This window comes from Gymnoscopelus microlampas, assembly GCF_963454915.1.
Source record: "Gymnoscopelus microlampas genome assembly, chromosome: 11".
NCBI lineage: Eukaryota > Metazoa > Chordata > Actinopteri > Myctophiformes > Myctophidae > Gymnoscopelus > Gymnoscopelus microlampas.
Genome location: NC_139948.1, coordinates 33,808,003 through 33,864,365, shown reverse-complemented (window position 1 = coordinate 33,864,365; position 56,363 = coordinate 33,808,003). Strand labels below are relative to the sequence as shown.

Sequence of the window (56,363 nt, the reverse complement as noted above, 5' to 3'; positions counted from 1 at the left end):
TGGCAACCCACGGAACCGAACGCTAGCAGCCTTTAGCCACTAGAGGTCGCACTTTTCCAAAAACGCAAAATGTAAATATTGGGGAAAAAACGGGCCAGACTTGTCTATGGCTCCTTTAACTCAGTCCTGATTGACACTTAATTCATTTAAAGTTGATTGAGTAGAATTGTTTTTCCGCTGAAAACATTAGCCTCAGAACGAGGCTCTCTTTAGATTAGAATATCAATACTGAAAACATGGTCTACTGTAAAAGGAGGCTGAACTCAACAACTAACACTCATGCATCAATTAACAACAGATGTATTTGGGTGTTCACTGTTCAGCGTTATTCGTACAGTACCTATTTCTAATGTAATAGTCATATACACATGTGAGATTGTAAAGGCTACTTTATATTTCCTTGCGGCTAGGGAATCCGTGTACGTAGCGTTCAGTTGATTTTCAAAATAAAATCCCAAAATCAAAAATCGGAAATTATCCGTTCAGTTTATATCCGTTCTTAAGTCCCAAAATCGACAATAAGAAATTGGCTTCATCTCATGAATGGAAAACGGAAATTTACCCGTTTTTTAACTTTATTTTTTTGTTAAACACAATTTTTGCCAAGATATCAAGTATTACTTTATAAGCCTGTATCTTGCGTTCAGTCTATTATTCAATGTGAAATCCAGAATCAAAAATCGAAAATTGGCTTGATTTTCAATTTTAGCCTTTCATCTACATGAATGGAAAACGGAAAATTACCTGTTTTTTAATTATCGATCATTCATATGCATTATTATACAAAGTTACGGATAGGGAGGGGGCGGAGCCGAGTCTCCACCCCCTCACTACGCGCCATCTTGGTGAGGTCGTAACGTCACGCTTTGATATTGCCGCAAAGCAATCTTCCAATCACTCTGCTGCTCCGTCCAGCTCCATTCATATTATCTCGGTGTTCAGACCCACGCTCACTGGTAAGTTGATGAAATTACTTTATTTATTTTTTGCAACACTGGCCAGGCAAGGCAGAGGGACGACAGCTGCAGCGTTATAAAGAGAAACAATAGTTTTATTTTATGTAAATCGGCTTTAGTGCTTATCTTAAGAAATATAGCCCATAGAGGAGAATAGTAGACCAGGGGTCTTCAATGTTTTCCAGGCCAAGGACCTCTTAAGAGATGAAGCAGGGACCCCCTCACTGCATATTGTATAAAATTGTGTTGCACGTTAAACATCTTCATATATTTCATAGACAGCTTCATAGACTTGTTTGACAGCACTAATGTGTTGGATTCATGTTAAGTTGTGCATTGTGAGCTTGTAGATCTGCTATTTTCTGCTAATGTTCCCCTCAGAATAGGGATGCTAGGGTTGAAGTGGTTAATGTAACGCAAAGATTTGGGCCCCTCTGTAGTAACACTGAGGATCCCCTAGGGATCCCGGACCCCCTCTTGAAGACCCCTGGTCATGGCCTGTTCCCCAACTGCAACTGCTTCTCAATAGTCTAAGACTATTGAGAATGTTTTTTGTAACCAGTGATGGTTACAAAAATACTCGTTTTCAGTTTGCTTTGTTTTGTTACATATACCTAGTCTAGCAGCCAGGATGATTATGCTCAACCTGTAATGTACATTTTTGTGAGTAGTGAGAACATTTAATCAAATATGAAGACAGAGAAGTTTGGTTCATGTGTGCACTACTGCAGTTCTTACTATTGACAGTAATGTGTTTAGTATGATAATTGTAAAGAAAATAAAGCTGTATTATGTTATTAGTGAGGTAGAGGCGCTTCATTGTGACCAGCACTCAACAATACACACCTGAAAGGCAGATATTTGTGAGGGGCTTGTATATGTGAGCTTACAGTAGGTTTGCATTATTATTTGATTTTCTGTACAATGATACTGTGTTTATTTTACATTATCGAACCTTTCTTTGTTTTCCAGTACGATCGAGGACTCAAACTCTGGCTGCCTGCCTCTCCAAGACCCCATCTACTGCTGAGAGGAAGGAGTTTGTGCTGGAGTTTTACTAAGACTGGTTGAGGCAGATATTCCCCTTGAGAAAGCTCCCACACTGGCTGCAAAGCAGGGAGGATCCCTTCCAGCTCTGTCCCACTTCCGCTCAGACTACCTGCTAGAGCTGTTACCTCAGTATGTGGAGGATATCAAGAGTGCGGTGGAGTGAAAGGCCATCTATGTTTTATTAGATGAGACAACAGATGCCTGTGGTCGCTGTGTCCTCGGAATTCTTCTGCAACCCGTTGGCGAGCCATCTCTGACATCAGATATTGTGTTCCTTGAGAGAGTCAACTTCAACACTGTGTCACAGGCAGTCATCTCTTGCCTCAACAGCTACAACATCAACCTCAGTGACGTGTGGGCTTTTGTCACAGACTCAGCAAGCTACATGAAGAAAGCCTTCAACATCATTCTTCATGGCCTGTTCCCCAACTCCAGACACATCACATGTCTGGCACATCTCCTCAACAGGAGACATCCAACCCTTCTGCTGCCACTATCCATGGTCAACTTGACAACCTCTACATGTTTGAATACGGCTGCAGTGCAGGGGCTGAAGACTGGCATCCTGGGACCAAAGAGCAGCTGGGGGAGCTGGATGAGAATGAGCATGATGCCTACTCTCAGCTCTTCCAGAAGACCATGGCTAACTGCTCTGCAAAGCTGCAGGCTGTGATGGAGAGACACCCCAGCATGGATCTCTTCAAAGCCCTCCCAGTGTTTTACCAAGCAATTGGCTGGTCTAAGAAAGAACATTCAGGACTATGTCCAGGTGGCCCCTGCCCTTACCCTTGTGTCAGCTGAGGAATGACATCGTTACGTCCACATGGACTAGAGTGATGCTGAGTATGTCAGTCCTGTGGAGTGGTGGGCTGCCAGGGAGGACAGAATGCCCACTCTTGCCCCACTAGCATCATTGTACCTCCATCACCCCGCTACCTCAGTGGATGTTGAGTCTTTTCTCACATTACACTATGCTGCTTACACAGTACCGACGGAGCCTTACTGAACACAACATTACAATGATGCTTATTGCCAAATTCAACTGTCGGCAGAATAACCCCCACTGACTGACTGAAAGCCAGAGGCTGGCTATCTGGCTGGCTGGCTGACTGACTGCCTGACTGAAAGCCACAGACTGACTGACTGACTGACTCAGAATGCCTGGCTGAAAGCCTCAGGCTGACTGACTGACTGACTGACTGACTGACTGACTGACTGACTCACTCACGCTTTAATGGTTGTTAAATGTTGCCTTGTCTTGTATAGAATGTTAAAGTTGTTCTTTTCAAATGCATAGACTTGCAGAATAAAACAATCATCTGTTTTTCGATTATTTAATGTTCCGGAAGTGCTTTGTATCCTCTCTTGAACAAGCACTATATCTGTTGTATGTATTTGTTCCAAATTTATTTATTGAACAAATTAATTAATGTATGTTTAACGATTATGTAAAATGTTCTTTTTTCCCCTCCTTTTAATAAAAAAAAAGAAAATCCAGCATCCATATTCTGGGGATAACATTAGCCAAAAATAGCAGATCTACAAGCTCACAACGTGTCACAATGCGGCGCGATGTGAGCTTGTAGATCGGCTATTTTTATGAGAGAGAATTCGTGTAAAGGAAAGTACAGTTGCAACTCAGGTCTATTTGTCTTAGAATAGAGAGTGTAAGTAGTTAAAGTAAACTGTTCCTTTCCAATGTACAGACTTGCATACATACAGAAAAAACAAACATCTGTGGTTTAATTATAAATTCTTTTTATTTAAATTGTTCTAAAAAAATATCAGTTCTCGCATTTGCACTATACTTATTTATGTATTTATTACATTATTTAGAGAATGAATTTATGTATGTTCATGTTGGACCCATTGGTAAATTATTGTTTTCTTAGATTAATGTTTAATCTACCTGTTCCCAATGCATTTCAGTGGCAAATTTACATTTTATTGCACATTTGTTATTTGAATTGAATATGTACTAAAGAATGTTCATGAAGGAGTGAATTAGTATTGAATAAAAAATGACAAAATCAAAGGTTTGACTAATGGATCTTACTTTGTGGTACTTTAAGATTTATTTAGCATGTTTAGGGTTGTTATTCTTGCTCCAAACACATTGATTATAGTACTGGATAACTGTCTAAAACCTTAAAAAGTCACCCCGCAGAATCCCACAGATTTTCCTCCTGAATCACCACTGAAAAACAGAAAAAAAACTGCAGATTCCGTTTGGGTTTACTGATCAGATCTTCAGGAGTCAGCAGGTGGCGTGTCCACAGCGAACAGTGGCTGAGAGAATGCGATAATGGTGTCATTTTTCAGTACAGTGTAATATATATATGTATAGTTATACATTGAGTACTGTTACGGCCCTATGTGGCCTCATATTGTGTTTTTAACCCTCTGAGTGTTTTCAGTGCCCTACTTGGTAATGGAGGGTGGAGTAGAGATTGGAGGAGTGGCGTGGTGTCTGGAGACACACCTGGGCCTCATTCCTCATCATCATCATAACCTTTATTTCAGCTCGGAGTACAGTTGAGGGGCAGGCCCTCATTTTCAATGTAGCCGAGAAACAGAACACAGTAATCAACAACAGGAATAGACATTCACATACAGCAACATAAGATGCATGAATCAGAATACAGAAATCACTCAAAAAAAACTAAAATACTCAAAGAACTAGAACAGATCTACCAAAATTAAATTAAATAAAGCAGTTACAATCCTGAACAAAATTGTTGGAAGTCATTTCCCTGAAATGACCTAAAGATGGAAGTGATTTGATTTTCAAGGGCCTCTGGAGCTCATTCCAGGCAGATGGAGCACTGACAGAAAATGCTGTCTTGCCTAACTCTGTCTGTGCAAAAAGAACCTTGAGTGTCAGGAGATCAGTTGAGCGGGTCTGGTATGTAATAGGGTTCTGATCCAACATAGAACAAATATAAGGGGGCAGCATTCCTGAGATGGCTTTAGAAATAAATACATACTGTACCAGTGCTTATCACGCCTCTCAGATAGAGAGGATAAGCCTGCGTTCCCATAGAGTGTACAATGATGGGTACCATAGCTGTCACCAGTGACCCATCTTAGGGCAGAATGGTACACAGTGTCGAGGCGCTTTAAAATTGATGGAGTAGCAGTTCTATAGATAATGTCTCCATACTAATTGTTTTCCTACTGGATGCAGGAAAGCAAGATTTATTTCTATAGAGACAAGGTTTTCAATGTGAAATTTAAAACACAATTTCTCATCTAGCCAGATGCCAAGGTAATTGTATTCCGTGGCCCTTTCTATTGTAGCACCACTTGAAGAGGTTATGACTATATTACTAAGGTTGGTGGTTTTAGCCCTAGTGAACAGCATGAATTTAGTTTTGCTTGCATTTAAAACCAGTCTAAGCTCAACCAGGGCAACCTGAAGAGCATTAAAAGCAAGCTGCAGCTTCCTCAATCAGCCCAGACAGCATAAAAGCCTGGGAGAAGCTCCTCATCAGCCTTTTTACCATCCGTCACCTCCATGTGCTGAACCCTTTCTGTTAGTTAGCTGGTGTTTGCTACTGTAGGTCTATAGGCTGTGTGCCATACCTTTTTCCTGCTTAGTGCGTAAGTAGGTAACTTTATTTACTTAGTGTTTAAAGTATAGACTATTCTTAGATAGGAAACGTAATCATATTCCAAACCTTTTTCCTGAGTATAATAGAGAAGGGAAGCTTGTAGGGATGTGCCGCCATTTATTTTGTTCCCCCTTTTGACCCTGTTTTGTTTAGTTAGGGAGCCTATACTGTAACTTTGTTTTGGTGGAGTTTAGGTTGTTTTCTTTTCAGGTAGGGTTGGGGTATTTTGGCTTTGGCCACCCTGAAGTTTGTTGCTTTCCCTGATCTGCTTAATTATCCATTGTAAACTTAAGGTTGATCCTAATATTAATGTACACTTTTTCGTTACCTGTGTATGTGTTACTCCTTAGCCTCTAGACACCTTATAAGGTCGTAACAAGTACACAGTAGCTAGGCACACATCTGTTTCTGGATCGCTGGAAGAGGAATCGGGTATAGGAAGGGTACAGGATATTCACACCAACTGGGTTTAAATGGTTGAGAATGCGATAATCATGATTTATGTGTCATGCCATGAGTATTACAGTATAATAGTACATGATGTATTCTAAATTATATAACGAACAAATAAAGGGTTGGAATTAAAGAGCTAAGATACGGTATTATGAACAGTATAAACTGGTAGAAATGTGTTAATATGTATTGTAGGCCTATACTGTTTGGACTAGTATGGATGGTGCCATAGTGAAATATAAATGCCAAGACATACAGTAGGCTAGGACGCCTGAAGGTACAATATTAATAATGTACACATTCTAGACAGCAATATCTATAGTGTTAATGTCTTTGTTTGTACAACATATACCCAGTGGTGGAAAAAGTACTCAAATGTTTTACTTAAGTAAAAGTATCAATACTGCAATGTAGAAATACTCTGTTACAAGTAAAGGTCCGCAATTCAAAAGTATAAAAGTATTGGCATCAAAATGTACTTAAAATACCAAAAGTAAAAGTACTGGAATGTCCCATTTCAAGTTTTCAAATGTATAAACATCTTTTGAAAATAGCAGATCTACAAGCTCACAATGCGTCACATCGGAAGCATTGTAAGCTTGTAGATCGGCTATTTTCAAATGGCCAAAATGTATATAGGGCTGAAGTGGTTAATGTATGTTCAGTAATAATAATCAAAATCTACAAAGTACTAGTAACTAAAGTTTTCAAATAATTGTAGTGGAGTAAAAGTACACTATTTACCTCTGAGATGTAGTGGAGTAGAAGTAAAAGTATTGGAAATTGGAAATACTCAAGTAAAGTACAAATACCTCAAAAGTGCACTTAATTACAGTACTTGAGTACATGTACTTAGTTACTTTCCATCAATTCAAGTCTCCATGGGGTGACTAATCCATAGAAAAGGTCATTTTGGGGGTGAAATATCCCAAACACACAAAGTGAATGTTACAGATTAACAGCTGTAGGTATATGTACACACTGTATACCTCCGACTGTACAATACATAACATTTACAGTACACCAGTTTAGTGTTCATACTGTTCTGTATATGTCACATTCATACCTACGCTTACAGTTCATTCTATTTATATATTATACCAGGGGTCTTCAAGGTGTTTCAGACGAAGGACCCCATAGCTGAGAGATGATCAGAGATCCCCACTACATATCTATATATACAATTTGAATCCTGCGCCATGTCGGTTGTCTGTATGTATGTATGTAGCCAGTGTGACGTCATATGACATCACGCCAGTGTGACGTAATCTCACGACAGCATGACATTGATTGAAATTGATTGAAATTTTTATTAGGCAAAAAGAATGTAAAACAACACAGTTACATTTATAATACTTTTGTCTAAAAGGTCCGGCCAAAAAAGTCCTTGCGGGCTTGTTTCCATTGGGGTCCTTGAATTAATTTCATAGACATATATAGTAGCAACCAAACAGTTCAATAATCAACATAAGAATACAGAGGGGGAAAAAAAATACCATTATGTACAAAAAAATATATATACAAAAAAAAAAAAAAAAAAAACATTAGAAAATAAAATAAAAAGTATGTACAAAAAAAGGAGGAGGGGGGGGGTCGTCTGTCTACAGGGAAACTGGTACTAGCTCCTCTTTAGGCCTCCAGAAAGATGAGTTTTTAGGGCTGTTTTGAATGAGCCCAGCGAACTGCATTTTTTGAGGGATGGGGTTAGACTATTCCATTCCTTGGTGGCAGTGCTATAGAAGGAGAATTTGCCCATGTTTGTTTTATGGGTGGGTGTTACCAGATTATTGTTTACGCTCCCTCTAGTTTTGTGACTGTGGGTGTCACTAACTTTTTCGAGGTACTTATACAGATATGCGGGTATAGGGGGCATTTCGGGCAGATCTGCATTTACAATTTTGAAGACCAGTCCCATTTTTAGTTGTATAACCCTGTCTTCCACCCTGAGCCAGCCTAGGCTGGCAAAGTGAGTGGGAGAGAGGTGGGTCATGGGCCCCAGTCCGAGAAGTAGTCGAATCAGTTTGTTTTGGGAGGTTTAAAGCTTAGTCTTCAGTGACACTGAGGTGTTGGAGTACCAAGAGGAGCTAGCATAGTCAAAAAGGGGCTGAATCAGGGCCCCCGAGAGGGTCCTGAGTGCCTGAGGGTTGACAAAGGAGGAAACACTGCCCATAAATCTGGTTCTCTGGTTTACTCCTTTGAACACCTTTGTTGCCATGCTTTCACCTGACAGGTGTTTGTCAAGAATACATCCCAAATAGGTAATCTCTTCTTTGCTAGTGATGATTGTGTCATCGACTTTGACCTTGAAGTCATTTACCTTCATTTTACTGAGGGAATGTTTGGTCCCAAATAGGATGGATTCGGTTTTCCCAAGGTGTAGTGACAGTTTGTTATCGGTAAGCCAGGTACGGATTTTTGAGAGTTCAGAGCTGAGAGCTTCCTCGACTTGCAACTTGTCCTCTCCCGAAATCAGGAGTGCCGAGTCATCAGCGAACAGGAACAGTTTGCAGTTACAGGCAGCATTCATGTCGTTAATGTATAGAAGAAACAGTAACGGCCCTAGAATGCTGCCTTGAGGAACCCCGCAGCTCACCGGGAGGGATGAGGACATGGTTCCGTTGATGTCAACCACTTGTTCTCTACCCTCCAAGTAAGATCTCATCCAATTTAGTGATGTGCAATCAAAACCAATCGCCCTCAGCTTATCAAGTAGAATTTCGTGGTTTACAGTGTCAAATGCCTTTTGGAGGTCCAGCATGACCATGCCGCAGTATTTGCCCGAGTCTACCTCACGTTTGATGTGATCGGTCAAGTACAGTAGGCATGTGTCAGTGGAGTGGGATGTTCTGAAGCCCGATTGGAATTCAAACAACAGCTTACGCTCGCTGAGGTAGCTGTTGATTTGTTCTTGGATTGATCGCTCTATAACCTTTGAGATGGAACAAAGGATGGAAACAGGCCTATAGTTGCCAGGGTCTAGTTTGCTTCCTTTTTTAAATAGAGGGATTACTCTTGCCAACTTGAATTCTTGTGGGACATGACACTGACTTATGGATAAGTTTGTAATATGGGCTACTAAGGGAGCAATGGAGACCGCTGCGTCTCTGAGGAATCTGGTGGGGATGTTGTCAAGGCCGGTGGCCTTGTTTGGCTGTAGGGCGAGGAGTTTTTTTTGCACATCAACAGTCAAAACAGGTTTGAAAGAGAAAGAATCTTTCTTAGCCCCTAGTTTCTCATAGTGAGCTTGAATGTGGTCGGGGCCATACAGACCTGAATGCTGAGGGAGTTTGCTTACCAACTGGGTTGCAACTGTGGTGAAGAAACTGTTAAAACAGTCCGCTACCAATTGCTTGTCGGTAGTGAGCGAGCCACTTGAAATAATGCAAATGTTTGTAGATTTTGTCTGAATTTTTCCGTTGCAGCCTAATTGTTTTAGTGCCTCCCACAGTTTTTGTGGGTGGCTTTTGTTAGCCTCTATGTTCTCATTTAAGAAATTCTTTTTGGCATTTCTGATCAAATTAGTAACTACGTTTCGTAGTTTTCTGCACTTTTCAAGTAGCTCCTCACTTTTGTTTTTTCTGAACTCGGAGAAGCATTTGTTCCTGAGTTTGATGGTATTCAAAATATCACCCTTCATCCAAGGTTCTGTGCTTGCTTTGACCCTCACCACCTTTGTGGGTGCGATGTTATCAAGTACACACAAAAAAGCTTTTTTGAAACAGGACCAGGACTCCTCCACAGAGGTGCATCACGCATTACATCACATCCTACCTATAAATTCTAGGATGCCGTCAGATCGCACCAGTTCGACGGCTTCCATAGTGGGTTTTGGTCATTGGAGAGGTGATGCACGTCACCTCTTTCTGAAGTGGGTACTTTCAAAGCCTGCCGTGGATTTAGGAGAGCACAAAACTCTCTCTCACACTGTGAGGTGCCTGTAAGGTGGCACTGCAAAGTGAACGACGCGTCACGCTAGACGTTCGGGCCGCGTAGCGGCCCGAACTTCTAGTTGTATACAATTGTGTGGCAGATTCAAACTTTTCATAGATTTCATAGTTAGCTTCATAGGTTTGACAGCACTATATTGGATCCATGTTCATTTGTATTTTCAGACATTTAATCACTTAAACCATAAACTTGACCTTTCACTTGGTCTGCCCCCCCCCCCCATCTACACCAAACCTCATTGCCTATAAATAGCAGATCTACAAGCTTGTAGATCGGCTATTTTCCCTAAAGTTCCCTCCAGAATACACAAAGATTAGGCGGCCCCCTGTAACTCTGAGGATCCCTAGGGGTCCCTGACCCCCTGTTGAAGAGCCCTGTATTATACATACACTAATTGTTCTCAACGTGGGGTTCAGGGACCCCCCAGGGGTCCTTAATATATACGTAGCATCAACATCTGTTTTAAGCACCTCCCTGTACATTGGCTATTTGAAATATAACCAAACTCCATGCTCCTCGTCTGAGTCGTCTCAATGTGATGTGTTGTGAGCTTGTAGATCGGCTATTTTCAGAAGAATTTGAATGTTTTTGAAACATTTTACAACACAAACATAGTATGGGGGTCCCTGGGACAAAATATTTTCAGATGGGGCTAATACATATTAATTTGGGGGTCCTTGACATGGAAAAGTATGAGAACCATTGCATTGATTATAGTGATAACACATGATTCTCTTGTTCTCAGCCACTTTCTCAGTAAGAAGAATCTCCTGCAGTTTCTTCCTCCTTGGACATGACACACTGTAACTCAGCTGTAGATGCGAAACTGCATTTTTTTGTCTCAGTAGTGCTTGTACTCTGTGCAGTGACAATAAAGTTGAAACTAAATCTAATCTAAACATCACTCATAAAAACAACTGCTTAATTTAAGCCAAGTAGGACATTTATCAATAGTAGGCTACAGATTACAGAATATGCAAGGCAAATAATGGCATTCAATAAAACATTTTATTCACAATTTAAGTGCAAGCTCTTGAAGTCATCTCTTTTAAGAGCTTGAATCCTCTTCACGAGGCTACTACTGCACAAAGATTAGTACATTTTTCGTTTTGGTGAAGCACATTAAAATAGTAGATATGTAGAGATATACAGTATGTATGTATAGAGAGTTCACAATATAGTAGTATAATATAGCATATAGTAAAGTATAATATTAGTTTAGATTAATATAGCTGTTTTTCCCCCTTTTGTAAAGGCTAGTGTGACTAATCATGCCATGACAGATCCTACACTATCTGCAATGTTGAATCCTCTGCCAACCAGTACAGTACACAGTCTCCAGGAAAATCTGATGGACGCTGGTGGTGACGCTGATCAAACTGCTGGGCTTTTGAGCAGTAGGCACGGCTCTGTTGGTGGCCAGCGTCATGCTGCCTTGCCTGGAGTGACTCTTCTTGTAGCGAGGGTCCTGCTGCTACACGCTGTGTTGGGAGCTGCCTGGAGTGCAGATGGTCTTAATTAGACTCCTTGGAGGTGTTTCAGGTTATTACTTGCAGATGGGTCAAAAACACCTGAGAATAAAATAAACAGGGAATATTACTGTGATAGTACAGACCGGTAGGATATCATTTAACTTTTAGATCATTTTCTTCTGCTTAAATAAGAGAACACTGCATGCTTCAATCAAATAATACATAAAGCATTGTCATTATCTAGTTAAAATGCTGTGGTTTCACTGACCCTGGTTCTAATGAATTAGAACAATATGCTCAATTTAAAATACACAACTCACGTTACCACGCTTTGACTCAGTCGCTGAAGTGGGCCACAAGCACCTAGAGTAAGGTTCTACTGTGTCTTTCCTCTGGACTCTTGCAGCGCAGCACCTACACGGGACCAGACCTCACACAGTCCAGACTTGCAGTCACAGTGTGCGTCAAGCACCGCCCCAGTGTGCTGTGCTCTGGGGCCATGATCCAGGGAGAGGTTGGCTTCTCCCTCGGTTGCTGAGTGCAGCACCTGAGAATAGAGTAAACAGTGATATTACTGTGATAGAACAGACCGCTAGGGTATTATTGTCTTCAGCTTACATAGGACAACACTGCATGCGTGCAACAAAAAAATCAAATAATATCTAAAGCAGAGGTCTTCAACAGGGGGTCCGGGACCCCTAGGGGGTCCTCAGAGTTACTACAGGGGGTCCGCCAAATCTTTGTGTGATTTTTACATAAACCACTTCAACCAAGTATCCCTATTCTGAGAGGAACTTTAGCCAAAGGCGTTGTGCGTTTGTAGATCTGCTATCTTCGGCAAAGTGGTTTAGTATAGCGGGGAAAAAGAGCAGGCTAAGTACAGAGTGAAAGGTCAGGTATAAGTGTTGTTTAAGTGCATGATTAAATGTTTGGAAATACACATTACCATGAATCCAACATGATAGTGCTGTGGAACAAGTCTATGAAGCTGCCTATGAAATCTATGAAAAAAGAAATATTCTATACAATATAATGGGGGTCCCTGCTTTATCTCGCTCTCAGCCAAGGGGTCCTTGGCCTGAAAACGTTGAAGACCCCTGATCGTAATTGTAATTATATCTAGTTAGAATGCTGTGGTGTTACCGACCCTGGTTGTGGTACATTTTGACCCAGTCTTGTAAGACCCTGCTTGTAAGACCAGCCACTGACTGTATGAAAAGTGCTGGGTAACCAGGCTAGTACTTTTTACTTGTGTTTTTCCCCCTATGAAACTCTCAAAGAACAAAATATCTGCATGCCAGCCACAATGGACAGACTCGACTTTCATGAATTCTTTTGGGTCATTAATAAGGCCCATATTTGGGCTTTGTTTACGTCTGACTTCTTTTGGGCACACAGTAGCTTAGTCCAGCGTTAGAGTTCTCTCTAAGTTAGAGAGAACTCACTAACGCCAGGGCTATTAGTATAAGTTATTAGTTGTATTTGATCAAGTCTGACTCAGATAAAATAAATCTACGATAGTCTTGATCCAAGGCTAACACAGTAGCCACGCTAACACACAGACTTGCACAGCACTTCTACAGTTCACCAACATTACCTGTCAAACGATAAAACAAAATAATAAAAACAAACTTACTTACCCTTGCACAAATAAGATTGAGCCTCAAGGCTGTTGTAGGCCATCAACTGGTCCATAGTGTAGTAGGCACTGCGTGTAAACACTAAATAATAATCATACAATATCCGGATAATGTATGGCCCGGCGGATAAAGATCCTTATTGACACTAAACTCACTCGTAACAAGCTTATACGGATCGATACCGATAAATGTAATCTTCTCCTCGTATTGTTTCCTCTTAATCTGCGTAAAATGTTCTAGCAGTGACTAGCTAAAGTAGCTGCTATGTGTTTGTTTACAGTGTTACACTTAGCCGGAGCTAACACGGTGCTGCTGGACCGAACCGGACCTCACCAAGATGGCGCGTAGGGAGGGGGTGGAGTCTCGGCTCCGCCCCCTCCCTATCCGTAACTTTGTATAATGCATATGAATGATCGATAATTAAAAAACAGGTAATTTTCCGTTTTCCATTCATGTAGATGAAAGGCTAAAATTGAAAATCAAGCCAATTTTCGATTTTTGATTTTTGATTTCACATTGAATAATAGACTGAACGCAAGATACGGGCTTGTAAAGTAATACTTGATATCTTGGCAAAAATTGTGTTTAACAAAAAAAATAAATTAAAAAACGGGTCAATTTCCGTTTTCCATTCATGAGATGAAGCCAATTTCTTATTTTCGATTTTGGGACTTAAGAACGGATATAAACTGAACGGATAATTTCCGATTTTCGATTTTGGGATGTGAGAACGGATATCAATTGAACGCTACGTACACGGATTCTAGGGGAGAGATCAGCATGTTTTTGTATTTTTATTTATACAGTTTTAATAAGGAGTTTACCCCCTTATTTAAATTAATTATCAAAATTATCTTTTGCAGTGGAAAACTAGTGCCTACAACTCTGTTCGATGCTTGAGATTGCGCGTCTTCACTGAGTTTGGAAAGTCTGCTTTCAAGTTGTGCCCCGCAACCTGGAACACCTACAGGGTTTGCTTTAAGTAGGCTACACCTCTCACTCTCTTGATCACTTCGTCCAATCTAAATTGCAGCTGTTATTTTATGTATTTTAAATAATCTTGGCACCACTGGAAAAGAGGGTCTCAGCTCAGGTTGAAATGAAATTGTCAGAGCAGTAGTTCTCTAAGGCGGCTCCAGGGATCCTCTGAGTTCCTTGGTGGTGGGGGTGTTCCAAATGGACCCTAATAGGCATGGAAGTTACAAGTGACAATGAAATACTTAGATCCACAGTGCAAATGTAGCCAAAAGCAGGTTTGAACCAAGGACCTTGGTTCAATCGTGGACATCTTGAAGCCTGTGGGGGCCACCGCTTGGGAGAGGCAGAGATTGAAAAATAACACTCCTGCCCAGCTGGTCTGCACAAACTTTGAGGACACTGTCTGAGATTTTGTCAGGGCCAGCAGCTTTAATAAAAAAATATATATGTCTGCCAACTAACTAGAAATGCAGCTTATGTTCCCAACCAAGCAGCACCATCTTACATAGCTGCTGGAAAGAGTCAACTGTAAGACATTCGATTTTAATAAGCAAGTGTAGTGTGGATTACTTCTTCAACAACCTCTGTGAAAGCAAACGTGTTGGAGATTACAGGATTTATCCTGCAACTCTAATACCCGATTTATACTTAATTGCATGACACGCGCACACAACCAAGTATAACTCAGGCTTTAGTTTGACCTTGGCATGACCTGATGAGTCTTCAAATAGAGCCCCAACTCCAATATGGTGTCATTTATAACTCAGCACCACCAGCAAAGCAAACCTCAACAAGTCTAAAGATGTCAAAACTCCAGCAACACTTGTATATAGAACAACTTTATGAAAGAACGAACACCATTTACATTTAATAAACTGAGACCGACTGTTACTTGACTGCCGTGGAATTTCTTTCACACTGGTTGATACTTAACCCTTGCAGCCCTATTTTGGGTCGGTCATTATAGGAAAATAAAATAGTGACAATAGATCTACCATATTCTTCACCCCCCATTCTTCACCCCCCATGTACAGGCATCTGTTTGAACAAATATTCCTCGTCTAATAAATGCACCCCTTTGTTTTAGTGCTCACATTTTCACTGTGTGAAATAGAGTGCAGGTACTTAAGAAAATGAGCCTTGTTCTGCATCTCAGCATCATCCATTAAGTGACCATATAACCTAGAAATCCATTTACATGTGTGCAACACATGGGAAAGCACTCAACTTAAAAAAGGACACATTTAAAAATAGTGTACTTTATTATAAATCTCATGTTAAAAATACATCGCTTACATTTAATAATAAACATTTAAAATCAGTGGTCGGTTTCCGTCCGTCTTCCCCTGTCGGGGGTCAGAGCTCTGCGGGCGGCACGCATCACCTGGCGGCCCAGAGCTTTAGGGCCGAGACGCATCTTTAACAGGGCCGAGCCACGAGTTGCTGCAGATTCTTCAGCCTGGCATGAGTCACCGGAAGACGACATGAAGACGGTGTCGGTGCACGTGACTTCCACCACTGGAAGGCCACGCCGTTGACCCTTGTGAAACAGGGATTCCCGGCGCTGCACGCAGGGGCTCTCGGCGAGCACGGCCCGGAACCCGTACGGCGTGGTCACCTTCTCCACGTGCTCCAGAGACATGGCCGCGCGCGTGGACAGGTCGGTGTCCCTCGCCACCTCTGGCTTCTCTGTGGTGTGGCCAGTGCAGCGGAGCCGTCCCAGCCTAAACGCATGGGCCGGTGACGGACGGAGAGGATATGGCTGCGCGGGCGACGGCAGAGCGAGGTGCTGCTGGTAGTCGGGGTTCTCCGCGGAGTCCTGGGACAGCAGTCTGTGGCGGTCGGGTTGGTGTCGTCGACCGCATGGGGAGAGGAGACACAGAGGAGACTTGGAGGGCGAGGGGATGATGAACGATGGGATCCGCTCCGGTGTTAGAACGTTCCTCAATGCCGCACCCGCTTTGAAGACTGCCATTTTATACCTGGAGGAGAGAGAGAGAGAGAGAGAGAGAGAGAGCGAGATGGTTGTGATGTAATTAACTCACCGAGTGCCAGAATTATTTCTGGCTATGTTGTCCCAGTGCCAGAGATTTTTTCAAACTAAAAAAAAAAAAAGTGCTTAGGAAGCGAGATACAGCCTTTTTCAGTAATAAGTTAAGCAAGGAGTGGATGGAGCTGCACATCTTCAGATAATGATATCTTGGGTTCTGAACATTTTTTTCAAAAAAATAAAAACACGTGAATGGCACTCAATGAGTTAAGGATGTGATTAAATATGAACACTCCTCAGTTCAATTCAAAGCTTTGTTCCACTGGGGGACAATTGATAGTGGTCAGATGTTTAGACAATACATTCATACATGCAATTCAATTCAAGTACCAGAGATCACAGCATTCAATAGTGTGACGATAGATACATGGCAAAGGTTTCAGTTGTATCACAGCCTCCTTTTGCCTTTAAATTTTAAGATAAGTAAAATATTTCAAAAAGTATAAAACCAGTGAAAAAGAGCATAAAAACTTACTTTCATAAACAGCACACAACTATGAATGAAGGGAGAGCAAAATGAAACCCCAATTTCACCTGGTTTTATTGACAGCAGGTTTTGCTGACACCAATCAACACGCTCACCATGGTTGATGAGCAGCTGGACTGATTAGTTCCCTGTTCATTTCTCCATCCTCCTCATTAACACTAATCAGTGTTCAGCTGCATGTTTGCACATACATGCACACAACTTGTCTCTGTGAGGTTGCTGCATTACAGTGAAAATATACAAAACCAAAACTGTCCACAAAGCATGAGCAGAACCTATAAGTTAACATTTAGTTAAACAGTGATATGGCTCATTGATTAGATTACACTTTACACGTGTAACATGCATAACATTAAGACCATGACGTTATACAGAGTGTTTATGTCCATGTTGTTGTTGTTTGTCATTCTTCCACAGAATACACCCAACTCACTCCAAATCCAACTCACTCCATGAAGACTTAAGAAATATTCGGCCAACTCAGTCCAGGGCTCGGACAACTCCCTCCAGGACCAAAGACCAGGTATATTGTACTTAATTCCTCAATATTGTACTTAAGCACAAATTAAATTTGTGGAGTGAGTTGTCCAAATTTGTGGAAATTTGTGGAGTGAGTTGTCCTCTGCTGTGGAGGGAGTTGGCCAAGTGTGTGGAGTGAGTTGGCCTCTGCTGTGGAGGGAGATGTCTGGAGTGAGTTGGGCTCGATTTGGAGTGAGTTGGTTTGTGCCACATTTTTCTCGACTGGGTGATGTGGAGGTCAACGCTGGGCAGAACGCCACCTTCTATTCCAGTGTGTGGCTACAGGCAAGACTGCTGAAACAGAGCCCTTCTTACTGGAGGTAAGACCAGTGGTGTAAAGTAACTAAGTTTATTACACGGCTTGGTTGAATGCTCGATTCTGATTGGTCAGTCATCGGTCATTATTTCTGGATAATGACCGATGAGCTCAATAACGGACCGCTGTCTAATCAGAGACTCAGAACACCTGCTCATATCAACCTGCGCTGCTTGATTTTATGCTTTATCCAACATGACAGCCATGTAAACAAACAACCAATGTCATTTACAACTAAACGTTGCTCTCAAGAATGTTTTTGAAAACATTTGAAGTGAGAAATAGACGATGCAATAACCGAAAAGTCATTCTATTTGATCCACTACACTTCCTTGTTTATCGTGGCGCAACAACGGGGGAATACCAAAACGCTCGCCCCAAAACATAGTCGCCCCGGGGCAAATCCGGCGGTATTACAGGCAAATCGGCAGTAAATAGAATGGGGGGCGAGTGTGTTTTGGGGCAAGTTTTTTTCCATTTCGTCATTTGTTTTTTGCGAGGCGAACTTGTCCGCCCAGCCCAATACTTATGGAATACTTTCATTGCCGTAAGCAAGGAAATACTTCGTTTTGTTGTTACTTTTGGGTAAATGTATTTATGTATTTATTAAGTAGCCGTGTAATAAGCGGGATAATGCATGGGGAGGTAGTCATTATTGAAATTTAAAGCCCTTCTGTCGGGCTTTAAATTTCAATAATGACTACCTCCCCATGCATTATCCCTTGCACATTTAATCAAGTACTGTACTTAAGCGTTCCAGCGTACCGCAAGCGGAGCTAATACCATTAGACGGCCCAATCTAGTGGTATCGGCCCAAGGAACCATCACGCCAGAAGGAAATGTTTGGATCGGGATGGTACGGAGGATCTGGTTCAGCGCTCAGGTCCTGGACCTGGTGAGACGAAGGAGGAGCCCGGCCAGGAGACAACCCACAGAGCCTAGTCCCTCCACGTGCCAGAGCCTCCCCCGAGTTCAGGCAGAGTAGTTCTGGAGAAGCGGACTGATTGGCCCTGTCTTTCCCTATAGGACTGACCGTGGGTGCTACTGGGACGTAAGTCGGGGCTTGATCAACCCTGGCTGGGTCACCTGGGCGAGGGTGTATGTTGTATGTTGCGAGACCCGAAACACCCTATGACCCCAGGCTACAACACTGATGATGCGTCCCAGTTGCATCCATGTGATGTATTTCTTTATTAGTTATTCTATTTATAGTGGCTCATAGGAATTTATAGACTACGTGACAACCAGGAATAGTTTGGTGACCACAGGAGAGACTGTTGACAGCCGGAATGTAGACGGTATCCCGGGAGCAGTATGGGTTAGCGCCCCATGCTGCGTCTTCCGTGAGGAAGAAGCCCAACAAACCCGCGGTGAGGCCTTTAGGAGGGCCATTCCATTCCAGCGTACCGCAAGCGGAGCTAATACCATTAGACGGCCCAATCTAGTGGTATCGGCCCAAGGAACCATCACGCCAGAAGGAAATGTTTGGATCGGGATGGTACGGAGGATCTGGTTCAGCGCTCAGGTCCTGGACCTGGTGAGACGAAGGAGGAGCCCGGCCAGGAGACAACCCACAGAGCCTAGTCCCTCCACGTGCCAGAGCCTCCCCCGAGTTCAGGCAGAGTAGTTCTGGAGAAGCGGACTGATTGGCCCTGTTTTTCCCTATAGGACTGACCGTGGGTGCTACTGGGACGTAAGTCGGGGCTTGATCAACCCTGGCTGGGTCACCTGGGCGAGGGTGTATGTTGTATGTTGCGAGACCCGAAACACCCTATGACCCCAGGCTACAACACTGATGATGCGTCCCAGTTGCATCCATGTGATGTATTTCTTTATTAGTTATTCTATTTATAGTGGCTCATAGGAATTTATAGACTACGTGACAACCAGGAATAGTTTGGTGACCACAGGAGAGACTGTTGACAGCCGGAATGTAGACGGTATCCCGGGAGCAGTATGGGTTAGCGCCCCATGCTGCGTCTTCCGTGAGGAAGAAGCCCAACAAACCCGCGGTGAGGCCTTTAGGAGGGCCATTCCATTCCAGCGTACCGCAAGCGGAGCTAATACCATTAGACGGCCCAATCTAGTGGTATCGGCCCAAGGAACCATCACGCCAGAAGGAAATGTTTGGATCGGGATGGTACGGAGGATCTGGTTCAGCGCTCAGGTCCTGGACCTGGTGAGACGAAGGAGGAGCCCGGCCAGGAGACAACCCACAGAGCCTAGTCCCTCCACGTGCCAGAGCCTCCCCCGAGTTCAGGCAGAGTAGTTCTGGAGAAGCGGACTGATTGGCCCTGTCTTTCCCTATAGGACTGACCGTGGGTGCTACTGGGACGAAAGTCGGGGCTTGATCAACCCTGGCTGGGTCACCTGGGCGAGGGTGTATGTTGTATGTTGCGAGACCCGAAACACCCTATGACCCCAGGCTACAACACTGATGATGCGTCCCAGTTGCATCCATGTGATGTATTTCTTTATTATAAGTACAATTTTGAGCTATTTTTACTTTACTGGCATATTTCCAATTTTCAATACTTTTACTTATACTCCACTACATCTCAGAGGCAAATATTATATTTTTACTCCACAGCAATTATTTGAAAACGTAAGCTACTAGTTACTTTGTAGATTTTGACTTTCTACTTTTGGTACTTTAAGTACATTTTGATACCAAAACTTTTGTACTTTTACTCATTACTTTTAACAGAGTACTTCTACATTGCAGTTTTGTTACTTTTATTTAAGTAAAAGACTTGAGTACTTTTACCACCACTGGGTAAGACTGCTGAGCCCATCTTACTGGAGGTGAGAGCTGCAGTCTGATGTTATGATACGTAGGCCTGCCACAATTAATACATAAACGCTTGATCCGCTTGAAGGTAATCGCAATTATTTTTGCAATCGTTATAATCATTTCCATTCATCTGTATAAAAACAGATGGATGAAATGAACAGAAATGTCATATTTACATCATTATTTCCATGTTGTTCACACTCTTTAGATAGATAAATAGATAGATAGACAGATAGATAGATAGATAGATAGATAGATAGATAGATAGATAGATAGATACTTTATTAATCCCCGAGGGGAAATTCAGATATCCCATAGCTCATACAGGCAAGGTTAGTTAAAAACACATCACAAAAAGGGGGGGGGCACAGGTTAAAACTTTGAGAAGACAAATATAAGAGATATATTATGAATAAGCATAAAAAAACCTGGTGTCCCTGTTATGGGCATTTAGGGCCATGCAACGCGGTTGTAAGCTTGTAGACCTGCTGTTTTTCGCGATGATTATTATTACGTATATGGCATGTTTTGGCCATAGTACATTATTTATTTTGATTATTGGTAGCGGTCGTGGTCAGTCATTTCCTTGTATTTATTATTGTTATTATTTGTCATATCTGCCCTGTGCAATTTTTGTTTAGAAAGCCTAAAAGGCAAGCAGAAACGTAATATTTATTCATATGTTCCAATGCTCACTGCCGAAAACGCATTTAAATGACTGGTTTATCGGTCAATGAAAAATCACAATTATTTGTATAACAATAATCGTCGGCTAGATTGTGATGATGCTGACAGCGTGTGACACGTTACAGCACTTCAGTGGAATGAGTGCTGTTATTCTGCACCTCAGTTATTGTCCAAAAGTTAAGATTTTGTTTTGTCTTCTCGTGGGCTGTGCTCGTGTGCTCACCATGAAATGAGATGAGATATTTTTCTATTTGTGTTTTTCGTTTGTAGTGTCGACTGTGCGCGGGCTACCAAACTCCTACAGTCATCTCTCTCAAGCACAACGTTTAAATATTTAAAATTCTCATTCTAGATGCACATAAACATAGGTGTGCCTCTGTTTGTTATATTGATGGTATGTATACGACTCATTTGATTTAGCCTATTCTTTGACAGAAATGAACAACGTACCTCACTGCCTGCCATCCCAAAACCCTGCTCCAACTCGCCACTTCTCTCATTAGGAGTAGAAACAACAGAAAATAGATTTATCACAACCCATTATTTCCTTCTGTTTCTCCATTTTTTGTGTTGGGGGTCTGTTTGTAACTCTGATTGTACAAATGGAACTATTCAGTTTGGGGTCCTTGAACTGTAGAAGTTTAGAACCACTGCCATGAAGTACCATTATTAAATCCAATTATACTAGATCTTGTATGGCAATGCTGTGGTTTCTTTGCAGAGCAATAATTTAAAACATGATACAAATCTCAGTTTTTCAGGGTGGTAAGTTAACCCAGGGATCATCACGTTAATATTAAGCATGCAATACATTTGCATGCAATACAAGTGATATTTTTTGGTTAAAACACTATATTCTGATAGTAATCATTGCTATAGTGTGTTTGTTCAGTAACAGGAGTCTCCCCAGCTCTTTAATAAACAGAAAATACATTTTTCGGTAGGTGTCAAAATCTCAGCCAATCAGGAGAAAGTACCCACTTTTAAGCTTAATTTGTATAATGTTCCAGTTCCAATTTTGCATGCTCATTTCTTAGTGTCATCACTTCCAATTTCACTTGCTTAATCTGTGTCCTGGTTGGATAAAATTGGAAATGAAAATGCATTTTCTGTTTAAGAGGTGGAGTCAAGGAGACTCCTAATACTGAACAAACACTCTATAGCAATGAGTACTATCAGAATATAGAGCCATTTAACAATTATTTTAACCAACGCAAATCACTTACCCTACCTTTTAACTACCTTTTAACACCTAAAGAAAAATTCAAGTCTTAGCGTTATCTCCAGCCACAGAGCACATTGGCCCCCCATATTTGAATGCCAATATCACCGTTGTGGTGATATTGGCATATATAGCAAATTGGTTGTCCCTGACGAGATGGCAGAGATAACAGCTAGGTTTATTGACAGCCCTTTCTAGACTATAACACTAGGAAAGTGATTTTTGCATTTGCTGTAATTTGGGGCAATGAAGATTTAGAACCATTAAGGATTTTGTGTCATCCTTTCAACATTACTTGTGTAATTGTACCGCTTTGCAATCTGTTGGTATTCAATCAAAATAAATATTTGTGTTGATAATGCTGGTGTAAAACTGACAAAAGAGCCAAATGGCATATTTGGTGTATTATGCCACTGAGCTTTCAGAGTATGTCAAACACATTTGAGTGGAGACAGACATGGACTACACAATTAACATAACATTTTTATTTTTGACAAGTCAGCCAAAAACAGCCATCTTAGAACTTTTGGAATTGCTTCTTGGCTCCAGCTGCCTTTGTTACTTTCAACACGTTGAATCGCACCGTCTTGCTGAGGGGGCGGCACTCTCCGACGATTACGATGTCTCCAACTGTGACGTCTCTGTGGTGGGAGAAGCAGAACACAATATTGGAACTTCCATATGGCAATTCAATCTTAATTGCTTGTGCATGTGGAGAACAAGTTGCATCAGTATTGCCATTAGGCAGTGTCGTCATAGTCTTATAGACTTGGAAGACCATCGTGAGAAATACATCATCTGCAGCAAAACAAAGCTTCCACACTCAAATCCCAGTTTCTGGAAAAGCAGTTACGTGAGACAAGTTACATAAACTTGGCTGGCTGTCCCCAATAACCATCTGCAACAACTTCATAACATGAATGTAAATCTGAACATCGTCTAATTGACCTAAAATAATTAGATTGTCATCTTGAACGAACAGGACTTTGGGGTTTTGGCCAAACAGTCCAATTCCATTCCAATCTATCAATTAAATTAAAAAAATTAAGATACGCCTCAACTTCTGGAAACAAGCTCACAACGTTCCAGGTTAATTTATTGCAGGAACCTTTAATAAGGCTAGTGTAGGAGGTGCCTTGTACCTGAAGGCAGGTGACAGGTGGACAGACATATTCTTGTGCCTCTTCTCAAAGCGGTTGTATTTGCGAATGTAGTGCAGGTAATCACGTCGGATAACAATGGTCCTCTGCATCTTCATTTTGGTCACCACGCCTAACAGATAAGACAGGAAAAGAGAATGTTAATACATCTGCAGATGCTAAAGCCATGCAGAAATAACCAAAAACAGTTAATGATTCAGAGTATATGTATTAATCCAACGTGGATCAATGTCTCTTTAGGCAGGTCTACATCAGTGTTGCCTATAGGCAGTTGTCGTCAGAACCAAAATGGCTTGGAAGACCATCGTGAGAAACATCATTTGAAGACCATGGACAGTACCAGTACATGCTGAGCTTGTGCTCATAGCACAGATCCTTGTGACTCACCAGAGAGGATGCGGCCACGGATGGAGACATTTCCGGTGAAGGGGCATTTCTTGTCAATGTAAGTGCCTTCAATAGCCTGGAGAGAATACAGAAGATGCTTTCCTTTAGCCCTTTATACATTAAAACAGTCAATCCTTTAGCCCTTTATACATTAAAACAGTCAATTCTGGTTACAAGTAAAACAAATAACTGCATCAGCTATGCCAATAGGCAGTGTCGTCAGAGCCCGACAGGCTAGGAAGACCATCGTGAGATAAACATCATTTGCAGGTTTGAACTACTACAAAAAGCTATAGTCGAACACATCTGCTCATTCAATACTGACATTATTTTATTTCATAACTTTATATCACCTCTCTTGGGGTCTTGAAGCCAAGCCCAACATTCTTATGGTAGCGAGGGAGCTTTTCCTTGGACTCCTTGCCACCTTCAGTGGCCAGAACACGTTTCTTGTTCTGGAAGATTGTGGGCTGCTTCTGGTAAGCCCTCTCGGTCTGTGGAACGAGACACATGAGCAATTTTAGGCCAATTCATTTTATATTGTTCATGCATGTTCTTAAACAGAATAAGCTGCATCAGTGTTGCCATTTGGCAATATCGTCAAAGCCTTGTGGGCTTGGAAGACCATCGTGAGAATACATCATATGCAGGGAAATAAAGCTGCTATACCAAAATCTCCATTGTAGGAAAAGCAGTTGTATTAGAGGAATTCACTACCATTGTGTAAGTTACATATTGCTTTTTTGTCTAGATTAGTACTAGAGAACAGAAAATATATAGCATATTTGAAAATTAATCAAGTCTGTCACTTCAACTGCCTTTGGATTAGAGCACTCCTACCAAAGTTCTTTAAGTTCTAATAGGTAAGTTTGTCATTATTTTTTACATATGGTTTGGGGTTATTTGGAACAAACTTAAACATGTGACAACTCCAGTCCAGGCAGTAAAGGGGTGCTCAGGGAGGCAATAACAAATCAATGGATGAAAGGGAGCCAACATGCCCACTCTAAGCGAAATGTTCGCATAGATCGTGCGGACAGTCATTTGTTGTAAATGTTTCCACTTCAACAAATCAAACTAGAGTTAAACATTACTCAAATATCATGAACCTATTTAGAGTCACTCAACATAATGAGATGTTAATGATAGCATCTTCCTAGTCACATTAGCCATGTCGAGAAACTGCAGTTAAATTAGCCATCAAGAGACGTTCAGCCAACATTTACATACGTCAAATGGTCAAATCACAAGACAATTATTTTGGGTTTGATATGTAACGTATGTTGGGATTGATATGTAATGTAATTGATATAAAAGACAATAGTCTTTTACAAATTCTGCACGGTGAGCGAACACTGGTGGAAAGCTAAGCTAGTTAGCATTGTGGCTAATTTCCTCCATCTCTGGACCGCACGCGGAGTCGCGGACACACGATGATGAGGTGATTACTTTTAAGCTTTAGAATGCTTCGCCATGTCTGGAAACTTCTCCGTGTTGCATATAAGGAACATGTAAGGATAGAAAAGTGATATTCTGCAGTCAAACTGCGGGGGGGGACGTGAAAACAACGAGTAAATGTCGCCACGCCGTTCTCTGGAACCTACTTGTGCGTCCGCCATCTTCGCCTGCCGAGGTGTAAAGAGGCCTAAAGATGCGCGCGACGCAAGGAAGTACAGGAGGGCGCCGGAAGTGACGTTGACGACATAAACCAGGCTCGAGAAATCTCTGCAAATATATTACTTTGACTTTTGTCTTTACTGGCAAAATGTACTGTTTGGCTTCAATAATAATAATAATAAGAATAATAAGAATAATAATAATAAAGTGAGGAATGCATAATTAATTTGATCTTTGTTCTAGCAAAATTTCATATACATAAATCCAAATGATGTAGTCAGTCATTCCAAACCTTCTTTCATTGTGTTGAGATTGAAGCCAAGTAGTACATTAAAACAATTTGTGAGTCAAAAGATAACAAAGCTGCAAGAACTGTTCTTTTGAGTTAACTCTTTAATGTTTTCTGTTAGTAAATCCCCCTGGCTCTGATGTTGTTGTATTGTTTGTGTTTATTGTTTGTGTTTGTGTATTGTATTGTATTGTATTGTATGTTATGATTATTATAAATGAAGATTTGTGAAACAACTTTTTTTTAAACTCTGCAACAATATTTATTTATTATTTAAACACGTTGCTGCTTTGTTGATCTGCGTGCGTGACACCATCATACTGGTTTACTGCTCAGTGCTAAGATCCGGTCCAGAGCTCGCCTACTGTATCCTCACTATCCTGTAACTTGCACATACAAATACATAAACCTACACAGGCCGTTTCCGCAGCTGGTCTGGGACCGGATCTACAAACTGCAAACTAAGTGAACTGACCCCAGTCAGTCTACTACTAAACACCTGCAAGCATCCATATGATTCCCATAAATCAAGTGGTTCCCAAACCTTTTAGCTCAAAACAGAAATTAAGACGTTTGCCCGCCCGGGACCCAAACTAGTGAAAATCGCAGATCTACAAGCTCACAATGCAACGCTTTGCGCCGCGTTGTGAGCTTGTAGATCGGCTATTTTCACTACTTCTCTACTACTTATTAAACATATTTTTGTATCCATTAAATTATTTTTGAAAAATCATTGAAATGTATTTTTGGTATGTTTTGACATGGTATGTCTTAACACATAATAATTGGTCCGCGACCCAAAGATGGGTCTCGACCCACCGTTTGGGAAATAGTGCCATAAACAAACATTGTGTCACGTGACTTTACGGAAGCGGCCGGGGTTCTATGATACAAGCATTTCAAGATGGCATCATCAAAGGGAGGAGATGATTCAGGTGGCTATACTTTAAATGTACACATTACGGTGACACTAACGTGAACGACAATATTAACAAAAACGAATTGTCATTTGAACTAGCAGCATGTTTTTGAGGTTACATCTTAGTTATCTTGTTAACACTGTCATTAGCTTAACTGGCTAGGCTAGCTTAACTGGCTACACACGTTAGATTAACGAGTAACTATTTACATCAAGCTATATGAAGTTAGCCAGCTGTGTAGGACAGATGGCCCGTTTGAGTATTAAACGAAACGGACAACAATGAGTCGTCGTGTTAATGTTACTGTTTGAAGGTTACGTTCATCTGCTATCTATAGGCTTGTTATCTAGCCTGTTAGCCAGCTGATGTTGGTTAGCCTTGAAAGCTAACGTGGTTTTCCACATTCTGATCTTAATCTGACTTTGTATTATCTAAACATTACATATCTGTTTTTCAGGCAATACTGGAGATCAGGTGGTGGAACTTGGAACGGTGCTACTAAAGAAGTAAGTAGCACTAGTAGGCCATTATGATTCAGACTGATTTAATTGTCCCAAAGGGCAACGAAGATGTTGCTAGGCTGGCTCAAGGTAGATGACAGAGTACAACAACTTGCAATGCGCCTGGTCTTTAAAATACTCAGAGGAACAGTGCCCATATACCTGTCAAACTTCTCTAGAATTAGAGACGCCCATGGGCACAAAACCAGAGGGAGCTCCTCTGACCTTGTTTCCCCCTAAAAGCGGCACACACATGGGGAAAAAACACATTATGCCATTAAAATGTGGAATGCCCTACCAACAGCCATAAAACAGATCAATTCCCCATCCTCATTTAAAACTGACCTTAAAGGGCAAGACCACTTTGGTAGAGGTTTGTGTTGTGTACTTAGCTTGCCATGATTTAACTCCAAGGTTCAGACAAGTTTCTTTATTTAAAAAAAAAAAAATCACACCCTGTGTGAAGGTAGCGGCGCCTTTGAATACATTATGTCATCGATATGTGTTTATAATGTGTTTATAGCCATGTGTCATGTGAAGCTTGACCAATCACTTTGTTGACGGGTCTGACCAATCAGAGCGTCGACGACAGATAAAGTTAAATTGAGGATCTAACTTTAAATAACTTACCTAGAAGGAGACTTTAGCCAAATAAAAATATATACAAAAAAAAACATGAGGAAATAAAAAATAAACCTTGACATCATAGTGATGTCATGAATAGTCCCCTTGCCTGACAAATCACAACCTTGACGGGCCTGACCAATCAGAACCTTGACGGGCCTGACCAATCAGAACCTTGACGGGCCTGACCAATCAGAACCTTAACGGACTCTTGGATTCTCGATCGTCTCTATCAAACCATTCTGTCATAACGGATGACTGGGTCCCGAACTCAGACTTTCTATACATTCACCCTTCATCTGTTCTTGTATCTTTCTCTTTCTATTCGTCATATTAACTTTAAATAACTTACCTAGACGGAGACTTTAGCCAAATGAATAATAAGATGAAGTCATTGTCATCGTTTATATAGACATCGAATTCTATATTCATGACATCATAGTGATGTCATGAATAGTGACCAATCACAACTTTGGCGCACCTGACCAATCAGAACGTTGACGCACCTGACCAATCAGAACGTTGACGCACCTGACCAATCAGAACGTTGGCGCACCTGACCAATCACAACTTTGGCGCACCTGACCAATCAGAACGTTGACGCACCTGACCAATCAGAACGTTGGCGCACCTGACCAATCAGAACGTTGACGCAAAAGCCAGGCATAGAGGGCTAATATCCGCTCTATACCTAAAGGTATAGAGCGGCTAGCGCCGCTAAAAACAGTACTGGGTTTGGTGATGCTCTATATTGTCTGACTCTGAATCAACTTTGTTTGCGTTTGTTTATGTGCTAAAAGAGTGACTTTGAGAGCTCTTACGGTGTACAATGCAAGTCAATGAGGAGCATATTTTGAATGATCAATTTCTAATCACTGGAGCAATTATTTTTGATTTCTTGTCCACCTTTGGAGTGAAATCATGGCAAGGTAACTGCACAACCCAAACCTCTACCAAAGTGGTCTTGCCCTTTAAAACAACAAGTCCAATTACATTTGGACTTGGACAATTTTACTAGCTTGCCCCAGAGAGTCAAACAACGCACTCCCTCAGCGAGATCCACTGAAGGAGCCGCGTGGGAGTGGCATCCTCTCGCCCTCACCCCACTTCTTTCTGGAAATATAGCTACTATTGATTTTAGTGTTGTTGCCGTGATATGTAATGTATTGTATGTCTTGATCATGAATTGAGTACAACGGACCACAATGGAAACAAGCCCCCCCAGGCTTTTTGTGTTATGCTTTTTAGCATAGCTAAACAGTACTGCTGTATGGTTTTTCAATGTTGCTAATAAAGTATTCAATCAATCAAAAGACTCACAGAGGCAAGGCAGTTACATGCCAAAGGCAACAGATCATATCACAGTTTCCGCTATATAGCCTGATAGTGGAAAGAATAAATGAATGGTGTAGCGGTTAGTTCTCCCAACAGTGTGTTCACACCGTACCGTGTCATTCAAGAAATTCTATTTGCGTACATGCAGTACGCAAATAGAATTTTTGGAATGAAGCGGTTAGAAAATTAGCTTCTTGTCCGGACGCGAATGGAAGTACACAACTTTGTTTGCGTGCGGTGTGAACACACCTTGTGAGGCCGGCCTGACAGCATTACAGTAAATTCACTGGGCAGACAGGTTGGCTGATAATTCCATTCTGTTTTCTATGCCACCACCTGTCTTCTTTGCAGACTTTAACAATACCATTTAGGCTATTCTTGTCCTTTAACAGGGTTCCCATGGTCATGAAATTCCTGGAAATATTTTGAAATTCTAAAAACAGTTTTCCAGGCCTGGAAAAGGTTTGGAATTGGAAAATGTTATCAAAATGATCAGATCAGCAACTTATGGAGAAGGGTAGAAAGCAGAATATTGCCTTTGTATCTTTATTAGCAAGAAGAAGGATATTATTGGAGATGAAATCAACACTGGCCCCTAAAGCATCTATACAGTATGGCTTAAAGACCTCATGATGTATCTACATTTGGAGAAAATCAAATTCTAATCGTTGATCAGGTATGGGGCCCTAGGATTAAACATAACTAAATTAAAGAAGCTACGGGACAAATAAAACAACTACCACCATCGATACGTTGATACACTCTAGGTTAACACGTTTTATTTATTTATATATACACACCATATGTACGATCAGGGAATGCCAGGAGGGATAGCGAGCGAAATCATAATTACTATATGAAGTGAATAATTTGTATTTATTATAATTTATTTTTCTTTTGAGTTATGTAATTGTCAGTATGTTGCATGTTGTATGTTGGACCCGGGGTGGGGGGTAGATGTATTGGCACATAAAAAAAAAACATGTCCCAAAATATGTCTAGCATTATGTGCAATGTCGTGTGGCCTAATGTATACAGGACGTTTTTTGACAAAAATAATAGATCTACAACGTATGTTGCACCGTGATACGTTGTTAGCTTGTAGATCTGTTCTGTTTGTCACATGACACCTTTGCTCGAGTCTGTCTTGGTGCATTGATAGAACACTGGTGTATATAGCCTCATTATTGCACCATATGATTGATATGGGGTAAAATTATTTGTAAAAGTTATGGAACGGTTTTGAAAATGAATTGTCAAAAATGTGTGGGAATCCTGCTTTAATGACAACCAATTAAGCAAGAAGAACAGCAAATAAATGATGAAATTAGAAGATTTAAAAATAAATAAATACATCAAATAGTTTCACGGACACAAAAAGATTTAAGCTTCCACAGTAAGTGAATTCATTGTTGTCCCACTTTGTTCACGTCAATTTTAATTTGAGTTGAGATTGTTCCTAGATTCTTGTGTCAAAAATGTGAACATACCCGCCATATATAATGCTGCCTTTTTGGTTTCACTATTCTGAAATAAATAATCAATTCGAGGAAGCGAGGAAGTGTGACGAAGGCACAACCGTTTACTGAAGAAAAGACAATTGAGTGGTGTCATCAGGGAAGTAGTTAAGTCACTTCTTTCTCGCAGTAGGTCACTAGGTCCCTTATCGTTTCCCCACAAAGACGCAGTATTATGTGATTACTTCACTATCTATTTTTATCTATCTCTTTGTGGCCTCTTTTGCAGTTTCATTTTTGAGCGGGTCCAACGTCACGGGAACCATACAGCTGTGACCCGGGAACAGCTGGGCGGGGGAGAGCTGGTTGACCCAAACCACAAGAAGCTTGGCCAGTGCCTGCAACAGATTGGAGATGAGCTAGATGGAAATGTACAGCTCCAAATGTATGTGACTCCAGTAGAATTCCAAAATTCTGTCGTAACAATGTTCCGTGAATTTGAATATAAACTTTGAATTTGTTCCATTGCATTTTTTCCCCTTTCCAGGCTGATAGATAATCCTGGGCTCAAGCCTTCAAAGGACGCATTCATAAAAGTTGCCTGTGAGATCTTTTCAGATGGAAAGTTCAACTGGGGCAGGGTTGTAGCACTGTTCTACTTTGCCTGCCGCCTTGTCATCAAAGTGAGTGAGATAGTCCCATCCAACCCGCTTCTTCCAAACCTAGATTGATAAATAATTATGGAATGACGTGAAACTATAACTCTTAAAGGGATTGTTCACCCCCCAAATGACTTTCATTTTCTCCTATCGATTACTCACCCCATGGAACCTTGACTCAAAGAGTCTCCATTGAGTCTCCGCCGGTCATCAAATTATTGGCTTAGTAATGCGACAAAAACTAAAAAATCTACATGATTTCAAGGTTTCATGTGGTGTGTAATTGATAGAAAATAAGTCCTTTTTTTTGGTGAACTATCCCTTTAAGTCCTCTTCTCTCATCCATTCAGGCTCTGGTGACCAAAGTTCCAGACATTATTAGAACCATTATTACATGGACCATGGATTACCTACGCGAGAACGTGATTAACTGGATCAGAGAGCAAGGTGGCTGGGTAAGGAGGAGCCAAAGGAAAAACATTCCATTTGAAACCAACCATGTTAAATCAATGCACTTAATCTCCGCCAGGATATTTTTCATTATATTTCTTGTGAGAGCTGCTAGCAGGTCAAGGGCCGCATATTTGTTAAATCAGTTGATGACAACTATGTCATTTTTGTGAAATAATTGTCGCAAAGAAATCATCCCACCAGGCTATGGATTGCACGTCCCGCTGGGGCTAGGCTATGGACTGGAATGAAAATGTCCGTACGGGATCAAAACCACTAAGTCAAACTTTCACTGCATACAAGACTATTATTATTATTAGGGCGTCCCTACTAAGGCTGTTAATGGATATTCCGTATTTGAATATTCCTTTGAATATTAAATATAAAAGAGTGTTCGAATATAAAATCAGACTCGCTCGGTAGTAGGTGTTAGAAAGCGCACTTGTTTAATCATCACACAACGTCACTTAAATTGATTCAAAATGATAACGGTTCAAGATGAAACGGGTGATTAATTTGGTAGTGATGGCAGACTGTTTACAACGAGACTCGACCGAAAAAGCGATGTAAAAACTATGTGGATTGTACCTCACGATAAAACTCAATTGTCACATTTCTCTTGTAGCCTACCTTAATTTGATGAAACAAAAAAAGAATAGATTATTTTGATTATAATTGAAATGTTTCATTTCGAGGTAAAGATTGCTCCAACTTCCATCACAGCACAATGAGCAAATCCTTGGAGGGATGCGTCTCTGTTCTCCAGATAAGTTCGGCTTGTATAGGCCTACAGCTTTATTGGCTTTAAAATAAAATGAGTATGTAAGTAATCCTTCATTTGATCTACAGTAGCAAGAGAGTGCGTTTCTCAGCACCAACCACGGCCGGCACATATAGAGAAAGAAATCTGTGTTTGAATTAAGTTTTACTGCATACAATATTTTATATAAAAAAGAAAAAATCATTAGAAATTTGATTCGAATGGATCGCACTCTGGCGGAGATTTGTGCTCTTCTCAGCAAACATTTCTTGTTTTTATTGCTTTGTTGATGGCAGTTGTCAGCAATGCTATCGTTTCCTTTTTTTATGTTCAGGATGGGATCCGTGCACATTTCGGCACTCCAACCTGGCAAACTGTGGCGGTATTTGCAATTGGGGCTCTCACCGCTGCGCTAGTTATTCGCAAGATATGAGAGGATGAAGAGAAGAAAGGAGGATGCGACGTAAACAGACTGTGGTGAGTCAGGCAACATAGGCGCAAGACAGAGGAAATGATGTGAGGGAAATGCAAGGGACGATTCTGAGGACTATAGAGGTGATGGAAGAGTCAGATACAATAAACCACTCGTCTGTTCCACCTTCCGTTGATGTCGAAGAATCAGGAAGTACATTGTCCGTACCTGTGTTCCCCATGCCGCCGAAGATATGTGCAGTGCTTGATGACATGCACTACAGAAGGGTAAAGAGATGGACCGACCCGACCAAGGCACACATTTGAAGTAATTTATTTTTAGTTGGTACAAAAGTCACTGCAAACCTTTTTTGCAGCCTGAGTCCATCATCTACATAGCACTTTCATTCTTTTCAGTTTTCTCCCATCTTCCAACTCTCCATCCACTTCCTCGTGGTGTCTCTGTGCTATGGTATGCATTTTTGCATGTGTCAGTGAGTATTTGCTTGTGAAAATCTGTGAAATCTTTGATGGCCAAGTCATGCTTTAAAGACCTTGAAATTGGAAAAATAATAATGAATGTTGTGATGCAACATTCCTAACTTTCACAAGCTCTTCGGAGTGGATATTGATGAAATTAAATAAATAAAATAGTTGGAGGATGCACTTTAAATTATAAAGTGACACATTTTTAAGGATTGGCTGACTTTACTACAGATCATCAAACGAAACAATAATACGATGTGGAATGCTTATGTAAGTGCCTCTGATTTTGAAAGTGAGCAGTGTTGTACAATTATATGAACCCTATTGAGAAACCCTGTCAAACGCAGCTCCTTTTTACCATGGTATCTCTCCCTCTAGATCCTGATGCCTTCCACAGAGTAATGTGTGACCTTTTCATGATGAAACAGAGGGCCAGATCCATGACGTTTTGTTTTGGTGATCTTTGGCTTAGGAGAGGTTCAGCTCTCTTCAGCGCAAAGATGCATGACAGGCATGACTGCATTATTTTCCATGGGGTCTTAAAGACTTGTTGCATTTCTGACACAATAAGCACTGTGCATTACTCACAGATAATTACCTCACTCTAAGCATAGTGTTCAATGTACTGTATTTTTAAGTGAGCTTTTCAATCTCAAACTATAATCCTACCTTCAACATGGAATTCTTTTTATACATTTTCTTGTTTGTCAGTGCCTTGGTGGTGTTTTTCTTTTTTAAACTATCACTTTGATATTCCCAAATTTTCACCTTTTCTATCACATTTGTAAAACAAGTTTGTTTTGTGATTCCCCTCAGAAAACCTTTTTGCAGTGACATTTTGTATGTTGTAATACGAAATAAATCATTTTTATGACTTCCTATGAAATATGTGTTATCATGGTTGGGGTGTGGAGAAATTAAATCAGGTTTAACAATCTTACTACAAAACCGAGGACAGAAGCATGAAAAAAGAGCCATAACTTTAAAAAAGATATTTATATTATGTTTTTGAACAGACATTCTAAAGTGATGGTTAATAACTGCTCGTAACCTAGTCTATTAGATATAGTGTATAAATGGCAAAATGTGGTGTTGATGTATTTTAATCAATTCAATTCAATCCGGGAAAGCATCCGTGTTGTTTTAGGTTGTAGCTGTAGGTTGTATAGTGTATAGCAACATGGGTTTTTCAGAAAACTGTTTGGATTTAGAAGGCATTTTTAGAATCTGCCTCAGGTCTAAAATACGTTAAGGCAAAATTAACAAAGTAATTAAGCATTGCAAAATTGTTAATGGTTATTATGGATATAAATTGTACAGCTTATCTAAAAAGAAAAGTAATCAGGATTTGCATTTCTGAATTGTACAGATAATCCATAATGATTACTGTTAATGTATTGGATCAGGAACCTCATTGGTGGGCATTGTGAACAAACGATTTTACGTGAAAACACAGATAATGTATATATTTTATTGATTCAGGATTTGGAATCCGCAACAGACAAGAGATGGCCAGTAGTGCAGGAATCCCAGTGGTTAGATAAGCTCATTGTTTTGAATGTGTCATAAGATTTTATTGATTTTAAGTTTATTGAAAGTTACAGCAGCAATAGCAGTATATACAGTACATACAGTATATTAAGTACTTTATGTACGGTACATACAATAGGTTGTACATAGATATGAAAAAGACCATGGCTACAGCTCTCGCCGACACTTAAGCTTGAGACAGACTCACTGGAAAACGATGACTAATTTATTCCCCTCAAAACATGAGATACTGTAACAAACAGGGCACAAATAACAAGATAACCACCAGTGAAGGCAGCAGGTTGGGACATTGGCCATATGAATGCATTGCAAGGTCCTGTATATAGTGGCAGAAGGCACATTAACCCATTAAAACCGGGAAAGTAATTTTAGATTTTTGCGTTGGCTATTCAAAAATAGCAGATATACAAGCTCACAGTGTGTCACTTCGTGCCGCGCTGTGAGCTTGTACATCTGCTATTTTTTTACATTTTAGAAAAATCTTGAAAGTGTTCGAAAAATGTTGAATAGTATTGAATTACAAAGTGTGAGAACTGCTGATTTGTAGAATCGGCCTCAGGTCTTAATGGGTTAAGGGTTGGCTCTATCTAGTCTCCAGCAGTCCATCTCTGATCCTCCACCTCCAGGCAGGACTGCAGTCGGGTGCAGACACACAGCAAAGCTCCAGCCCAGAATCCTGCACCTCCTCATCATGAGCCACCTGCTGGCCCTCTTGGGTCTCCAGGGTGAACACCCTCTCAGAGATCTAAATGAGGGGCATATATGTGGTTAAATATAACCATACAAGCCATAGATGGACCGACATGACTAATGCAGCACAGCGTTGCTTGTCTGGAGCCATGGTGGTGCAGGAACTCTCACCTGATCACTGATTCCAGTGGCAATGTGGCCCACCTTCACCCGACGCGTCTCTCTGATCCGGATACTTCTCCTGTTGAAGTCTTTAATGCACACGTCCACTCCTGGGTCGATCACAGAGCGAGAAATACACCAGCACGTTAGAGCACATGTTATTAAAACAGAGGCTACGACTTTCATGTGTGTTTTTACAGGGGAGAAATGAATAATGAACCGTCTCACCTTCAAAACAGCGGGTTGGGGCCAGCTGTGTGTGAGTCAGCCAGTCCATGCTGAGAACCTGGCCTTCTGGTTGGCTGTTGTAGGAGAACACACCAGAACTGAGGTCATCTCCAGGGCTGAGGGACCAACGGCCAGAGTCCTAGGACATGATCAAAGAGGAGAGGGACAAAAGAAGAAGAAAATATTCATGTTCTGTTAATATTAAATATAAATAAATAGCAATGATTAAGATGTGTAGATCGTAATTGTCATCTGTCAAACTGAGCATTTGTGTTAGGAAGGGTTGTGCAGTCACCTTGAGAAATGTTCTATATTTTTTTTGTAATAAATAATAATACATTTAATTCTTAAGTTTAGAGGAGTGTGCTTGTGGCCGAACGTTCCCGGTTTCTTTCCCTGGACCGGCAGAAAGAAATCTGGGTGGGGACTGGGGAAGTAAATGACCAACATTCACCTGTCCTTCAACACTGTTGATGTACCCTTGAGCAAGGCACTGAACCTCCAACTGCTCCAGTGGAGCTGCTCAGTGGCCAACATCATAAGACTGTGGTTGTACTGGACAGTTCCCAAGTTTTAATGTGTGTGTGTGTGTGTGTGTGTGTGTGTGTGTCTATGTGAAGCAGGGCGTTGCTGAAAAAGAGCATTCATGCTCAGCGAACCTTGTCTGGATAAATAAAGGGTAAAAAAACCCGCAGTGATCTGACAAAAAGTTATTTTTGCAGTTGAAGATCATACTCAACAGAGAATTCTAGCCCCGCTGGGGCTCTAAGGCTCGCTATGTTGGTGGGTTGGTCCGTCTGTCTGTCAGGAAATGTTCTGTGCATCTCCATGCTCCCTATAGGGACTATAACTGTTTACTCATCCTGCTACAGTGTTTCTACTCTCTGGGATGTACAACTTGCGTCTTAAGGCCGGATTGATAACTCTGAACTATGTTCTTCTCACTTACCCCGCCCGTTTACTCTAAACTCAAGTAACAGATCAATTCTTAAGATGCCTGATGGATTACCTTTTTGTCCCATGGTTCCCAATTGGAGTAGCAGTCACTGCTGAGGCAGGACAGCAACTGTTCCTGTATCTCAGCTGAGTGTAGCTGGGACAGACTGCTCAGGTAGAAATCTGAACACAAAACCACACATATGTAATGAGGACATGTGCTTGATTGTATTTACACACACATATACACGCACGTATGTACGCACGCACGCAAGCTACACACACACACACACACACACACACAAAGACTATTGAGACTTAAAATACAAACGTCACCTCTTTCCAATTTACGTAGTTCAAGTTCAGACACAGTGGTGGTGATGACGTTGGCTGTCTTGTTGTTTGGTTCGTCGTGACAGCGTGTTTGTAGACGGAGAGGCGAGCCTTGGTCTGTTTTCTTCTCAGTGTCAGCCTTCATCTCCTTGTCCTCATCCTCAGTATTATCGCCATTATTCAGCTCATAACTGGACTCCCCCCCGTCCTGTGTGTGTTGTTCCTCCTCCTCAAAGCTAACTTCACTGGGTTGCGGGGAGTATGGAGGTTTGTCAACAAGACGCAGGGGCTCCACATAGGGTCCCCGGACAGGGCTGGTGAGTCCGGCCACTGCAATCCAACATTATAGTGTAGCCGTTCATGTGCCAGTTTGTACACACACAATAGCACTAGCTGACTGAGCAACATGAATGCAGATGTAAGGACAATAGCTAAGGCTGGGCAATATGGGAAAGAAATCCAATATCACAATATTTTTGACCAAATCCCTCATAATTGTGATAACATCGTATCGTGATAGCATCATATTGTGACGATAATATCAATGATTTTTAGTATGATTATTATTATCATCGTCATAAAAACCTGCAAAAGACAACATTTATGCCATATCACAATATGAAGTTAAAATATCCAAATGCCCTTATGATATCTTCTCGTCTCACATCACAACATGGATTTCATATCAATACATTGCCCAGCCCTAGTTGCAACACAGTTCTGTACTCACCCTCTTTCAGAGCTCTGGCTGTCTTCTCTTTGAGGTCAGAGGCGGATGCTCTCTTGACCGGGTCCTTCTGAAGCCCCGCTCCTATAACCTCAGCTGTGAGGTCACTGCAGTCTGACGGGATCTCTCTCAAAGGCGGAGGCTCATTGGCTATCTGCAACCATCCAAATATGAATTTGGTCAAAGTTTGATGCAAATGGTACCACAGGAGGTTTGCTTTTTTACAGGCATGACTTGAGAGATCAATTGTGGTTATGGAATACCTTGAGATAAAGGTAAAGTCTGCAGGTGTAGTACCGCGTCCAGGGCTGACACCCATTGAGCATGTGCAGTAGCAGACAGCAGCTGCTCCACACATCTGCTTTGGCTCCACGGGGCAGTGCTTTTACAATCTCAGGAGCCATGTGAGTTTCTGTGCCCTTCAGATCTGCTCTCAGTTAGAACAGAAGACATTGGAGATTAAGACACAGAACATGACCAAATGTTTTGACTTCTCTATGTGGACTGTACAAGTGAAATACGATCATTATGGTCATCATGAGGTCATACTATGTTACCTCTGCATCCACTAAGGCTCTGTCCATGATTGTCGAGTCTCTCTGAGTGTCCAAAATCACACAGGAAGGTGTCCTTACCGTCTTCTGACAGCAACACGTTGTCAGCTGAAGGAAACAGACAGACACATTATTCAGCATTGTTAAATATATTTCCGTGAATGGAAATAACAAATAGGTGACAGATTCCTGTGAGCTGCTCTCAGGATGCATAGTTACAGACTCTATGTAGCATTTGTGGATTGTGGAATTTTGGTCTGGGTTGAGAGAATACTATTTTGTCATGTCAATATAGGCATTATTCTTCAAAAGCAGCAAAAAATAGTAGATCTACAACCTCATAACATCAACGTGTTGTGAGCTTGAAGTTGATGATTGGCTATTTTCACAATTCGCCATACGACGATATACAGTATGGCTAAATGGTTAAGGGACAGCTGTTGAGCACAACAATTCAATGTGGAATGAATGCGGAGGGACTGATAATAACTGACAGGCGACAGGTGTTAATGTCTGCAACTTCTTTTATCTCAATCACTACAGACACCAGGTGGCGTCTGATCCCTACTGTAACAGTACAAACCATGTTGTTTGTCTGGCCTTGAAGTATTGGTCTGACTGAATTGCAGTGCATCCTCTTTCTCACTTAGTTTTATTCTCTCAATCTATCTCTCTCACTTTTCACCTCTCGTCTGTTTTTTTTCTCTCTCTCTTTCTTTCTTCCTTGTACTCGTTTCCCTCCTTTTTCTGGCGAACTACTTCCTTCTCTTTCTCCCCTCCCCCTCTCTGTCTGGTTCGGCCTTTCTCTCTTTCTTTACTCTCCTGATGCGGTGCACATGCGCCCTCTGTAAAGAGCAGCGGTGAGTCACACTGTGGGAAATTCCCAGCCTGCTGTCTTCTGTGGTAGTCTGGTTTCACAACACAGGTGCTGGAGATCAGATCTAGGCTAACATCTATGACACTTGTGTTCCACACAACAGCTGCAAAATATGAAGCCAGAAATGGGTCCTTTGATAATTTATTAGGAATATGTCTTACTGTTTGTGTTTTTCTTTTTCAAATAACAGGCAAAGACCAGGGTGACACATAATTCTTTACAATCGGTTCTGCTGACATCAGTGATGTATGGAATTACTGCTAAAATGATTCAACTATTTTTTGAATTCATACCAATTTTTTTTTTTTTTAAATGATTCAACTAGAAAGTAGCTATGTCCTCTAAGGTCAAAGTGTTTTGATATCATTTTATTCAGAAGGACGAGGCAGGAGGTACAATATCAGAAGCCATATCAATATCTCGGCTGATAAGAGAGTCTTTATCTTGGTCAAGTCCTAAGAGATGACAATCTATTCATTCAATCCTTTTAGTAGACAATGCTTTGGGTTTGGTTCCATTTGCACACTTTTCAGAGTGAAATAAACACAAAAGATTTTCTTTGTTTTCCTACTTGACCACTGATCCATGACCATATTCTGTCGGTTGGTTGCCATGTTTCAAAATGTAAAATGTGTAATTTACAACAACACAAGCCTCTAAATTCAACAAAGTTGAAGATTCAATGCCGATGACAAGATAGGAGATGATTCTGAACAATAAATGAATTGGCCGGGCAGTATATTCACTTCACAGTATTTACACATATTGTAATCAACGACAAGAAAATCTTTTCTTGTTGTCAACACAAAAAAGTGAATGTCAAATGGTTAGGGTTCATCCACCAGGGAGCATCAATGTACTCAGCAAGTTTCATGGCAACCTGCCCATTACATGTTCAGTAATGTACATACAAGTATAAAGTGGTGACACTAGAAGAAAGGTCATGGGGGTCACCAAAATCAGCAGGGTTCATCCTCCTGGGAACATGATGGCACGCAGGAAATTCCATAACAATCAGCAGTTTTCAAGATATAGTGTTTGGGACCAACGTTTTGAACTAACCATCAGACCAACTGATATCACCTCACATTCTTAAATGGTAGTAAAAATGGCATATATGTCTTTAAGAACATAGTATTGATTTTCTGAATAGACAACAAACCTGAACACAGGAATATTACATTATAACTCAATTTCCTCTTCCTTGTTCATTTATGTCCTGTAACCTCTCTCTCTCTCTCTCTCTCTCTCTCTCTCTCTCTCTCTCTCTCTCTCTCTCTCTCGCTCTCTCTCCCCCTCTCTCTCTCCCTCTCTCTCTCAAATCTATTACCTACTTGGATAATAAAGTTGAACTCAACTCAACTCTACTCACTTCAACTCACACAATCATCTTGTTATGATTTCTTATTGAACACACAACACACAACAGTCTCTAACTTCCTAATCGCTCAAGACACTGTCAGCACCACTGCCCTACACATGTAATGTTGTTGTTAGTACATAGGAATAAACACAGAAGCACCTGGGAGGAAGTGGACAAAGAAAGGGGAGGAGACAAACCGAGTTCCTGTTTCTACACAAAAAAAGGAGGAGGTGCAGAGGCAAAAACAAGGGGGGGGGGGGGGGGGGATGTCTTTTCTTTTTTTTTTACCGAATGGGTTCCCACATTGCTAACTACTACCTAACCATAGACTTGTGCTGCTATGTGCGGAACGGAGGGCATGTACCGGGGATAGTTTTGCATTAGATAAGGAGGTGTAAGTGATTTTATTTTGTTAAAATAGGTGTTAAATAGCTCCATATTACCATAGTAACAGCTATAGAGGGTTTCCCTGTCTCTCCAGCACTTAAGCAAGCAGAAATTACATGTTTGGGATACCAATTTCATGCAATCAGGAGAGAGAACTCGTGCAGGATACAAGATAAACAAGTGAAATTGGAAGGGATGAAACAAAAAAAATAGCAGACAAAATTGGAACTGGAACAATTGAAGCTGATAAATGGGTTCTCTCTCCTGATTGGATGAAATCGATGACTCACAGACGCTTGGGTAGAGCAGTGGTAAAGTACCTGCCCACCGCCGCGGTGTATCCGGCTTTGTCGAGCTTCTATAGTAGTATATGCGAACAGAGGCTCTACGTCCTCTCAGTGTGGGATCCTCACTGGCAGGTGAGCCAGTAGGACTAGGATACAACAGTAGAGACAACACACGGAAATTGAAGACCCACCTGACAATGTATTTTCTGTGTACTAAAGAGCTGGAGAGACAGGGAGACCCCTGTTACTGAATAAACACTCGATAGCAATGATTAATATCAGTATATAGTAGGATGAATGTATATTCAGCCCCTCACACCGGGACCCTTAAATCAATGTTCACGTTCATCATGCACGCGCTCGCCCATTCATACGCACCATAGGTGTTACATACAGGCTGATTGACAAACATCAGCCTCAGTGTTGAATTCAGACACGCAATGCATGGTTAGGTGAGCATGTTTACATGAAAAGAACATGATAAACGTCTATGCAACCACTGAAAACAACTATTATTATTATCGGAACACGCAGCTTGAAATTGAGACAATCCCGACTAAACCGGGACGTCTGGTCATCCTAGTATATAGAGCTTTAAGTTTTTAACAAAAACCTTTTTGTTTAAACCAAAAAGTATCACTTATAGCACCTTGCTGATGAAAAGTGAGTTATTTTTACTTCTCTTTTCTTTGCAGCGATATGGTTCATGGTCTGGTCTTGTCAACACTTGCTTTGTACTGTCTGCTGAGGAGGTACAAACCTACGAAACGCGCACAGTACTTTTAATCATGTGTTATTCTGCGATTAAAGAATCAAGAGGGTTTATTTGTCACTCACTCATACAGGTACAAGCACAGTGAAATGTTCCATGGCGTGTCTAATTTTCTGCTGAACCTGTTCTCCACAACAACATCCGCGACCACGAAATGGTATTCTTCCGGGGGCCAGGGCCGATATACTGTACAGTATATCACGTGAACTCTCAAGGGTCTGTGCTGCATGTATAGTCAGTGTCACTGTGTAAACAATGAGGCAATTCTTCGAAATTGTGTGATAATGTGGAGTAAAGCCATACTTTGCCATATGACTGTGCCCCTCTCCAAATATAACTAAATGTCAACTGTCATGTTGCGTTTTTTGTTGTTGAAAATATGTCATGTTGGGTGTTTTTGCGACACAGTTACACGACAAAGTATAATTCAGGTCTAAAAAGAAATAGGTCTAATCTAGTGGGTTGACTGATTACTGGGATAATTGGCACCCCACTTGAACATCTGACTATGTATTTTATAATAAATGTATTACAGAAATAGCTTGGTGTGTGTCCTACCTTTTATATCTAGATGCACCACTCGTTTTTTCACCAGGTAAACAAGTGCTTCCAAGACTTGCCAGTGGTAGTGGAGGGCCAGATCCTCAGGCAGCCGGCCCCTCTCCACAATGAGCTGGCCCACGGAGCCTGGAACAACAGATGGGGTCAGGCAGGGCAAGAACCAAGGCTGTGTGATGCCATATCAAATAGGCACAGCTTATTTACCATGTTTGTGGTCCATGAAGAGGACAACATAAGGCCCTTCTCTGACCGCCCCAAAGAGTTCCACCACACGGGGAGATTTGAGGGTACTCCACGCACCCACCTCCTCGCTGCTGAACCGCTTCAAGTGAATCTGTTGGGGAAGAAGGCCAGAAGTTGTCAACCACATTGAACTCACTTTGCATGTAGATGTGAGAAGGAAAAATGGAGGGATATTGAAATACCTTTTTGGCAGCAAATCTAAAGCCTGTGTTGACATCCTGACCACTGTGCACTTCACCATATGCGCCTTGCTTGATGAACCTCTCGACAGAGTACTCCCTCCCCTCTCTGTATTCAGAATCCACAGGTTGAAAGTTCTAAGAGAAAACGAGGATAAAGTGAGCCGGGCAACGTCAAGAGAATTGATGTTTGAGTCAGTCAGTTAGAGAAATAGCGAAAGAGGACATACCTCGTTGTAAAAGAATAAGCCTTCGTTGATGATGGAATTGGATGCCGAGAGCTCCTCCTCTTCTTCCCGTACGTCCCTCTCCACGTCTCTGAAGAAGGGGCCGGCATAGCATGGGTCCCCCTGGCTCACACTGCCTCGGAGTCCAGCCAGAGCCAGTGTGCAGTCTCCCACACTGCTGACGGATGACTCTGTGTCACTGTCTCTTCCATAGGTAGTGAGATCAGAGAAGGGACTGAGGACTGGGGTACCCCAGCCCAAGGCAGTGCGACCAGGACCCTGACCATAGATCTGCTGGGTGTACAATGGAGGGCCAGTGTCCTGCACTTCCGAGCTTTCAATGCTGCTGCAGCAGGAGGTACTGTTGCTGCGTCTCCCTCTGCAAGGCTTGTTGAACACTTCCTCCTTCAAGAGCAGTGGTGAACAAAGTACATACTTGAGTATTAAAAAGTGCAAATTATGAAGTACATTTTCAAAAGTACCACATTCCTATTTAAAATGTAGTGGAGGGAAAGTCATCAAACCAAATACTCCAAAAATGTACTTAAGTACAGTACTCAACTCAAGTAATGTATTTAGTTACTGTCCACCACTGTACAAGAGGAACCAATCAGCACCGTGGTGAGCAAACCAATCTTAGAAGATAGCTTTGTTTTAGATCTGTGATTCACTTCCACAGCACAGTTTGTGCAGGGATGTGTTAACAGAGGAAAAATGATTCACAGTTTCAACTTTACAAATCTGGTGTCAGTTCTTATTCGGATGCGAAAATGTATTTTATGTGCCTGACCACTTTTGAACAGTGGTGGCTATCATAACACGTTTTGTAAAGCTATGAGTTTTTGTAGTGATTTTGTAGAAACAAACAATGCTACTGCTCTCTTTGTGGGACATGAAACATGGGCAATGTTTTTTCCATACCTGCAGCTGGACAACAGAGCTGCCACTCTCCTGTTCAGGGACTCCAGAAGGCACACGTTGTCTCTGTCGCCTCTTCTCCTCTTTCTTCTTCTCCTTGCGCTTCTGCCTCTTCCGCGGCTTCTTCCTGGGGCTGAGTTGCGTTTGGGAGCCATTAGGTTCCTGGATGGAAGCCGTCCTCGGGCAGGCAACATTGTTGTGCTCTGAGGACAGGCTGGGGAAGAGAAACCAAATGTGGAAAACAGTGTGAATTGCAGCTATGGCAATAACAACATGCACGATAGAGACGTGGGTGGGAGACGAAGAGAAATGCTTGAGGGTTGTCATGGAAGGAAACATCATGTCATACCTGCTGGTGAAGCAGTTGGGGGAGGATACGTAGGAGGAACAGGAGGGACTGGGACTGAACTTTTGGGAGTCCTGCGTTTCACCTACAGAGAGGGCACACAGTGAAATCCAAAGTGTTCATTTCACTCTTGAGAGTGCAATTTACCCAAATGGACCCACACACAATAAAATCCTCAGTGTTGGTTTAACAACTTTCAACCTGGCGTCCCTATTTTTGGGAATGTCAATATATAGGCAGACATTGTCAAAAATGTAACCTGTGAGCTTATAGATCTGCTAATTTTGAAGATTTCTTTGTATAGTAGTATAAAATAGGGAACACTGAGAGTGTAAAGATCGGCCCTTACTGGGCCCAAATGTTTACACTCTCAGTTAAATGAACGCTGAGGATTTTACTGCGCAGACTTCCCGAAGAATTGTTATCAGAGGTTCATGGTGTTGTTTTAAATGGCTCAGTTCAAGTCATACTTACATTCAGCCTGAGCAATAAATGAGGAGTTCTTCAAAGGCCCCTCGCCCACTTGCTCTGCAGTGCCTTGCGTCAGAAGTTTATCTAGAATGGGTTTAAAAGAGTTTAAGGAGAAGATTCCCTTCTGCTGCTCCTCATCCGCCTCCACCTCCTCTGTCCCCTCATCTGGGGTCGGGCAGCTCTGGTATGGTCCCTTCAGCTTGGCTTGGGGCAACCCGGAGAAAGGCGCGGTTGAGTTTAGGATCCTCTGCCTCACCGCCATTTCAGCAACTGAAGTATAAGACACAGACAACAATGTTATAAGCAACGTGGATGCAAAGTCATACACTGTAACGGCCCGACTACCTGCAATGCAGGCTGTTGTGCATCTCTCATCTATGGATGGAAGTAATCACACACACCTGTCGATACAGAGCAGGGCACACCAACAGTAATCAAGCGTGCTAGAAGGGTTTAGCTGAGATCTTTGTCAACTGATCTTCACACCTGCTCAGAATGGAACAATAATAGTCTTTGTGTCGTGGTGAAATACAAATCGCTAATATTTATGGCTTCCTCAAAGTGAGATATATCATGCTCTCATACAGTTAGGGGTTAGGAATCATGTTTGATACATAGAAATTTGATCTTTGTAAATCCAGTGCGGCTTTCTTTGTGGTACTAGGTAGATGAGGCAGGAAACCCAAACCTTGCCTAGTTTGGAAAGTTGCAATTGTACAGTTTACAATATGAAGTACAAACACTGTCTGTCATAGGAAATACTCTATAGCTTTATTTTAAACATACATTTCTTTTGCAATTTCTGTTTTTATTCAATAGTAGAGAGAAAGGAAACCAAGGTCATACTTAGTCAAATGGACCAGAGTTACAACTGTACTAAAAAGCTAAAGTTACCCCCAGAATATGGATGCTGGGGTTCAAGTGGTTAAAAAACACAATACACATTAGGTTATGTATGAACTGAACGGTATGACCAAATCAAAATTCAACATGATTAGGTCCTGGTGGCTTTTAACCACTTTTTTTTAAGCCAATCTACAAGCTCACAATGCGTTGTTGTGAGTGTGTAGATTGTGAGCTGGTAGATTTAGAATTAGTTGTTGTGGTCAAGTGGTTAACAACATCAAAACAACATTGTTTTTATTAATATCAAAATATGCTCTACATCTTTAATGTGTGCATGCTCACATTTTCTCAGACTTCCACGAGGTAAAGAATGAAGAAGAAAGTTATCTAAGCAGGAAGAGGAAGGGGTAGAAATTAGAAGTGTCTTCCAGAGAACTTAGAGAGCTATGGTTGCAGCATGTTGCATCATGTGTGTGTTCTACTTGACATCAGTCTCTCTCTGTCCCTCAGCTTTTTGACCATTTTCTGCACAAAGAAATTCCTCACAGAGGCCCTAAAAGGTAGAAGTTGTTGAGCCATGACAAGTGTATGCCTGCTGAATAACTAGCCTTATGATTGCTGCCACTTATTGCTGAGTAGATATGACTGAAACACAGCATTTGACAATGATAGAGCATTCGACATGCTGACAAAATGTTTGCGGTTAAGTGTAGTAGAATAACTTTTTCTCTGTGTGTGTGTGTGTGTGTGTGTGTGTGTGTGTGTGTGTGTGTGTGTGTGTGTGTGTGTGTGTGTGTGTGTGTGTGTGTGTGTGTGTGTGTGTGTGTGTGTGTGTGTGTGTGTGTTTGTGTGTGTGTGTGTGTGTGTGTATTGCATAGATATTTGTCTCCGCCAGGCCGAAAGGCATGGCAAGAGAGTATGTTTTGCACCCTGTCCGTCCGTCCTTGTGTCCGTCCGTGTGTTCTGTCCGTCCGTTAGCAGCTAATCTCCGGCACCGTTGGCCCGGTCGCTGCGAAACTGTGCACACACACTCCCTGGATGCCAATTCAGAACCTCTCCCCCAATTTTTCACATGGGCCTGTTATAGCGCCACCAGGAGGCCGATTTGTGCAAAACATTTTTTTTTATATTACTCCTACAGATTTTATCCAAACGTCATACAAATACACAGTATCTCTATAGTCATTTGATCAACACGGATCTGTCCGATTTCCCATATTCCATCCTCTTTGGCTAAAGTTCGCTTCCAAAGTTTGCAGGATTGCTCCGTTTTGAACAAAATGCTTCAAATCATGAACGCAGCTTGCGATTTCCGTGACATTTCACACGCACATTCCCACTAAGCCGAGGAAGAAATGCCACCCTTTTCACATTGGCCTGTTATAGCGCCACCAGCAGGTCTAATTTAGCAAAACACATTTTCGCAACAAAATGCCTCAAATCATGAATGCAGTGTCCGATTGCCGTGAAAGGCCTAAGAATAAATGGCCCCCTTTTCACATTGGCCTATTATAGCGCCACCAGGAGGCCACAATAACGTACCTGACCTGGCGGAGACCTGTGCTCCGAGGAGCTCTTTATCTAGTTTCCTTTTTTCTCACATCTTACTATCACTGTTAATATGCTGCTGCAATGTCCGAGGAGCTGACCAAAAGTAATATTCTTATGTCCCTGTACACAAGACGTAAAAATTAAGAACCTTGAACTTGAACTTAAAACGACATTGTTTTAAAATCTTGCTAATAAAACACTGTATTTTAAGCATTTTCAAAATGTATGCTTTGATTGTCATTACCTTCTGAGGTGACTTACTGCACTGTAATATCAATTTAATATGCGGTATATATAATATCATATAAATCCTCTTAAATACTACTTCCGCGACTGGGCACTGCTAAAAGCGCCGGTACTCCAAAAGCATAGCACAATACCACACCCCAACTGAATTCAAGAAGAGACAAACTCACTGAACACAGCATAACAGATAAACAGACTTTGAAGAAGGGAAGGGAAGGGGAGGGGGGTTGCATCTACACATACCGAAAGAGGCCGGTCTGTTCTATTGTTTCTACTGGGTATCCGGACTGAACAGCTTGACATTTACAACAGCAAAACAAGGATATTCCGTGTTGATCTGCAAACTCTGTCTCTCTTAGTAATGTCCAAGTTATCTGTGTTTCTGCTCTGCTCCAGTCCTCTGTGTAATCTGACTTGCTGTGCACCTCGGTTGCTCGTCGCTTGATCCTGGCTCTCAGCCAACCAGGGGGAGGAGCTGTGATTGGCTGACAATGACTTATGGGAAATGCATCTCCATTTCCCCACATTTCCCCTCCCTCCTTTCCCTCCAGCAGGGCTGGCCTGCTTGCTCTGCCTCTTCTCTTTATCTAAATAATGGAACAATCTGTTGATCTACGCACTGAACTGCCCTTCATTTCGAGATGAATCCAGTTAACTCTGAAGTTGTGATTTGAGTCACAAAACAACTGTGCAACACAAAAACAATGGTTATGCACTTATTCTATACTTGAGCACCCTGTAACCACTGACCACAAAGTTGGACAAAGTCTTGTACCGCAGTTTGTTGTAAGAAATTGGTTGTGGTTCTGGGGATCATAGCACTAGTGTACACAGATAAGAATAACAGATGGACAAATTAAAATCATGCTCACAGAACCTAACCGTGGTAAAACACTGTCATTAATCATACGTTGATAGTCTATTTAGGAAGGTATGGTCCCTGTGCATACCTACACCAGCTTCAATCTATTATCTGGGAGGAGTTTCTGACCTTCAACCCCCTCTGCTTTCTGCTATAATTTTTATGACAAGGCCTAGCTCTGCAGTGGAACCGTTTAGAACCAGGACTAAAGGATGGCCAAAAGAAAAAACAGAATGCTGCACACTCAGAATACAATATACCAGTGTTTCCCAAATAGTGGGTCGGGAATCAGGATACTTTTTTGGGTCGCGAACCCATTTTCATGAGTCGCGACTCACGAGTAAAAAAAGTTTTTCTCGTTTTCTACATGAAAAGGGGTATTTCACTTTTTTTTAAACAAAAATAACAAAATGAAGAAACAAAATCAAACATTTAATTATTTTTCTGAAAATCTAACAAAATCCATAAAGAATTTATTAATTGAAGAACTTGTGAAAATGAACTGAAAATCTACACGCTCACAACGCATTGTGAGCTTGTAGATCTGCTACTTTCACTAGTTTAGATCGCGGGGAGACATCGCATTTTTTTAGGTAAAAAGTTTGGGAACCACTGCAACAACTAAATTAAGAATTTCAGAACCTGTGGCTTTGATGCATATAACTGTACCATGTAGCCAACTCATAAATCTGTGTTTATGAGTTATTTGTATACCTCAAACTTGATTTCCAAGCTGTCTTTGCTCGACTGGCACTAAAATACATGAAATTGACCCACTTCAGGAAGGTAGACAGCAATATGGAGAAGACTGGACTCAAAGAGAAAAGACAAATATGTCAAAGGCTGACAGTTAACTGTAAGATTGAGTGTTCAAGGTTGGCCTAACTTCTCTATTCGGAATAATCTCACTTCCTGTATTTGACTTCCTTTTTTCAAGTTATGGCAACCATAACAACTTACTCATACAAGAACCACTAAAGGACATAGAAACTGGAGAACAACGCTTTGGGAGGCCCTGTCATCAGATCGTTAACAAAATGATATCCAAGCACTTTATTGAGAGTGGGGCAATTGTTTGTAATAACACACACTGGCCAATACACTGTATAGCCACTAACTCTTTACAGTCAAATCTTCAGTATTTATTTATCCATTTGTAATGCCAAGAGAGTACAAATGTAACCAAATGGACCATTGCGGGTCAGGTACATTTGGTTACATTTGTACACTTTCAGAGTTAAATGAACACTCCGTATTTGACTGTGCATACACCCACTCAGATAAGCAGAATACTTAAGTCCTTAGTAAGCATGTTAATGTTAACAGCACAGAGAGTATACAACCTAACCTTCTGAATGGAATAACCTACTGCCGCCATGGCACCCACACAAGCAGCCCTGCTGCTTCCACCAATCCCACACAGTAAACAACACAGTTTATGAGAGTGTACATTTTTTTTACATTAAATGAATTCTGTGGATTTGACTGTGCAGTGGCCGAGTGAACCAGTGTTGTCCTGGGAGACTATCAATGTAGTGTGACTGTGAGACATCTTGCATGGTTTGCTTCAGTTTTGCCCACAATGGAATGAAACACTGTAGAATGACCTCAGTCTTTGTTTACAATATGTTATCTCACTCTTTTGCACACTTTCTATTTCCAATAGGCATACTCTAGGGCCGTGCCTTTTGAATGGTCTGAGCTCAATGGCCTGCCGACATTCTGGATGTCAATCGCACTTAAAAAAAAAAAAAAAAAATTCTCTCTCTCTCTCTCTCTCTCTCTCTGTTTCGAACATCATACAAGAAAATCTCCTTACGTCTCACCTCTCCTGCCACACTTATGTTTGTGATGCAGCTGCAGAATAACTCAGAATGCTACTACTGCTACTGAATTGAACTTCATTTTCTTGCTACAGGCTAAATTTCATTAGTATTATAGAAAGATTTGACTAGGTGCTATCTAATGATTCACCTGTGAACCTTTTAGCTTAATAGACAGAAAATTCCCCGGGTAATATTATCATAACTTGTCAATGTTTAAACAGACCTTATGACATATTTACCACTACATTATTCGATGACTTGTGTGGTTAAGTGGAAATACAGAGGACGAGCAGAGTGCATGTTTATAAACACAATTCTGGTCTGACTTTGTAGAATATAGAACGAGCACACCATTCAAACTCAAAGTAATAGGAGAAGAAATGGAGAAGTGGCGGCCTGTTCTATTCGGTTCCTCAAGCTATATTGATGGGTCTAGATCTGAAAACGTTTTAGTGTGTGTGTGCGTCAGTGGTTGCATTTGCATTTCACCTGAAGAGTGCCTCAGTATTTTTTCCCCACAGTCTGCCTCACCACAATCATAACTTTGGGTTCATTTGCTTCTAAGGAAGCCTGTTCCACTGAAGAGCACCTGTTTTGAGCCACTGTGATGCTGATATTCTCCATACTACATATGCTATGTAACAGTATGAATAGCTACATGTATGTATAGACCTACAGATAATTCTTCCTACTACATACCTATGATAGACAATGTAGTTAGTATGAATAACTACATCTAAGTAGTAAGCTGATCATTCTACATACAGACCATTGTCTCCTACATCTTCCTTCTACTTCATGGAGCAAAACAGGAGGGCCATTTCATTTCATCAAGGGACATTTGGACTAATAAGACACCCATGGTTTCCCAAAGACGGATCAGAGCCAGGTCTGGTTAGCTTCAAGGGGCAGGCCATCATGAGTTACCACAAAGTTACCACTGTGTAGGCCAGGGGTCTTCAACAGGGGGTCCGGAACCGCTAGGCCCTAGGGGGTCCTCAGAGCTACTATAGGGGTTCCGCCAAATCTTTTTGATATATTAAACTCTTTTTTTTCCTAGCATCCCTATTCTGAGGGGAACATTAGACAAAAATAGCCATCTACATCGGCTATTTTCGGAAAAGAGGTTTGAGGGAGAAAAAAAAGAGCAGACTAAGTGCAAGTTTTCTAAGGGGGTTTAAGTCGTTAACTGTCTGAATCCATCACAATGCTATACACAACGTTAGTTGCTGCCAAACAAGTCTATGAAGCTATGTATGAAGTCTATGAAATGACTTGTTGTCTGCAACACAATTGTATACAATTTGTAGTGAGGGTCCCTGCTTCATCTCTCTCTCAGCCAAGGGGTCCTTGGCCTGGTCCTTGGTGTAGGCTTTTGCTGATAAGCAGCAACAGACTAGACAACTAGTGCTTAAAGCAAGCACAGCTGCCATTAAATGTAGCATGCACGCATACATCAGTCAGACGTCTATGATATATTTCAAACGGATCACGAACACTTCATTTTTTTAATTTTTTATTTTGTTTTAAGTCTAAGCGATGAACACAAAGAACGCCACTAGATATCTGTAGGTAGAGATGACGGTAAAATGGCCTAGACAGACAGTGACTCCTTCACTTCAAATGTTTTTCCTTTAAATGTTACACAGTTACAGTAAGATAATTAACTGTCACGAGAATCAAATAGTACAGCATTCATTCTATATACCAAGACCATTATATCCTATAGCATATAACACTTTGGCTCATTTGTTTTGCTTCATAATCATACGTGTGCATATCTATATGTGGCGTGGTGCGCGGAAGTCCTCATTACGAGTTATGAAAATTCGTTCAGCATTACATTAATGCCACAATGCAGCCTAATATTTCCAGCTTTTATTAGGCCTAAGTGTTGTTAGACGATTGTTGCATTGACATAATGTTGTGAAATGTCTTCTGGGCAGCTTATGTGTATTTTTTTATATAAAGTTATGGCTGGGTTACCTTCACGAATACCAAAGCGCTCGCCCCAAAACACAGTCGCCCCGGGGCAAATCCGGCAGGATTCACCTGGAAATTCTAAACGTAACCTCAGAAAGCTAACTAAACCTTATATGTCCTAAACGTAACCTCGGTGCCAAACCCTAACCTTATTCTTAAACTTAACCTCAGTAAAACTATGTCTAACCCTTAACTTATTTCTGACCTTGTCCTCACTCAGTAAAACAAATACAGGAATACAAGAACCGCTAGTCCGCGAAACAAATGGGGGCGGGTGTGTTTTGGGGCGAATCTTCCGGTTACCACCTTAACAACACCCCCGCCATTTCACATAGCGTAATAATGTAGCCATACTTAGGATACTTTTGCCACCCGCACAACAAACTTAGACATATTGAAAACGGATCGTTCAACCAAGTGAACCCTCTTAATGTTGTTTACAATGTTGTCGAGTGGATACAACAAAGGATCGTTGACTTACCGAGTTGGTTTCCAATGAATAGGCGTCGGCCGATCGCTGCCGAACTGTGAGGCACTTTAGATCAATGTTGCCATGTCCAATTATTATAAGCGACTTTGGGATCGTTTTTCTGTCAAGTAAACTTATTCTGGGAGTAGTAAGTGGGCTTAATTGTTTCTAAAGTGTAGTTGCTTATTTTGGGCTTGTTTCCTAAATGTTGTTTAAAAAACAGTGGTTCTCAAACATATCATGTCAAGGACCTCCAAATTAATATGTATATGTCTGTCTGTCTGCAGGCAGACCCCCATCTGAAAATATTTGATACTAGGGACCACCCCCTCCCCATCAAGATTTGCTTTGTTAAAATGTCTTGTTTTTGTTTTGTTTTTATCCACATTTTTCACATTTTCTTCAATATCTTTTTGAAAATAGCAGATCTACAAGCTCACAGTAGATCGGCTATTTTAAAATAACGACGGTTTAAAGGTCATGTCTCATGTGTCACTTCCTTTGGGCTTGTTTTCATAGACCTGGTTGCTTGTTTCTTTCGCAAAACCTGGCAACATTGCTTCAGATGCAGTTTACAGTGTTGGTGGGAAACAGTTTGCGTCATGAGGTAGGAGTGAAAAACGAAAGTAATTCGACGTTCAACGTTAGTTCTGCAAGCAGCAGTGTTGGTTCTGCATAATATAGGTTTTTCCTTATACATGTGAATGGTAAAAATATTTAAAAAATAAAAAGAGTGACAATTAGGCCTACAGTGTGGCCACCGAGACAGGGTTTTGATTGATTGGTTGATTGATTGATTGATTGATTGATTGATTGATTGAATACTTTATTAAGAGTTTGCCAAAAAAAAGCACAGGAAGTACAGTTCTATGAAATGATTAAAACCCAAGAAAGCACTATGGCTTTTTTCCATTGGGGTCCATGTGTATTCAATTCATCGAAACGTTTAATGACAGACAATGACAAATATACAATACTATGCAAAAACATAATTATAAACGAGTAGTAATCAAACAGAAAAATATGTACAGTAAACAGTTCGGGAGTTCTGGAGATAGGCTTGGACTTTTTTTTTACAGGGGCCAGTTCCGAATTGCAGCCACCTGTAAGTGCTCTTTTAGAGCGGTTTTGAAGGAAAGTAAGGAGAGAGTAAGGGTGGCATGACATCCTAATTCCATCCTGACCATTATAACCATTTAAATCCAAACAACCCCTCTACAAATCAGTTCTCAAAGGTGGTGATCTTTTCTTTTTAGGAAAACAAACATTCTCGCCTTTTGCCTTCTCCTGAGCCTATGTAACAGCGTAACTGTAGGCTAGGCTATTTGCAATTATTTACTTTCCACCTCGACTGCTATTATTACAAAAGGTTTGTTTGTTTGTTTGTTTGTTTGTTTGTTTGTTTGTTTGTTTGTTCTGCCTCAAGGTCAGGATAGTAAGTGCCAGTGTTTTGCAGTAGCCTACAAACATCAACAAAGTTTTAATTGAATTTCTTTCTTTAACTGACTTGTAGGCTATGTTAAAATTGTGGCCACACGATGGTGCCCTAATCCAGGGAAAGGCTTTTAGCTGTCATGTCATATGACATAGAAGTTAGAACAAATTGTATTCTATCAATATAACTGCCACCATTACAAATTATTAATTAATGTAACGACTACTAAACGACCCACTAAATTGTGCATTCCATTCTGCAAATGTAGTAGGCTACATAGCATGAACTTCAACATAAGGTTGCCATTATTTAATGTCATTATTTTGTTTGTGTTCCTAATTACTAAAATGATCTACATTGTTGACCTCACACACACACGCGCGCGCACGCGCGCGCACACGCACACAAACAACACACACTGGGTGCCGCTCACTTTTGTGGGCCAGTTAGTCAGATACTCAGATATGAGTGTATTGAGGGCATTGATGGCATTGAGGGCAGAGCCCCTTCGACTATCTTGAAAGCCAATCCCATTTTTTATTGCGTTCCTAGGCTAGCAAAATATGTTGGAAATAGGTGGGTCATCATGGGCCCCAGGCCGAAGTAGAGGAATCAGTTTGTTTTGGGAGGTCTGACCGTCTTAGTCTTTAGTGACATTGAGATGAGGTGCAAGCAAGTCAAAGTAGCATGAGTCCTAAGAGCACTTTGGTTGACAAAAGAGGAAATTCTGCCCAATAATCTTGTTCTTTGATTAACTTTTTTGATCACCTTTGATGCCATGCTTTCACCTGTCAGTTTGTTGTCAATAATAGCCCGAATAGGTATTCTTCTGTCTCTGTTCTTCTCCTTTCTGACTAAAGCAGAAAGCCATATCTGTACTGTAAACTGTGTAGGCTACAAAGTACAACAGACATTTGACAGCTTGACAGAAAGCAGGTCTCCTTTGCTGTAACGGCTATTACAGCCCAGCCCCGCCCCACCCCACACAACCCACTCCCACTCTGGCTGGGATGTAAAATTCGATGCTCATTGTAGAGCCGGATCTTTTGTAGTGATTGATTGATTGATTGATGTACTTTATTTAGTAAGACATGAGAACAACAGTACATGGAAGTACAAATTCACAATACAAGGTCTACTAAACTGGAAGACTCATAAAAGCACAGAGCTTGTTTCAAATGAGTTCCCCATGCACACAAATCATGATGACATATAAGAGACAGACAGATATACACAACTACTATAGAATGTCATACAATCAGTTTACAGGTTACTGGTATGAAGAGTGAGAAATATGTACAAAAGGAGAAGGAGAGAGGGGGGGGGTAGGGGGGTAGGTTAGGTTAGGACTTAGACAGGGGCCATTTTCCAATTGCAGCCTCCTGAAGGTGTATCTTTAGGGCTGTTTTGAAAGAGAGTAGGGTTTTACACTCCTTTACTCCTTTTGGTAGGGCGTTCCACATTTTTGATGAATAGCATGAGAACGAGTTACTTCCCTTTGTTGAGCCAAAAAAGGGTTGGACAAGGTTTGTGGAGCTGCCTCTGGTATTGTGATCGTGGACATCATTAACATTTTGGAAGTATTTTGACAAATACAGGGGGATCCCAATGTTGTGATATATAGTAATTTATTTAGGAATAGTTGAATTACGTAATTCACTTGCTTCGTGCACAGTCTGCACAGACATGCAGACCGATGCATTTAGAAATGGAACCATCTGTTGATCTATCCTTTATTATTATTATTATTATTATTATTATTATTATTATTATTATTATATTTTACAAAATTGTGGACAAAAAAAAAACACTTTTTGGACTTACACTTAAAACTCCAGTGTATGCTTTATGTAGAATGCGGTGTATGACTAAGATGAGTAGGCTGCAACAGTGTTCTGTGTCTGTGGTTCAAAGTCAACATTACATTTTTGGAGTCATTCATTTGTTCACATCACATCACATTTTTCACATTTTATTTTTGGTAAAAAAGTATTAAATGAGCACAAATAAATAATAAAGCATGACACATAATGTAATCACGATGTTGATATCAGCACTGTGAGATCTCTTCCAACTAACAATGTAAAAGCTG

General features: G+C 41.2%; 3 protein-coding genes and 1 long non-coding RNA gene across 5 annotated transcripts; 1 reads left to right on the top strand and 3 right to left on the bottom strand.

The window, feature by feature from the left end:
• Positions 1–10,942: 10,942 nt before the first annotated feature.
• On the bottom strand, positions 10,943–13,465 carry LOC311055298. The gene is made up of 3 exons (XR_014601779.1): positions 13,134–13,465; positions 11,814–12,040; positions 10,943–11,592 (listed from the first exon to the last, which is right to left on the bottom strand). It is a non-coding gene; the product is annotated as an uncharacterized lncRNA (long non-coding RNA).
• Positions 13,466–22,649: 9,184 nt separating this feature from the next.
• rps11 (ribosomal protein S11) lies at positions 22,650–25,384 on the bottom strand. The gene is made up of 5 exons (XM_084071613.1): positions 25,338–25,384; positions 24,087–24,227; positions 23,734–23,809; positions 23,329–23,458; positions 22,650–22,827 (listed from the first exon to the last, which is right to left on the bottom strand). Exons 1-5 carry the CDS (start codon positions 25,350–25,352, stop codon positions 22,704–22,706), a joined length of 486 nt encoding a protein of 161 aa, XP_083927739.1. The 5' UTR covers positions 25,353–25,384; the 3' UTR covers positions 22,650–22,703.
• Positions 25,385–26,514: 1,130 nt separating this feature from the next.
• On the top strand, positions 26,515–34,118 carry LOC311055449 (apoptosis regulator BAX-like). Its single transcript, XM_084071640.1, has 6 exons — positions 26,515–26,574; positions 27,017–27,065; positions 30,765–30,920; positions 31,023–31,158; positions 31,485–31,589; positions 32,679–34,118. The coding sequence occupies exons 1-6, from the start codon at positions 26,544–26,546 to the stop codon at positions 32,775–32,777; spliced, it is 576 nt and encodes a 191-aa protein (XP_083927766.1). The 5' UTR covers positions 26,515–26,543; the 3' UTR covers positions 32,778–34,118.
• An 837-nt stretch (positions 34,119–34,955) lies between these two features.
• On the bottom strand, positions 34,956–52,919 carry map3k14a (mitogen-activated protein kinase kinase kinase 14a). 2 transcript variants are annotated; one of them, XM_084071774.1, is made up of 16 exons: positions 52,849–52,919; positions 45,057–45,323; positions 44,586–44,667; positions 44,240–44,450; positions 43,322–43,723; positions 43,095–43,229; positions 42,874–43,003; positions 42,667–42,795; positions 38,426–38,530; positions 38,132–38,295; positions 37,872–38,022; positions 37,145–37,471; positions 36,882–36,991; positions 35,873–36,011; positions 35,654–35,754; positions 34,956–35,537 (listed from the first exon to the last, which is right to left on the bottom strand). In XM_084071774.1, the coding sequence occupies exons 2-16, from the start codon at positions 45,313–45,315 to the stop codon at positions 35,376–35,378; spliced, it is 2,607 nt and encodes an 868-aa protein (XP_083927900.1). In that variant the 5' UTR covers positions 45,316–45,323; positions 52,849–52,919; the 3' UTR covers positions 34,956–35,375. The 2 variants fall into 2 exon arrangements, with proteins under 2 accessions (XP_083927900.1, XP_083927901.1); XM_084071775.1 differs by lacking the exon at positions 52,849–52,919 and adding an exon at positions 47,940–48,104.
• Between the last annotated feature and the right edge of the window lie 3,444 nt (positions 52,920–56,363).

What these genes read in the sequence shown, in the direction of transcription:
- rps11 (XM_084071613.1), bottom strand. An exon ending in CCGTGGCCGCATCCTCTCTG is followed by an intron (nt 23,459 to 23,733) that starts GTGAGTCACAAG and finishes CTTATCTGTTAG; the next exon opens with GCGTGGTGACCAAAATGAAG. An exon ending in CACCTGTCACCTGCCTTCAG is followed by an intron (nt 22,828 to 23,328) that starts GTACAAGGCACC and finishes CTCCCACCACAG; the next exon opens with AGACGTCACAGTTGGAGACA.
- LOC311055449 (XM_084071640.1), top strand. Translation starts at nt 26,544, where the DNA reads ATGGCATCATCAAAGGGAGGAGATGATTCAG. An exon ending in CCTGCCGCCTTGTCATCAAA is followed by an intron (nt 31,159 to 31,484) that starts GTGAGTGAGATA and finishes TCATCCATTCAG; the next exon opens with GCTCTGGTGACCAAAGTTCC. An exon ending in TCAGAGAGCAAGGTGGCTGG is followed by an intron (nt 31,590 to 32,678) that starts GTAAGGAGGAGC and finishes TTTTATGTTCAG; the next exon opens with GATGGGATCCGTGCACATTT.
- map3k14a (XM_084071774.1), bottom strand. Translation starts at nt 45,315, where the DNA reads ATGGCGGTGAGGCAGAGGATCCTAAACTCAACCGCGCCTTTCTCCGGG. An exon ending in GACTTTACCTTTATCTCAAG is followed by an intron (nt 38,023 to 38,131) that starts GTATTCCATAAC and finishes GGATGGTTGCAG; the next exon opens with ATAGCCAATGAGCCTCCGCC. An exon ending in ACTACGTAAATTGGAAAGAG is followed by an intron (nt 36,992 to 37,144) that starts GTGACGTTTGTA and finishes TTTTGTGTTCAG; the next exon opens with ATTTCTACCTGAGCAGTCTG.